The 53,958-nt window shown below is 41.1% G+C and overlaps 3 protein-coding genes across 3 annotated transcripts; 2 read left to right on the top strand and 1 right to left on the bottom strand.

Annotated features, from left to right (window-relative positions):
- Positions 1-8,547: 8,547 nt before the first annotated feature.
- Positions 8,548-15,015, top strand: SPDYA (speedy/RINGO cell cycle regulator family member A; the record flags this gene model as incomplete). Its single annotated transcript, XM_081997490.1, has 6 exons — positions 8,548-8,776; positions 9,816-9,874; positions 10,133-10,218; positions 11,800-11,971; positions 13,075-13,372; positions 14,858-15,015. The coding sequence occupies 6 exons, from the start codon at positions 8,548-8,550 to the stop codon at positions 14,944-14,946; spliced, it is 933 nt and encodes a 310-aa protein (XP_081853616.1). The 3' UTR covers positions 14,947-15,015.
- Positions 15,016-15,071: 56 nt separating this feature from the next.
- Positions 15,072-23,169, bottom strand: TRMT61B (tRNA methyltransferase 61B; the record flags this gene model as incomplete). The annotated part of the gene is made up of 7 exons (XM_081997390.1): positions 15,072-15,216; positions 15,397-15,477; positions 16,110-16,345; positions 16,774-16,865; positions 18,064-18,254; positions 22,426-22,528; positions 22,630-23,169. The coding sequence occupies 7 exons, from the start codon at positions 23,167-23,169 to the stop codon at positions 15,173-15,175; spliced, it is 1,287 nt and encodes a 428-aa protein (XP_081853516.1). The 3' UTR covers positions 15,072-15,172.
- Positions 23,170-23,331: 162 nt separating this feature from the next.
- Positions 23,332-48,493, top strand: WDR43 (WD repeat domain 43; the record flags this gene model as incomplete). Its single annotated transcript, XM_081997296.1, has 18 exons — positions 23,332-23,562; positions 28,743-28,877; positions 30,521-30,642; positions 35,704-35,824; positions 36,986-37,129; positions 37,626-37,724; positions 38,793-38,857; positions 39,211-39,382; positions 39,857-39,943; positions 41,757-41,888; positions 42,350-42,487; positions 43,307-43,393; positions 44,759-44,790; positions 45,613-45,676; positions 46,579-46,692; positions 46,997-47,066; positions 47,710-47,765; positions 47,861-48,493. The coding sequence occupies 18 exons, from the start codon at positions 23,332-23,334 to the stop codon at positions 47,978-47,980; spliced, it is 1,989 nt and encodes a 662-aa protein (XP_081853422.1). The 3' UTR covers positions 47,981-48,493.
- Between the last annotated feature and the right edge of the window lie 5,465 nt (positions 48,494-53,958).

Genomic DNA, 53,958 nt, shown 5'->3' with positions numbered 1-53,958 from the left:
GACTTGCTCAGGAAGTTTTTATTAGGACAGATTTAGAATGTTTGTGTTCAACTTTTTTTGCAGACTGTACCATCTGCTTAGAACGAAGCCTTGAAAGGACTGTAAGAAGAGGACAATACTGAGAAATTTTATACAGTATCTTGTCCGTGATATGTTTCTGAAGATTCCATGCCTTCACAAATGGATATATGCTGCTGCTCAAAGAAATATAATAAAACTGGTGCTTCTGAGTATTTTCTTTTTCCTGCAGGTTTGAAAAACACCATATAACAGGTAAGTATTGTTATATTGATTTGAATAATGAGAACATTTGGAGTCACAGAGAACTTAAATGTTTCGGCTATATGGAACTGGTCAAATACAGAGCCAATAAGAAAATAAATGAGCAGTCGTGTCTTTCTGCTAGACTGAGTATCTAACGACTTCTGAACACTCTAAAAAGCTAGTTTACACATTTTGTTTATTTTCGGCCTGTTTCTAGATCATAACTTCTTTTTGTTTGAATAATAACACAGTTTATAAACGTAACTATGTTTGTGTATTTTGCCAAAATTGCAGATGGAAATTAGTTCAGAGGCAGTGGCAACACTCATAAAGCTGTCCTCGGCTTCAGAAGCCCACAGTTTGCTTCTCTATCAGGCTGGAGACCTTTGGCTGAAAGTAAGAGTATCCACTAAGAGGTAAAGGGCTGTTGGTTCAGAGGTTCATAAAACTAGACAGGGTATAGCCACAGGAGAGAAATGCTTGTGCAATGAATGTATGTTCTATTTGCGTCTTTGAGGATTATAGAAACCAACCTGTCTGATACGTTGTGGCATCCTCACCTCTCTGCCGGGGCTTAGTCTTAACTACAGTGGGTGGGGTCAGTAACAGCCTTGTCATCCTTATCTTTACTTACCTGAAAGTACATCTCCATGGCTCTTACACCTTATACAGCCTTTTTAGAACATCAGCATTCAAAGCTGCTTGAAACGTGCAGCATTAGATGTAAAAAACTCAATAACTACCCAGACTACTTCATAGCAGAGGGGCAAGCCTATAGATTTCATACTGTGCCCAATCCCTCGGAACACTCACTGGTTTAGTAGGGTTTGGAAAGGAGAAAACATGAGATCACAAGTTGTAGTAAGAGAAGCTCCATTTACACGAAAATAGTTTCAATTCTGGCATCTAAGATTTTTATTTTTTTTTCCCCCTTTTATCCATTCTCTGTGAAAGAAGATACAGATGGAACTTTTGTCAAAACACTTGCTACAAACTGCTTGAGAGAGTCCTAAATAGTTTTTACCATGTTTTATCGCATGACAACATCTCCGCGCCATAGGCAGAACCAAAGCAGATGGTTACACAGACAGATAGTTGTCCCGTCCCTCAGTATGGTGTTCTCAGGAGGCACATTAAGTTTTTTCCTCACAGCTTGGTGTCTGCCATTAAATCGGCTTGTGTCGGACTTGCCTATATATACCGGTTGCTGCAAGGCAAGCTAGGGTGTGGATTTACAGTATGTCAGGTAACCCACAGTAACAACCTATGGACACAGCCGTAGCAGCAGTAAGCGGAAGACATTTATTCCTCAGCGTAAACAGGGTCACCGCATGCACACGGGCAGTTTCCACGGAGCAGCCAACATGCTGTAAATCCCCACCTGCTCTTGCCTCACTCCGGCTTGTGTGTGTAGTCATACCCCAAGCAAAGGTGAATAAATACACCCATGAGCCGAGCAGAAAAATCCCGTCCCACAAACACCTTTTAGCACAACACAAGGGACGGCAGGGAGTGGGGTTAAGAGAGCTAGGTGTTCATGGAACAGAGTGCTTTTGTTCATGGTTTTTGTTTTTTTTTCCCTCGCTGAAATAAATTGCTTTTGTTCTGTAACTACTTTCCCAGTTCATGAGTTTCCCTTATTTTTTCAGTTAACAATAGCTGTTACCAAAGTTCATCTGTTTCTCTTTCCACTTTAATTTACAGCCCTTCTACTAGTCATTTTATTGCTTCAACCTCTGAGTGAGAGAACTTTTACAACTTGTGATTACTGAACTCGGAGAAAACAAGAAAGCTTTTTGACCTGCTGTGGAGTAATTACGGAGCCCATTGCTTCTTGGGAGGGGTGTTCAATGTTTAACAAACTGTGGCAACTCTAATTTTAACCGTGTGGAGCCTGGACCATTGAATGGGAATGGGAAAAAAAAAAAATTCAGACTCTTTACAGTTGCTGTTTTTAGTCTCCGAAGGGCTGTCCTTGAAGTTCTTCCTTCCCACTACTGAACTTGATGCGGTTCCTTTCTTAGCAGTGTGAAGGGATTGGAGCCAAACTCTTTGCATATGAAAATAATTTTCCCTTGCTTCAGAAATTATAGCTACATAACTCTTGATTAATCCTTTCGTGAGGTGAGTCTTCTGAATGCCATGCCATGAAAATAAGGCTCCTGACAATAGAGAAATTGTCCTGTCTTAATTACTACTATTATTTCATATTATAGGGGCTGTGGTTGTGGACAAAGATTCAATTGTGTTCAACAGTGTAAAAAGAGAATAAACAGATACCCTGTGTTTGAAAGAGTTTGTGATCTGAATTATGTGACCAGTAAACTGAGAGGTAAATCTAAACTTTGGAGCTGGAAAACGAGATGAGAAAGATTTGAGGAAATCTACACATTTTGACCAGTTATAGGTTCATAAGCCAGCTAGCTAAGAGTTTGAAGGCTCCCACCTATTCTTCATCCACTCAAACAGCTATTATTTAAGAAATGCTGGACTTGCCTTCAGGAAGAGAATTAGGACATGATTTTGAAAGCACCAAAGTTTTTCTACTTTTGATCTCCCTAGATACAAAGGTAGATATATTTCCTGCATAGTAAGTCGCTCACCTCTTTTGTGGTTTTGTGTACTAATGTGTACATATACACACACATCTCACATCAGTGAGACTGTGCATGTGTGTTATTCACTAGATGTGAATGGAGTATTTTCAGCCGGTGCGATTTTACACAAATTTTTTTTTTTTTTTGAAGTGAAATTCTTGAAGTTTTATTGGTTCAGCTACATTTTCATCCCGAAGATTTTTGAACTCTAGGGCTTGCTGGTCGTTTCTGGGAGGAAAGAGGAGAAAACCACCAGCTGAGGAGCCGGCATTTTTCCATGCGAACGCAGGCACGCCAGCCCCTCCGCGCAGGCCCGGTACACTGGCAGCGCCCTGGGCTCGGCTGACACGCGCCTGCTCCTCGCTCCTGCGTCTGGGGAAGCCTGGTGCCCTCGGCAGCTGGAACAAATGGCTCCAGGGTCACGGTGGTAGAGAGGAGTCCTGCCTATTAGTGCTCTTCGCACAATACAGCGTGAAGAAACAGCATGGGCACAAAACGGGTAGCAAATAACCATGGTTATTAAATAATCCCCAACGCAATATATAATCTCCCGTGGCTTCAAAAAGTTAGAATTTGGTGGATGATGTCAGAAGGTTAAAAAAACCCCACAACACTTAAAGGAGGACTATACAGTTCACCTTCTTTCTCTTTAATGTAAAATATGCACTCAAGAATTTTGAGTTACTGATGTTGAGAGAGCCATCATTCATCACTTGCCATTTTGTGACATGATGGTGAAGACCCAATGTAGTCTACCTCATCTATTTATTTTGACAAAGTAATTTGAACTCTTCAGATAAGACTACTTCCTTTCATTTACAACCAGCACAGAAGTGCCAATCCTTAAAAATAAATCTTAAAGGTTTCCACTGTCTGCTTTGAGTTAGTTACGTTCATACAGGATGTATCAGTGTATTTACAGTAGAAATGAACTTCAAGTTCAAACTTATGTTCCAATACTTTATGTAGATTTGCTGCTGCAGACTCCTTGGCTGTTTTGAAGTATGCAGAAGCAGCATGTTTAAACATGCACCGTGTTTGCTGGCAGCCTTCACATTCTTTTACCATTTGCTGTATTAGTCTAGTCAGTACACTTCTTGTTCACTACGTAATTTCCAAATGATTTTTCTTCTTCTAGTTCCTGAATTTTTCAGTACCTGAGAATAACTACAGCTGTTCTTGGACTTAAGTAGAAAACCCTGCTGTAGGCTTGGAAGTCCTTTTCAAGTAAACAAAGCTGAAAACAATTTTCCTGTCCATCCATCCATCAGTGACATACACTTAAGTGGCATTGGACCATTTGTAGTTCTGATCATACCGTAACATTTATCAAAAGCAAGGATTTAGCTGTAAGGCGCCTTTCCAGTATCCTTGCTTCCCATCTCAAGTAGCAAACAGGCAAGCTGTGTTCCGTCTGTTATGCTTAGTCCTAGCCCAGGCACCATGATGCCATAACGATTTGTTTCACACAACTCATCTAAACCCTTACTCTCTCTTCCCACGTAAAAAAAACAGGTTTCTGGTGATAGATGTGGGTTCAGGTGGTTTATCTCTTCCTTTTTAATTTACTGAAACTTGTGTGACTTGCTATACACTTTGTTCTGAAAGAGTTAACCGCATGTCCAGAGTTTGCTGCTCAGTTGAATGCTTCAGTTTCATTATGGTCTTTAGGAACTGAGCTCTCAGCCTGTGTGCGCTTCATCTAGAACATATTTGATTGAGAGGCTGGGTTTCCCCCCAACAAGGTCAGGAGTCATGTCTACATGGAAGATAGACTTTTTTTTTTCTATTTCACACTCTGCAATAAGTAGGAAAAGTCTATAATTGAAAAATACGTATTTTATTATGAACAATGATCTATATTTAAAATAACCAGTGGTGGTTCTTCATTACTTTCTTTGAAAAGAAATACCAGGTATTCCTCCTATGGTACTTTTATCTTTCTTAAACAACAAAAAAAAGTTCACTGGAAAGGAAATCAGAGGCCAAAGGCATTTGTTTTCCTACCTAACAAATATTAAAAGATTTAAAAACTATGTATATCCTAAATATAATTTGTTAAAATACTAGCCCTGTGTTTTCTTTAGTGATGCTTCTTAATCTATCTGTAAACAAAATCACTGAAAAATTTTAAGGTTTTTTTTTTCATTCAAAGGAAGCAAGCTGCTCTGCAGCTGCCTTTTTGGACCAGCTACTTGATAGCTATGTAACTATATGTCTCACATAGTTAAGTTCCAGTGCATTTATGGAAATTCCCTGCCCCCACCGCCTGCCCCTCCCCCCCCCCAATTTTGTAAGAAACCTGGGTTATTCAAACCCAGGTTTTATTCATTATATATATATTAAAAAATCAGTTCAAACTGTGATAACATATAAAGATGAAGAGTAGCTAAATTGATTTAATGTCCACCTATAGGAAGGGTTAGGAATTAACTACAACATGAAATCCAGTGTCATATACTAAACATACGCTGCATTGTCTCAGTTTAAATTGCTGGTGGTGAAACAGTGCCCCCTGATGTCCAGGGACCTACCTGGAAAGCAGAAAGCTACATTCTTCCAGATACTCTTGGATGAATTGTTCAACCACTTTCTAAAAACTGTAGTTAATAATAGGCAAAGTTGAGAACCAGTTAAGTCCACTATAACAGGCAGAGGATTTAGAGTCAGGTGAAGTTCTGTTTCCTTACTGTCACTGTGTTCAGGCGTCAACTTTTCCACGTTGATGTTTTTCCATGATGTTTCCAAGTGGAATCCTTGAGTCATCCCCATCTCAACAATCCTCAGGCTGCAGACTGCTGCAAGGAAAGAACGGTGAAGTTGCAGACTTTCTCACAGCTTTTTCTCACAGCTTTGGTTTCCTCAGAGGTTATGCCAAGGTTATGCTGTTGGTCTGTGTCAGAGCAGAGCCTTGGGTCCTGGGAGGCAGGGGACAGTACAGTAGGGGTTAGAGAGTCACAACACCCATTGAATAACTTGATTGTAACAGATTTTTGAGAGTGAAAAGAAAAAAAAAATCTTTTCATATTTTGTTGCAGAACAACCAGCTCAAAAAATAATTTAGAAAGGGGTAAGCTACAGGAAAAAAACATACAAATGCTGGAAAGCTGTGTGAGGATAAAGATCTACATTGTAAGCCACTTTTTATTGATAAGCCAAGGAATATAAATGTGAAGGTGTAAAGAATAAGAAAGCATGTGCTTCACAATTGTCATTGCAGTTTTATGTTTCGCAGTAGGGCAAAAAAATGACAGCAGCTCATTTCCTAGTCTGAATGGTTTAGATGGTTCTGTGGGAAGTTTCCGGAGCTTATCTTTTGTTTTCCACAGTTATCAAATCAATGGTAATGAATTGAAGAGTGCTTTGAGTTCTTTAGATGAAAAGTATTAAAAGATTAAAAGTACCCAGTTTAATGCAGGGTAACTCAACCTGAATACATCGGTATATGAAGAGAGAATCTCAAAGAAAGACTTTTGTCCAACTGACGTATTTGGTATTATCTCCGCCCCGCTGCCAAGTTTCCCGATTCCAGCCTGTTCCATACAGAGATGTTTTTAGTTTGTACATTTACCACTTGATAATGTTTTTTCTCTCTCTAGAGTACACAATCAGAAACTTGATATGGCCTTTCCCTGCATATGCTCGCTAACTCAAGAGCACAGAAGTAAAGAGCGCTAGCAAATTATTAATAAAAGATGAGGAAGGGGTAAAAAGGCCTCTCATTATACAAATGAGACCAGTTACACTTTAATTGGCCTGTGCAGGGGGAAACAACGGAAATGGACGTATTTCTTGCCATCTTCCTCGAATAAATCTTTAGCTTTCGTAACAAAAGACGATGCCAAGATTTCACACTGCATCTACCAGCGAAGGGAGTTTTTCATTCTTGTTATTACATTTCAGGAGACTGCCTTAAACTAACTGGATACTACTACCTGCATTAATTGCTTCTATGGAAAAGTAAGAGCAGGGCGTGTTGCACCTGTATTTTTCATCATCTTCAGAGTTAGGCACGCCTTCTACCTCATCTCCTGTGTCTCGGGCCGGGGGGGGTGTGGTGTTTTAAGGAAGGTTTTACAATGTCGTCGGGCAGCTGGGAGACGACAGTCGAGTTTGAGACTCGCTGACGGCGGAGGGCAGCGCAGCGGCCGCGCAGGCCCGGCGCCATCCCGCCTTTCCCCTCCCGCCCGGCCGGCAGCGCCGCGGCCGCCCCCCGCCCCCTCGGGGCGGGAGAGGGGGAGGCGGCACCATGGAAAAAGAGGCGCGTCCCGGTGCGCACACACCCCGAGGGACCGGCCACGCCGGTTTCGGGGCTCACGTCGTCTTGCGTGGGAAAGCGAAGCCGTGAGACGCCCTCGCGCCGCGCGGCCCAGCCCGCTGCGGGCACCTGACGAGCGTCGCGTCATCATTGCACGGCGCAACGACATTAGCTTTAGAGGTTGCCAAAGCTACGAAGTCAGCGCGCCGCGCTTTGCGCACCTGAGGACGCGCTTTATCCGACTTTCCCCGAAGATGCGAAGGACGTGACGTCAAAGACACCGAAGTTAACCCCGCCCCTTCCCGCCCACCGCGGCGTCTGCGGGCCGCCCGCCTAGCAACAAGCCGTGCCCTTCTCTGATTGGCTGTCGGGCCCAGGGCGGGCTCCGCGGGAGCTGCGCAGCCCAGCGCCCCCCGGCGGCAGGAGGAGAGTGGGGGAAGATAGAATGCCCCGCCGTCCGATTGGCTGAGGCGGCTGCTTCGCGCGCTCCGATTGGCTGCGAGAGGCGCCATCTCGAGCTGCGCGGCAGGGGGCTATGGCGCGAGGAAAAGGCCGCTGAGGGGAGCGGGGCGGGCTGGGGCGGGCTGCAGGCCTGTCTGCTGGGAGCCCGAAGGGCGGGACCACACCCTCGCGTCGGGGTTTTGGGATTTTTGTGTGTGGTGTTTTTTTGCTTGGGTTTTTGTTTTGTTTTGTTTTAAACGTGCAGCTAACTAGGAGCTGGAGAGCGAGGTAAGCTGCTTTGAGCCCGCCTCGGACAGCCCTAAGCTCTGTGGAGGAACCTGCTGAAGAAGTAAATGCATTTGCTTGCGTCTAAAAATACCTTTCCTCACACTCCATTTGACATCTTGATTTTTACAGTTAAAAACACCTCGGGTTTGTTTCCTTGGTTATGCCTTCAGGGTATGTCCTACGTGAGGGATAAGTTTTATTCCCAATGGCTATAACCAAATACAAAAATTAAGGGCTCAAGGCTTTAATTTTACTGTTCTATGGCTTAATTATGGCTCTTCTGCATTAATTATATTAATGTTCTTTTAAAAATACAAATTGGAGGGGAGGAATGGATATTTTCTTGTAGATCTAAGTAAGTCTGTAGGTCTGTAAGGATCTGAGAAACAGCAATTTTTTCTGGAGAGAATTTTTTTCCATTTTTCAAAATTTTCAATGGAAAAAGAAAGATTAAAGGCTCCTTCCACTCAAAAAGGGCTTTATCACATCAGAACTAAATTAAAGAAATTTACATAGTTGGCTTAGGGCACAAGACTTAAATAATGAGTACTGATACAATTAATTTTTCTAACACCTGACATACAAGCGCTACTGAAACATTTCATTTGAACAAAAGAAATACAGAGAACTACCGCTCAAACTGGCTGTTTTTGTAGTTAATGTCTTCATCTTTTTCAACAGGAACCTTTACTTACCAAAATGAGACACAATCTGGTGTGTCAGACACCTCCCACTGTCACTGTTCGTGTAAAATCGAGTGCATCCAGATCACAGCAGCAAAAAAACCTCATTAGACTAAAGCGGCCTACATTTAAAGACTATGAAGAAAATTGGGAAAAAAAGGTTCCTAGTCATAAATATAAATGTCCAAAGGGACCATGCCTAGTTATTCAGCGTCAGGAAATGACAGCTTTCTTTAAATTATTTGGTAGGTTAATAATGACAGATATCAATGTATTAAGTGAACAGTAGACAACTATTAAGCCAGTATGTTTTCTAAACTCAGTAATTTTGGGAGTGCTTTTGATGTAGATACTAATAGCCATGTCTTTGTCTAAATGTATTTTGTTCTTATATTTTAGTGTATAAATATTTAATGCTTAAGTTAAAACATAAGAAGGGCTACCAAACTGATGAAAAGTATGTTTTTAAATTACAAATGAAACCAAGGTGGTATGAAACTTCCTTTCATGATCATTCGCCTTTCGTTTCATTTTTCTCTTATATTTCAATAAATACATGTAAAACAACGAACATCTTGGTTTACACAAGGCTTAAAAAAGGCTGGACTCCCAGTCTTATAAACAGGTTATTTATTGTGGGAATAAACATTTAGGGGGAGAAGTGGAATGGGAAGAAAATCTAAGGACTTGTAGCATCTCTTTTGCATTTGTGTCTCTTTCCTAAAGCTTTGTATTTATTTTGTTCAGTGAAGAGATAAGTAATAGTGAAAGATTACACTTGGTTTTTATTTGAACCTTGAATACAGGAGTGAATCAGGGAGAGCTTGCAGTAATCCTATTACAGTACATGTTCACAGACAGTGATGTGCTGACCACAAATGATCGAGCAGGTATTGCCTTATAAAGGCTGTCAGGTAATCAGGGTGCAGGGATCTCAGCAGTCTATGGTTCATCAGAAATAATGGTATGCTATTAGATGGAGCCACTTAACGCAGAAGAAGTTACATAAATAGAAAAAATACTGGTGATTCTTCACCATCACTTGCTATTACTGAGAATGAATGAAATGCAGTCACTGGATTTTCCACCTTGCCTTCCTGGTAGTTTGTCTTCTTTTCTTGCTTAAGTTTTTTCATACCTAACCTCTTTCTCCCCTCACTTTCTCTGTTCTCTACTGCTGGGTCTTCTTTTTTGGTTTAATAAAAGGACCATCTGTTATGTATTTACAAATACTTTCTAACAAAAACAATTTTGGTGTTTGAAATGCTACAACTTTTGTTGCAGATGATGATCTAATCCAAGACTTCCTCTGGATGGACTGTTGCTGTAAAATTGCAGACAAGGTACGTGTATTTCCTTCTTAGGTAATAGAACATATATTGAGTGAAAAATCTGCCCTTAACCACTTGATACTGTAATGCAGATACAGACCATATTTTTTTTCTAATGTGTTCATATGGAAGCTTCAAGAAAGTCAATTTATGCTTTCCTCATGGATAAAAATGATCAGAGTATCTTGGTGAAAGTTAAATGTGCAAAGCATTTTAGGGAATTACATACTGAAATAATGTATTGATAACTCATTTTACATTTTAAAACAGTATCTCTTGGCAATGACTTTCGTTTATTTCAAGAGGGCTAACTTCACAATAAACGAACATACCAGAATCAATTTCTTTGTCGCTCTGTAAGTACCTTTAAATTACCTGGTTTTATTAGCATAAACTTTGCATTATTTTATTCCTTTGTTTATGCCACTGATAATTACGATATATGACGAGACTAATGACTGTGTAGTTGTTTGGGTTCTATATGAAATGTAGAAACATAATCAACATACTACATATATATATAAAAATGGGGCAAATTCAACATTCTTCCTCTGACAACGACCTGTGTGGAACAAGCTTGAGCGGCAGTGAGGGGAGATTTGTATTGGTGTAGCAATATGTAACGTGTCATTCTGCCTACCAAACTGTCGATCTGGGAACAGGATCTACATACCTGTTCATACATACATATACATATGTATACATGGCAACGTATATGTGGCTCACACTTCCTGTTATAAGACCCTGTTTTTTTGTATCTTTGCCAGCCTTTAAGTCATTTGTACCAAAATGTTTTCTCGTGATACACACATCAGAAGTAACTTTTTTTAAAGTTTCTGTCAACATGATTTAAGTCAACTTAATAAAATGTTAAAAATTAGTAAAAATGTTGCTAGAGAATTTCTGAGAACTTTTTTGAACAGTTCTAAAATGTCTATCCTTTGAAACAGAGGTGCAATCGGTAATCTGTCTTTACCAAGCCTATATAATGTCTCCATGTTTGGCTATGCCTACAGAGTGATTCAGCATTTTCTTTCATAGTGTTATGGTGCTCAGGTCATCTTTTTGCTTCTCAGAGACTCTGATTTGCACACTAGTACGGGGAGAAAGATGGCTGTTTCATCTCCTGTAAATGGTATTCTGGGTAGCACCCACTGAGCATGGAGGAGGAAGCCATCTGACCCCACCAAAGGGAGAAAAGCCAGGCCAGAAAAGAGAGAGGATTAGAAAGGGACTGGTGAGACTGGGATTAGAGGGAATATTGGGGTTAGGAGCAAGTGAGAAAACTGGGGAGGAGACTAAAAGTAATATTTTTTTTCAGGTATGATTTACAGGAATTTAGTATCGGGTGGATCCAGGAGAAGTAAATATTTTCCTGTTGTCCGAGAAGATGACCCAGAACCAAAAGCAGCATATAGTGAAGGGAGAAATATGGGCATTAAGAAAATTTAAAGTTTCCATTTATACATGAAAGTAGACCTGTATTTAGTTGTTTGCTGCTAATTTAATGCAAGTAACATAATTTCCCAAGAATAGTTAAAAGTAGAAAATGTAAAGTTTAAGATTTGATACGGTAATCTTAAGCTTTATTTAGCAAATCAGTCAGAAACTGTTCATTTTAGTTTAAGGATATCTTGACAGTTTGGAAAAAGCTCTCAGGACATGTTAGTTCTTGCATCTACTAATTTAGGAGACTCTAGTGTAAAGCATTTTTTATAATAGCTTAAGCTAAATTTTTATTTACCCAAAGGATACATTAAGAAATTACTGATTAAGAAAATACTGTACTCCTGATCAAAGGTTGTATTTTGTTAGCAGTTTTTCTCACAATACTAGGAAAAAGAACTACTTCATTGTTATGTCTTTTAATGTTAGAAATCATACTAATAGTGATTTAAGATTGAATAACATTTACAAACACAAACATATGTTTGAAGGTATCTGGCAAATACGGTTGAAGAAGATGATGAAGAATCAAAGTATGACATTTTCCCATGGGCCTTGGGAAAAGCCTGGAGAAAGCTCTTCCCTGATTTCTTAAAGTTAAGAGATCAGCTATGGAGTAGAATTGACTACAGGGCTATTGTAAGCAGACGCTGCTGTGAAGAGGTAGGGAGGGTTTTAATATTGTACATGTTGAAACTACAACAATTAATACCAGCTAACAATCTAGCTCTATACAAATAATTTCTTCCCTAAAGTGCATAGATGAGCCATGGGAAAGAAAAGATGCTGTTAAAATGTACTAGTCCATTTATCCTCCGTGAATTTTTTTTTCTTCATTTAAAATACATTCTTTGAAATTGTGCTTTTAAGCTAAACTAGAATATTTTACATTGCACTATAATGTTAAAAGTGAAGTTTTTATTGACTAGAATCTTTCTGCAAGTTTTTTTATTTAAAATTTCCCATCGGTTGTTTCACTTCATTCACTTCAGAATTTTGTGTGTGTGTGTTTGCTTTACAAATTATAAGTTTGTACACAAGTAAAACCTTCAAATAAAAATCCCAGCACCTCAGGTGAAATTTTAATCCCTTCAAAATTAATAACATAACATCATTTGACTTTTTTAAGGGTTTTTCACTGCATTTAATAAGAATCAGAAGGACATGCTTGTAACATTCTCTACTATTAATGCAGTGTTACAACCTACATTTTTCAAATCAGGAAGGAAAAAAGACATTTTTCAGGTGAAATGTATCTGTCTGGAAAAGCCCTGTTGTGTTCTAAGAACATAATGTTTACTACAGCTGATGGAAATGAAAATCTTATTTACTCTAGAATCCCATCTCTGGGGATGGGATTAGATGCTTATGGGAAAAGTACAAGGAACAAGGGAAATGTAAAATGCTTTTCCTAGCATACCCTCCAGGTCCGAACAGTCATCAGTTCAGTGACATTGTGAACCAGAAAATCCATATAGTTTATGTTTAGTAGATTGTAAAAGACACCATCAAAGCATAAGCTGGTATTTGTGATGATTCACGTGAATATAGAAGGCTGTAAACTGTTGTGTTTCCATATCAGATTCATAACTGGTTCACTTACTTGTGCCTAATGAGACAGAAGCAGATGGATAATAGATGATACCCATTTCAGCTATGTAGTATTAATTCTCTGCCATGCATGAATTAATCCAACAATCCCTTGTTTTCAGCTGTATGTGTTCCCGTAATTCTTATGGTTTCTGATGTAAAGGCTGTTCCGGTAGGTGATGGCTATTGCTCCAACACATTATGTATGGCAGCGGGAACGTTCTATGCACCACAGCGGAGCTGTGAGAAACTACAAGAATGATGAAGTACAGCTGCCCCGAGGACCTAGCGCAACTCCTACAGACTGCTTGCTTTGTGGTAAGAAAGGAAGATTCGTACGACTAGGATTATCATCCTCTTCCTCCTCATCTACTGGCACTTTGGAGATGATGGAATTACATTCATCCCAGAATTCAAAGGACACCTTTCCAAGTGAAAAAATGCTCGTTGAATCTCCTTTTTATTATGGCCAAGGTATGGTTTAATATTGCAAATGATTTTCAATTAGTTTAGGCAACTGAGGCCATATTTGCCCCTTAGACTACTGTAGGGACTGCTGTGTCCTTCTTGATATGACAAGATGTGATCTCTATGCGTTAGTGGAAATCCCTATTACAAATGCAGTTAGTTACCTTGGCAGAACTGTGCTTTTACTGCCATAGTTTCATTTTCACATCCTGTCTTGTGACTTCCTGGAAGTACCAACTGCTTTATATTCTGAGCCTCTCTAAATTACCTTCATCTACTACAGTAGATTTTAGGTTGCATTCCAGTCTATTTAGGCACTTACTACTATTCTTGCATTTTAAATTAAATTGAGAATCCTATTTTAATCACTTAGAATAGGCTAGAAGAAACAGTAAAAATACCGGTGTGTGTCATACGAGTTTAAAGTGCTCTTGTTAAGAGCTGTGTTTTCAGAAAGAACAGGCTGCTCAGTTGCTGTCATCAGTTTGGACATATGTTAAATCACAATTCACATTTTCCTTTTAAGTGTATCTCACTTGTTAACAGAGTTTATATAACATTTCCTTTTAAGATTGGGGTACCAGTCGAAAACAATACAAGAGTTTATTATGAAAATTGTATTTTGTAATTGAATCTTTGCACATTAATCTACTCAAAGTAGCATCCTGAGCCTTTGTATGAGAAGCCCCTATTACATACAGCAGTTACAGGGCAAACCCTCATTGTTAATTTAATTTATTAAGAGTGGAACAGACTTGAGATGTAAACTTCCTGGGGGAGCTGCCTAATGCCTCCATTCTGAAAAAAGTTTTCATGTGCTTAAGCATTGCAGAGTTCTTAGTATACTTATTTAATACAGGGCTACAGTTATTTATAGCTCTATTTATTATTTGCGTATGTTCTCACTAATATCCAAATTTTCACTATTATAGTAGGATTGTGTTACTGCTTTTGTCAGCTTCAGTACAACTGTGATTCTCAAGGGATCCCTCAACTTTGAAAATTTTGGCATTTGAATCTTCCTTGAGATACAGAACAAGTCAGGTGGCTGCAATATGTCATTTAATATATTTAATGTGTTAAACATCACCATGTGCTTATGTGGAGAATTATGTGGGACCCTAAGAGACTTACTTAATTTTAAACCTATTTTTACTTGAGACATCTTGCTTTTCATACCTGACAAAGGTCAGAAAAAATTTTGTTTATTTCAACCATTTGAGATTGCTTTATGTAAAAGTTCACAAACAGCCAGGCAACTTGCAGCCTGCCTGGTGGAAGTGAACCAGAGCTATACATAGTCCTCTTTTTGAAATAAGCACAGCTTTAACAAGAGAACAAATTTCAGTTTCTCTTACAGTTGTGCTTTAAGAACATCGTTCTTAAAGAAACTGGTAGCCACCATTTGGTAGCCAGTGAAGTCAGAAGCTGCTTCACTTGCATTTCAAAGGATTTTTTCTTACTACATTTTTTTCTCCTTATTTCTGGTAGAGTGTCAGAGCCTGTCCTGCAAAAGGAGACAAGGTACCACCTTGAACCAAGACAAAACCATGGATTGGTTTACAAGCAATGAAGAATGAAATACACCTGATGAGACAGGAACAGATACATTGCTTTGGGGCATAGCCACACCATACCTGACAGTTCTGTTAAAACTTTATCCTTTAAATAGTAGGTGGGATTTCAAAATTTATATGCTGTAGAAATCAAAGCAGTCGTTACTTAAAAGTTACACAACTTGCAAAATGTTATCAGTTACTTTGTAACATTTTATTTTCTTCTGATACAATACTCAAATTAGCAGCATCAAGAAAGCAGTGGTCGAAACTTTCTCAGCTTGGTAAGGAATGCTAATTGAAAAACAAAACAAGTTACTATGTCAGTATTTCAGTATACAATGATTAGTTTATTATAAGTTTTATGATTTTATAACATAGTAAAATGTCAAAGGCTAGTAAAAAAAAGTATTTTTGAAAATAAAATACCACTAAACATTTAAGATAAAAAAAAAAATTTTCCAAGTGTCTCACCTGAATGAGCATCCTGCCAATAAGATGGTCTAGCAATGTAAGGCACCGAGCAGTACGTTTCAGCATTGTCAGAAAATGATTCTGTGAGAAGTAAGGTTTAATTCTTTCCAACAAGTTTAAGACATACACCCACCCACTAGAGTTGCCAAAGTACATGGATTATTTTTCCTTTACACATTTTAATCTTTGTTTTGCTTCTATTAAAGTGCTTTGTTGTCACCTATCAGTACATTCAGACCTCTTTGCTCTACTATGGATTTTGCAAATCTGTACGAGTATGAGGCATCTTTTTTGGATTTGCCAGACCAGCAGGATTACAGAACAGAGCACACTGGTAATGTTTCTTCTCTGGAATCCTTAAGCCCAGTGTCCTCTAAAGCAGCTACAGGATGAGTACAGAGGACTGAATTTTATTAAAAAATAAGAACTTGAAAAGAGTAGTAGAAGGGCAGTCATTCTTTATTTGCAGATTGCAATTTATTTTCTATTTAGTCCAGATTTTTAATAAAAATATTTAAATTTAAATAACCATTAATATATCCTTTTTCAAACCTGACAAGTTCTCAGCTGTCCAAAAGCTTGTCTATTCTTCACAAAAATCTCAGCTGACTTAAGAAAAAAACACTGCTTTTTCCTACAAACTTTGCCTTTGTTAAATCCTTGGATTATCAAATCGTAGTAACAGGGTATCTCATCAGCAATAATATTCTTACCATTGTATTCACTTTCTTTAAGAACTGCTTGATCGTGAATGTGGATTTCTTCATATTCTTTTTGAGGTGGTTCTTCAATATTTTCTTGACTTTCCACCACTTGGCTTGATTTGCAATTCTTGATTTTAGCAGGGAGTACCAACCAATTTCTATGAGTTACCTCAATGATCCTTTCACACAAAAAAGGGAGCTTGCAGGTCCGTATTCTGTCTAAAAGGTCAATAACCTGTGTGATGCTTTTGAAGAAATGCAAAGGATAAAGTAGTATTTCAAAAACACAAATCATAAACTGTTAGTCTCAACTCTGCTGCTTTTGTCACATTCTTTACCTTTGAGGTTACACAAGTCCTCCAATTTTAGGGTAAAGGAGCTAGCAACCTAACTACTGAATTGGAAAACAGTATAGTTATTATGGTCAGCGGAAGTTTTCATTTCATGGCAACCTCAAAATAAGAGCATTCCCAAAGTGAAGGCCAAAAGATTTGGCCAAGGGTAATTTATTCTGCATGCAACTCCCTAAAAAAAAAAAAAATTACATGGGGAAAAAAATAATTTCATTAAATGTTTCATTAATGCTGGATGTATACTTTAAAAGTTGTTTGGTTTTGTAACAATGTTAGGTGATGCTTGAACAAATGCCTAAGTCCCAGAAGTAAATACTTACTTTGCTAAATACACAGCGCACACACCACCTTGTTTCAGACTCGGATGTACAACAGGCAGAGCACTCTGAGGCTTAAGCATATCCAGAACTATCTGCAAGAGAAAGATACAGATGTTTTCCCAGTAAATATTAACATATCTATCAGATTTTTTCCATAACAACAATGCTTGAAAAAGAACAATGTTTATGTATGGAAAATGAATGCATAGAACTCCAGTTAGTAATCACAAAATGGTTTTATTACTACCTCTCAATACTTTAGAGAAACCTGAGGTCCACACATTTACAAAACAAAGTCCTGGCTACTTCCAAATTAATTTCTATTAAAACAGAAAGTAGCACCAACACAGTAGTCCTGTGTTAACATTAAACCTCCTACTAATTAAATTCTATGACATTGGCATTAATAAAAGCTTTGGATGACTACATTTACTACCACCTTTTCAAATGTGGGGAAAAAAATGTTCAAGCACATCTTTATCATTAAAAGAACACACTACAGTCTCAATGTCTAACTTGCTGTTTATTTCAAGATTTAGAAAACTTGTGTCTTCAGCAATTTATCCACTTTCTGCTAGAAAACGATTCAAACTGTAAAACAATGGGATATGCAGTGTCTGATCCTTCCTGTGGATTGCTACTTTTAAAGTTTTAAAAAATGGTATTTTTATGCTATGTATTTCCTTTCCTTGCTCAAACCATTTAACAAATTTGTCATTTGTTTAAAGCGTTAATGTGGTTTGCCTGCTTTACACGGAAGAGTGGTTAACATCTAGCTGTTTTCCTCAGTACACCTCCCTTTACAAAATCTGGATACAAAAAGCAGGACAGGAGAGCAAGCAGTAGTATTTGTACTCTAACTTAGGCCTTTACTTACATTGTGTGTTCTATATAGCTGATAGCTATATGTTTACATATTCGTATTTTCAATAAGCTTATGTATTTTCTCTTAAATTTAATATTTTAAATATATGCCTTAGATAAAAAAATACCTGTTTCTCCAAAATACAAGGAAATTTGTCTTCGCTTACAAGACGGCAGTGATTGTAATATTTCTACACTACAACCTTACTGCTTTTTCATTTCAGAACTTGTAACTGAAACCTTGAAAATACTTGTAATCTGACAAAAAAAAACCAAACCACCACAGTGTTTCTTTCATTGATGAAGATCTGATTGTTTTTTCTCATGTTAAACTAGATATGGGAATCCCATTCTGAGTATGAGCACTTGAGCTTTTAATTTATGCAGAAAAGATAAATGACAAATGGGGGGATTTTTTGGACTTACTGCATCAAGTGTTACAGATTTCATATCCGCAGCAGCTGTTGAAATGTCTTTAAGAACGAAATCCACGTTATCTGGCCACTCTTCCATATGTCCTATTTCCCATGCAGCACGCCAGTGCCTGTAATTCTTCTTAGCTAAATTATGATGATCATCTCTGATTTCATAACTTATAACACGTCCTTTGGGCCCAACTGAAAAAAAAAACAACAAAAGACACTAAACTTACTACTGTCCCCACCCGACAATAAAGAAATTTAGAAAAAAGTAGCTTACTAAATAATAGAAGCACACCTTTAAATCTCAACTTCACTTTAGGAAATAATCACCTATGAAACAATCAATTACAATTTATTTTTAATTTCTATTTTAAGCAAATATATGCAGATAAAGTGCTGGGTTAGTTCTTTTAGACAGAAATCCATCAATCCACAGATGACACAAAGCATAGTGGTAGTAGAACAAACTGTTCCTGAGATGTCCTCCCAAAGTAACTCCCGCACCAAAAGATGACTTGAGCATCTGTGGCCCTATCAATCTACAATTTTCCTGCTAGAGCTACCACAGGTACCAGCTGAGAAAGCTGCAACATAGGTCACTACTCACAGATGCTATAAAGCTGACAGTGACTGCCTCTGCTGTTAGTAAGATTTGAAACTGCTGGGTTAAGGTTTTTTGTTTGTTTTTTACAAACATTTGCTGTTTTCCATGCATAGTTCTTTCTCCACCTGTTCTTAGGGTTGGGGAAAAGGCTAAGAAAACCCCCAGACCTGCTCACTGATCTCAGCCCCATAGACAAGTTTTCAAGTGTACTCTTTGACTTACACAGGCTTGTGTTATTTTCCTGTCATTGTTTGTAATAAATTATTTTACTACTTGTTTTAAGTATAAATTTACTATGCTGAAATTTACCATACGAGTCCAATACACAATGTTCTTCATAAAGGAAGCATTACCAGGATATCCAGGCACAGACAGCAGCGTGTGCATTGCTGTATTGTTCTATGCTTGTATTACTCTGATTTCTCAAACCTATCACACCATTAGTTTCTGTCTCCTTGCTACTTGTTACCGGGCAAAGACAGTAATCAGCAGCTCCGCGGGTGAGGTTCTGTGACTTTTTAAGCCATTTTAAGCCAGGTTGGAGTCAACCAGGCTCCTTTCCTCACCTATGTGATCCCACCCTGAATCCATTCAGAAAACTGAATACAAGAAGGGATGGGTTTCCTCTGTCCTTGATCTAGCTCACCCTGAATCAGACAGAGGCCAGAGCCAACACATAAGGAAGGACAGTTTCAGCACTGTCGCCTTTTATCATCTTAAGCTGTTGTAGAATCGCAGCACCAACTCCTCATTACTCAAGATTATCAGTTTGGAACTACTGGAAGAATAAAATTGTTCACATTGGGGTCACATTCCTTCCTCTGCTCATTCCAAAAACTTCCTACATTTTGAAACTGACTTCTGGAAAAATAAGGATAACTAGTTAAAATAGCTAGGCAAAACTCTTAATTACTGTGAAGCTGCAGTACGTCAAGTTTACACACATTACATTTTCCAGTTCTCAAAGATCTTAAAGTCATGGCAGATGCCACATTCTTAACAGTCTTAACTTTGTCCTGTTGCATTTAAGTGGCTTCTGGGAAAGATTAATGGAGGAATGGAAAATAAAATATAAAATGAGAGTAACATGAAGAGAGTAGACCAAATCTGTTAAATCAATTTGAATTTCAGAAATTAAATACTTCTGTGGACCTTGGTAATGTGTCCACCAGATTTAAATTCCAGCATTTGCCTCTGTAGCAGCTATTTTTCTTGTTTCGTATCATTGTATTAAACAGTGGCAAAATTAGCCACCATTAGGAAAGAACAAATGAAATTTACTTCTTTCTGGGTCAGCGCCAAATTGTGTTAAGCTGTGACTAATACTGTCCGTATTTGCCGCTGATTTAAGTTCAAAAAATTTGAAAATAGTAATACAATCTCATACCTTTTTCCCCTCTCCTCAAGGTAAAGTTGAACTGGCACACACAGACTGCTTTCTTCCCATGGATAAGGCTAATGGCCTAGTGATGCGAAGGGTTTTGCTGACTGGACGCGCTTACAGCTAAGTTGAAGTGATCAGAAGCAACCTACTGGACAACACTGAAAAAGGAGAGGAATAATCACTAAGTCCAGCTGTGTTTGATTTCATTGTATGAAATGGCCACAGTGGACTGAATACCCAAGGCAGAAAATCATTTGCTGTGTTTAGCAAAAGCTAACTTTTGCCTCAGCCAACATCAGGTATTCAACCTCCTTCTTTGGATTTAGGGGTCTGCCTGTAGGGGAGGATGGGAAAAACTAGTGACTCCTACTTTCCCTCTCTCCAAATGCATCTCTGGAAACAGAAATGCAGACTTCCATCTTCTGTTTTGTCAGCTGCTAGCTCCCATGGCAGCAATGGTTGCTTTGAGGATAATCTCATACTATCTCCAAAATCCCATCATGTAACTACAAAAACCCCTAGTTTATTGCAGAAAGATGATGTGAAGGAACAATGGATTAGCAACAGGAGGCAGAAAGAGGGAGAGGGAGCAGAGGTGCAACTGCTGACCTCAAAACCTGGGCCCAACCTATATCAAGACCACCTGCAGCTGAGTGATCTTGGGGCAGCATTTAATGGCTGATCATTAAAGTAAGTGTTTTCAACTAAATTAACATGCCAGGTAGAGATTACCACAGCTAAAACAAAAGACTAAGAAGAATAAACTGCACTGTTGTTCTCAGTAGGGGACCCTCCACATTCCCTTTGTTGCTGCTTACATGCCCTCTCCATTTTTAAGCTCCTGATGGATCTCAGCACTCCAGTTTGTACCATTCACTGAGTGTAACCATTCCTAGTTCCTCATGTTATCCTCAGCAGTATGACCTGGCATCCCAGAGCGCGGTTGGATCGATAACACTGGTAACATACTTGCTGAATACTAAGCTTCCTCAGAAAAACCCGTGCTTCTAAAAAGCCGTGTATTGTTATCCTGGAGCACATGCCAAGCAACAGCTGATACACAGCATTGCTACATAGGAGAGTAAGAGAAAACTAATTCACTGCCCTCGAGTTCTAAGGTTATTTAATGGATTTGAACAAAAAAGAGCAGCTTATCTGTTCAGTTTGTCTCCCTCACGAGTGTAAGAGGAAGCATCACCTCCCATAGGTAGCTAGCTGGCTGGCTCCAAGTGGGGAGTACTGAAACATTTTCTGTCTTGAACTGTTGAATGATACAGAGTACAACCACAGAGGCAGTCCAAACAGTAAACATTTTGCAAAGACAGCATAGCCTATAATAACAACACTTTATGATGCACATTGGAACACAGCAGAAAAGGAATGTTAGTGCTGAGGTTTCACAGCAGCTCAGGATACAGTGTGCTTCTCAGGTTCAGTGACCACTACTGGCACTCTCGGGTATTCAGTTACTCTGACAGTGAGTTGCCCACAAACCCAGTCTTTGAACATAAGCCCTCAGGATATGCAACCCGTGCTTTTCTGCTGTATGAGTTCAAGATGATCCATGATAACTTTCCCATCTCTACCCTCTAAAGTCCTTTAATATTGCACTAAGGGGCAGTATTCTGCAATACCAGAAATACATTTAAAAAAACCCAACCTATTTGAAAACAAAATGCAAATGGTGCTCTAATTGTCATGCGTGTGCAAAAGCAATTACAGCAAATAACTGTGGGAGTTTTGTTTTTTCTTTCCTTTAGGAAGTTTTTCTATCAGGAGCTCATAAATCAAATTACTCTTAAATGTGGCCCACTAATAGGACACCTAGAGATGAAATGAAGGGTGAGGTTTTGTTCTCACTCACATTGATGAGTGCAAACACTCTCTACCTTTTAGAGCACCGAGACCTAGATCAAACCGGGCCAGATAGAACATGAAAAAACCAACAGTGTGTGCCTGGATAAGCATTTTCCCTGGTACCCAGCAACCTGATCATTCATGTGTTCCATCAAGATGAGGAAAAGAAAGCTGAGAATAGCAGGAGTTTGCAGAAACGGTCTAGTTAGGGTAAACCAAAGCCCAAAAATATAATGGCTGAAACTCAGCTTTCTGCAGGGCCTCTGGTAACCCTTTGTGCTATGGCCCTCAAAATACAGTCAAAATGGTTCGCAGTCCCTGCACTGACTCTGGCACAGATATAATTTTCCTGTAAGTCTAAACTATGTTCATACATAAACTATGTATGAACATGTGAACTGCAGCAAAACTTAGACCATAAGAGAGACCAAAGAACTGACCATACATACTTGGTCAAAAGATAGGCAACATGTGATAAAAAAATCACACTGTTTCTGTGTTTTCTAAAACCAGGTTCTCACCTGCTCTTGACAGAAACAAGCTCATAGCGCCAGACCCGCTGCCAGTTTCCAAAACGGTGTCTCCGGGGTGGATATCCATCATCATTAAAATAGCACTTATGTCCTGGGGGCGAGAATGACACAGCACATTACTCGTCTTGGAAACTGAGAGAGATTCGGCCAGTGACCTCCCAGCCACTAGCTAGCCCGGTAAGCAGCCCGTACCTTGGGGTAGGCGATGGTGGCCCCCCGTGGCATCAGCAGCACGTACTCCTCCAGCGAGGGCCGCCTCAGCAGCAGCCGCGCCCCGGCCGACGTGCGCAACACCTGCCCGGGCAGCTGCCCGATGATGTCGCGATGAGGTAGGAGACCGCCGGGGCTGGCCAACACCGAACCCGCCACCAACCGGCACAAGAGCTTCAGCGTCGTGTTGTGTTTCCTCCGCACCTCCGCCAGCGCCAGCTCCCCGGCGCGGAAAGGGCCGGGACGAGCTCCTGCCGCCTCAGGAGGCGCCTGAAGGGCGGCGGCGGCCGCCGCTTCTTCTTCTTTCTCCTCCTCCTCCTCCTCCGCAGGGGGAGCCTGAGGGGCCGCCGCGCACCGTCCCACCGCCGCCGCTTCCTCCGGCGGCAGCAGCCGCCTCACCCGCTCCAGCGGCGATAGGGACGTCTCCCACGCCCGCCTCCGAGACCTCCCGCCAGGGGCTGCCCCATCACCAGAGGAGAGAGCGGAGGAGGCGGCGCGCCGCAACACGCGCCAGGCCCTCATGAGAGACGAAGCGGAAAGAGACGTTGCAACGCTCGCCCCGCGCGCCTGCGCCGCGCGCCCCGATGACGCAGTTTCTGCGTCATCGGGACGCGCGGCGCAGGCGCGCGGGGCGAGCACGCGGCTGGTGCATGCGCCGGCGCAGAGGGCCGGGCAGGGAGCGCCATGGCGGCGGCAGCGTGTGGCGGGGAGGCGGCGGCATCGGCGCGGGCCCTTTGCGCCTTCTCGCCCCGCGACCGTCGTTATTTCGCCATCTCCGCTTCAGATGGGCGTCTGCGGGTGTGGGAGACGGCGAACAGCCGCTTGCAGCACGAGTACGTGCCTACCGCCCACCTCAGCGCTGCCTGTACTTGCCTGGCCTGGGCCCCGCCGGGGGGACGCCCGCCGCCGAGCAAGGTACGGGCAGTGTGTGAGGGAAGGGGAGGGGGCGACGACGACGTACCGGGGAAAAAGGGGGTGAGATGGGAACGCCGGTGCCCCGAGCAGCCTCGGCGCGTGGCCGCGGCCCGCTCGGCTTCACCCCGCCCTCCTGGCGCCATGTGGCCGGGGGTCGGTGTGGCCGGGCAGGCCGGTGAGAGGAGACTCGGCGTCCCACTTCGGGGAACGGGATAAGGGTCCCGTGGGGAGGACCGGAGCTCGGTGGGGTTCCGCCACGGTCGCCACCCTTTGCGGTGTTTAGGGCATGTCCACGCGTGACATCCCCCGGGGTGGGACTGCGTGAGGGGAATCCGCTCCCCTCAGAGGAGCATCGGAGGATTGCTGTTCACAAGGCAGATTTCACATGTTGGTGGGGGATGCGACACTGGAGGCTTTATTTTTCTCTTTTTAACAACAAAAAAAAAAAGGGGGCTATCAACAGAAGCACTGACTGTGTAAAATCATTTGTCTTTCGTATAACCTGCATGGAAGAAGCCTTCCTTGAAGGAGCAAGGTATGTTACTTCATGGCACATCTCCACCTTAATCGAAAAGGTGATGCTACAGAGCACGTCTGCTGCTGTACGTCCACTTAGCTTACGTACAGTTCACATTCCAGCAAAGGCAGTATCTTTCCACACTTCCTTATCCTTGGAAGTATTTCCATGAAAGCTGCTATGCTGTCTGTGATGTGGCTTCCTCAGCTCAGGAATCCTGCAAGAAGGTATTCAGTAGCTTTATTCAGAGCGCACATCAGAGGGATTTGATGTTCTCCACTGTGAATTTGATTTATTTAACTTCATCTCGGGTGAACAGTTGACCTGAAAATATCTGGAGTATATACATTAAGGTACCTTTTCATACTCTTTATGTTGAAGTAATCCTATTTTTTTAAGCTAGAACATACCATTTCCTGACAAAAATATACCCCTTGGATAAAGTGTGTGAAAGCCAGCCATTTATCATACAAAGTAGGGAGGTGTTGTGGATTAACTGGGCAGGCAGCTAAACACCATAAGGCCGTTTGCTCGCTCCTCACCCCAGTGGGATGGGGGAGAGAACTAGGGGGGGGAGTGTGTGTGGGGGGGTAAAATTAGGGGTTTGAGGTCAAGACAGTTTAATAGGACAGAAAAAGAAGGGAAAATAATAATAATGGTAAAAGAATATACAACCTAGGTGATGCACAATGCAGTTGCTTGTCACCCTCTGACTGATGCCCAGCCAGATCCTGAGCAGTGGCCCCTGGCCAGCTTTCCCCTTAGTTTATATACTGACCATGGCATCATATGGTATGGGACAGCCCTTTGGTCAGTTTGGGTCAGCTGTCCTGGCTGTGCCCCCTCGCAGCTTCTTGTGCCACCCACCCAGCCTCCTTGCTGCTAGGGCAGTATGAGAAACTGAGAAGTCCTTAGTGTAAACACTGCTTAGCAACAACTAAAACATCAGGGTGTCATCAACATTATTCTCATCCTAAATCCAAAACACAGCATTATAACAGCTGCTAGGAAGAAAATTAGCTCTGTCCCAGCTGAAACCAGGACAGGAGGCCTTTTAAAATGCATTGTGGTATATCAACAATTTAGTGTATTTGAAACACTGTAAGAGGTATTTCAGAATGCGTACCACACAGATTACCAATCCAAAGGAAGATGGTATTGTCTCACTTTTCTCAGTTGAGCATCTTAGTCCCTTAACGTTGAAAACTCCCAGAATATTTGAAGAATGCAGCAGAAAGGGTTAGTTTTAGATTGGCCTTAACCTGCTCATTTGTCATGGAACTTTGGGAGGGGGGGAAAAAAAGGATACCTGCATTAATTGCAGGGCTGTGTAGGTTCTTCACTCGAATAAACCGAAACTGGCTTGTGAAAATGGGGTTAATCCTGTGTGAGATAAAACTTAAGCTAACATAGTGCACAGCTGTGGTGCCATAAGTCAAGCACAGGAGGTTTCCAAGTGGCTTTTAAAAACTAACCCTTTTCTAGAGACCTACTCCTAAAACCCACAGATGCTCCGATTTAATCTGGTTTAGGGCTGTATGGAAAACAGACTTAATAAGACCACATTTGGCTACCTCTCAGTGCCTTGTAATTATTTAAGTAGTTTGAATGCTGTCCACTGTTTGAAAGTTGGTACATTTTCAAGTGGAGCTGGAAAACATACTGTTTCTTGGAATAATTATGCCATAAACTTTTATAATTCATTGGTTTGTCCTTAGACTGAATTGAAGAACTAAAGCTGTGATGGTTCTGCTAAATGTATTGTATTGAATGTGTTTTTTCTGACATTATTTAGTAATTTTTTTTTTTTTTTTTTTAATTGCTGGAGAGTTGACATCTCTCTAGGTAGTACTAGTATCTGGTGTTCAGGAGTAAAACTGTGCCAGTTGATATCTATAAATGGTGTTTGGCCAAGTTACACCTAAACTAAGTATGTTTTGGACTGCTGCCATGTTAATGAAGGCCATGTGTTACAGGGGAATATTAGAAATTAAATTTTGAACTGAAATTGCTGATGCAGTGGTGACTTATTGGGATGTTCCCTGCACACGTGCTTTTGCTGTGTCGGTGCTTCCTGATTGCTGTGTTCACCATCTCCTGCTCTGTGAAGTGGTGCCTTGTACAAGAGTATGTGGACCACTGATTTCCAAAATACCTTCTTCCAGTTCCTTCCTGCTAAGCTGCAACTGCTCTGTCATCTTCAGCTCTCAAGACTCCTTTAGGCTTCCCCCCATTTTGGTGTTTTAAGTGCTTTACTTCGTATATGAGCAGCAGAGATCGGATTTCTGTTTTGTGTTTTGTTTTTTTTTTTTTAAAGTGGCTGACCTACTCCAGAACATTACGGAAAAATATGTGGTCAGTCCCTTTTCAAATAACTACTTTTAACCATCTCTACTAATTGAAACATTGTCCCTTTTCAGGAAAAGTTAAAGGATTTCTAAATAAGCTTGTGTTTCCATAAATCTGGAAGAAAAAAAAGGAAGCTGATACTTGGTATAGTTCAGGTCCCCTGTCCTGTCCTGTCTTATCTACGAAAACAAGGTGCTTTTGTACTTAAGACCCTGATTCACAAGTGAATCCCACATGGATCTCTACTGCAGTTGGCAATCTGTTTATGTACTAGTCTAATGCAGGGTAGAGAAGTTTGTTTGATTATTTTTTTTTTTAAACTTCTTAGTTCTCAGAGTGTTTTTTCAAATCATCTCCAACATAAATAGGTGTCTGAAATTTCCACTGGCATTTCTTTCATGCAAAAATCTCTGACAAAATGCCTCCCTAATAATGCTGATAAAGAGTGGTCAGTAAAAAAATATGTGTGAAAGAATAATTGGGAAAATCTTCACTGCCTCTAGTTTTCTTTTTGACACTGTAAATAATTGTGGACTTTAGTGGGAATTTTGTTGTACCTTTGGGTTGTTCCAAGGGAAGTTGGCCATAACAAACTGAAATGGAAGGTGAACACGTTTTAGTTGAGATTTATGCAAGGGAAGAGAATAAAATCTGTTCTTAATTGTGGTTTTGCTGTGCAGTGTGTATGTGTGGGATAATTAGTAAAACTACCTAAAGAGATTGAAAAGTACCAGAAAACACATAAACTGTGCTTGCATCTCCACTGGCTATGTGGCCCTTGTCTTTGCATGTCAGACAGCAGTTTCAGGATGACTTAGTTGGCATTCCTGCCAACAATGTAACTAGTTGAGTCTTTTCTCATATATTGTCTTAAAACCTGGTTGATTTACTTGGTTGTGCTTTGCAACTGTGATGGTCTCTCAGCACCTATGTTTTCATAATATTTTATAAACACTTCTCTTTCCCTGGAAAGATGAAAGCCTAAACAAAGGCTTGCAAAAACCCCAGTGTAATCTCTTTTTCTCAAGAGTCTGCTTTTGATGTAAAAGTATCTGTATAGCATTTTGGTATTTATCGGCCTAAACCAAAACACTTTTCCATGCAGAAGGTGTTGTCTGTGTTAAATACAGGGGAAAACAAAGTTCTGCTTCAAAGAACCAAAGTATTTATCCTGCACTGTTAAACTTTTAAATATTAGTTGTGATGAAAACTCCCAAATCTTGATTGTCATTATACCTCTGGACCTAAGTAAAAATTATTTACGTTCACTGTGTGATGTCTGTTGTATGACAGATTAGCTACACCACATGATGTTTGTATAGAGCTGATTGCTCATGTTTTATCAGAGTCTCGTTTGGCTGCTTCTGACTTCATCAGTGCAAATATATCTGTTATGTATTATACATTAGCTTGTGTATAATTTTTTTTTTAATTAAAATTGGAGAGAACGCTTTGCTGTGATGTAACAAATGTAAGGAGACTTACCAAAGTGCAATTTAAAAACTAATCAGTAGCATTAGGGATTTTTTTTTTTTTCCTGAAGTGCTTGAACAGTTTTTTCTTTTGTGTGTGTGATGTGTGATTAGTTATGTGAGATTAACCCAGTGAGAATAAATATAATGGCAGCTTCTGCCCACTTTATTTTAGTTTCACATGCTCAAGAGCCTGCTTTAGTTCTTCTCCCCTTCCCTGTGATATGCTGCATTCACCCAGTTTTGGTTGAGAGATGAAGTGAAATCCCTCCTTGAAGTGGTTGATAGCACATGCAAAGCAGGGGAGTGAAGACTTAAGAATTGCCTGATTGTAGGAAGACCCCTGGTACTGACAACAGGACTTGGGCAGAGCACTTAGCTTTGAGTCCTGGTTGCTTCCCTTTGCAGAGTCAGGTGGCACTTCCTATTTAAGAGGTGTTATAAATACTTAATATTTGCAATACTTTTCTAAATAGCTTTTGAGAAAAAATAAACAGATAATTCTTGATCAAGCATTTCCGTTTTGTGGATGAAGTATTCTGATTGTGTTAATCTTTACCTCTGCTTTTGGGACACAAACTCTGTGAAAAATTTACATATGTCCTTTTCCCTCATGTATGTGGTCGTTAGGCTAGCAAAATGGCCTCCCAAATGTTTCCAAGTGACTCATAGCAACTTCTCTCTAGGTTGTTGTGTGCTTCAGTGTCTTCATTTTGTGTCTTCAGGGTTTGTGCTGGCTGACTGGGTCTCAAACTTAACAAGTTTTCATCCCCTCTGCTTTAACACTGAGATTAGCTGGTCAGACTAATTTATTTCACATTTTCTCTTTTTTGATTTTCCAGGATGGCCCCCAGAGGAAAAAACGGAAGTCAGAAGTTGCAGAAGCGGACAAGCCATTAGATATCCTGGCTATTGGTACAGCAGTTGGTAGCATTTTGTTGTACAGCACAGTAAAAGGAGAACTACAGAGCAAGCTAGTAAGTAATACAGTCTTCATCACATGCTACCAAATACTGACGGTTTTTGTCACTTTATGCTGTTCTTTCTGCTGCTCAAAAATGGAATAAACTAAGTGTTCAGATCTTTTTCTTAATAGCTGTGTATATGGGTAGAGGTGCAGTAATTCAGGTGCTTGGGAATCTTCAAGTGGTGCTTTTTCTATTGTTGGCATACATACACACTGAACACACTGAGAAAATGTGGTTTTGAAGTTAATGCAATATCTTAGCATTGTGCATGGATTTGTTATTTTGCATTAAAAATAACAGTAATGGTGAAATGCCGAACTGGAGAGTTAAGTCCTCCATGGGAGTATCATACCCTCAGTTCCTGCACAGTGTTGTGGGAGAGGAGGGTAGGATTGAAGTACTCATCAACTCTTAGGGAGGTGTTGTGTTACTGGACTCTTCTGTAGGCTTACATCCCTTGTGGCAGCTTTTGCATGATCTTTCTCAAATGAGATGCTGATTTTTGTTTTGCCTTTTTCATTGAGAACTTCCCTGTTACTCCCAAGTACCTTGGTTTTAGTCTTGGGCTACGTAACAAGCAAAATAAATCTGTATGAATGACTCTGTGCAATACTTTGAGAGACTTGGCCATGCTTTTGCTTCTAAACTGTTAGTTGTATGTAGGGTGATAAATGTATATGAATTTAGCAATTATTAGCATTATTAAAAATAAGCATTTTTAGCAATGACTTCTTAAAATCATGATACATGCAAGTGGCACTAGCTAACGAATATCAGCTCTTGTTTTATGGAAAAGCTCTATTTGTGCCTGAAAACTATGAACAAAGTAAAGGAGTTACAGGTTAAAATTCATGGATTCAGTTGGTTTGAAAACACTGGCTGCTCTTCTATATGAGCAGGATAGCAGATGTTACTTCGTGAGTACTTTGTTTTTTAGAGATAGGTTGAATTAAAAGATTATTCCTGCTAGAATAAGAGCAGTCACCTTTAGCTCTTCTTATTGTACAGAATGTCCTGCTGTGAAGTATTTTGTCTTGCTCAAAGCTGATTTGCAGTGACACTTTTGGGAGTAGTTTGGGCTGGCTGGTTCTGATTCAAATAGTGAAATTTTATGAACTCCAGGAAATATTTTCATAAATGATTAAAGGGTATATTTAAGGTGCAGAGATTTTGGTTGTTGAGAGGTGAATGATACTGCTTTGTAGGGTCTTCTGATCTGACGATAGCTTGCTCTTGAATGCTGAGTACATAGGGAAGGCTACTCATCTCTGAATGCACTTAAGCAAGCAGGCATTTAAATGACTGTCAGCAAGACATCTGTGCTAGCCTTTCCTTTGCGCAAATTTCGTACTGTTAGACAGGCTTGTTTGGCTGGGTGTATAAAAGTAGTGGGCAGGAGAATTTTTTTGTTAACTCTGAAGTGCTAGAGGGAGAATTGATTCCAATACTTATGTGTACGTGTCAAAATATGAAATATCTTTAACTTACATAACTGTATATGTATATTGGTCTTTAAAACCATACTTCAAGTTGCGAATTATTTGAATTTGGCTCTTGAAAGAACAGCTTCTTCACATTGTTGATGTGGGGAAGACTCAGTAGTCAAGACTTCTTCATTTATTAATGAGTTGACCCTCTTTTATCTGTTGTAGGATGGTGGTCATGACAATAGAGTAAACTGTGTGAGATGGCATCAAGACAACTGCTGCTTGTATAGCTGTTCAGAGGACAAACACATTGTGGAATGGAACACACAGACCTGCAAAGTAAAGTGGTAAGTAATGCCTGTGTTCGGTCAAATTTGTTCGCACTTGCTTTTGTGTATTTCCTTCCTCACAGGTTTTAGTGAGGTCCTTTTGGAAATGCTGCGCTCTGCTATCCAGGCTTCATGCCCACTGTACAAAACTGACTGTTGGCAATTATTTTTCTGAGATTGGAAGTGGTTTTATTAATGATAAAAGAGTAATTCTCATAGTTGGGTTTCTTCCTCTGTGTGTTGGGAAGACTACATGAAATGAGTAACTGCACTGAGAGGGATTTGGGTCCCTCCATGCTAACTTTTAGGGGAACATGGGCTTTTTGCGACGCTGAAAAATCTAAATTCTAAAAAATATGCTTGGAAATATGGGGGAGCAGATACAGGAACACCTCATCCCAAGTAAATCAGTTACATGCACTGGCTTTGCTCAAAGGGCCTTGCTGTGATGATAACTCACTTGGTTTCGCTCTCTACTGATGTTCGGTGGGGACAATTCCACTTGGCTGTCTGAGCAGGTTGCTCCTGTTTAAAGTACTGTTGAGCAAAATAGAGCTTAGTGCAGAGTAACAAGATGTCTGGTGTAGGCATTTACTTGCTTTGTAACAAGTCAAACTGTTTTCAAACTTTAAAGAAGAAACCAAGATTTCTATTAACGATCCTGGTTATCTTCAATAAAAGCCTACTGTGTGATGGCACCTTGACCCTTCTCTTAATGCTGTTGTTTCTTTTTCATAATGTTTCCCACTGTTGTGTTATTCTTACTGCAGCTCTATCGGTTTTGTTAAAGATGGTGTGGGCTCTGCAGACAGCCCATTGTCAATAGCCTCTAGCCTCTTTGATTTCTCTAGAAAAGAGATTCATCCTTAGGTTGTATTAAGTTGAGACCCTGACGTAAAGTAGCAGAAGATGGCTGCAAAATCTGCCTCTAGCCTCTTCTTCTTAGGACTGAACACACCCAGTTCCCTCACCTTTTCCTCTTGTATTATGTGCTGTAGTCCCTAAGCTTTGTGCTTTAAGTCCCTTTGTGGCCCTCTGCTGGATTTACTCCGCTATGTCAATGACTTTCTTGTACTGTCCTAAACTGGACATAGTGCTCAGATACAGTTTCAAAATTGTTGCACAGAGGAGAGGAATCACTTTCCTTGACCTGCTGACTACACTCTAGCTAATGCAAATCAGTATGCAGTTGACCTCATTGCCACAAGGATTTCTTGATTTCTCATGTTAACTTGACTATGAGGACCGCAAGCTTCTTTTCTGCAAAGCTGCTTTCTAGCCATTTGTCCCCAGCCTGTACCGGGATTTTTCCATCCCACATGCAGGACTTTACATTTTCCTTTGAGCTTTGAGATTCTCTAACAGCCTGTTTCTCAAGCTTGCTGAGATACTCCCGAGTAGCAGCCCTTCCTTCCAGGATATCAACTGCTCTCCCTAATCTGGTATTGAATGTGAATTTATGTGTGCGTTATGTCCTGTTTTGAGATCATTAACGAAGACCTGGGCAATTACTCATGATATTAAACAGTATTGGGATGTCCTTTGGGAGTGACACCAGTAGTTCACCACCAGCTGGACTTCATAGCAGTGATCACAATTGAACTGCATGAACCAGCCAGATCTTAGCCCTCTTTAGAGTCTATCCATTCAGTCTATTATCTCCCATTTGGCTTCAAGGACGCTATGTGAGACATTGTCAAAAGTGTTGCTAAAGTCAAATTAAGCATATGTGGCTCTCTTCTCATCCACTAAGACAGTTATCTCATTAAGAAGGCAATCAGGTTGGTTAGGCATGATTTGCCATCTGTAAATCTATGCTGGATGTTCCCAGTCACTTTTATGACCGTTGTGTGCATGGAAATGGCTTCCAGGTGGATTTGTTGTATAACTTTCCCTGTTGTTTCCTGGGTTCTCCTTCCTGTGGATATATTTTGTCTGTCTTTCCCCCCACCCAAGTCATCAGAAATTTCTCCTGAGCTATGTGGCCACTCAAAATCGTAGTGTGGTCTTGTAATAACACTGGCTCTAGCAGTTCTGGATGCATCCCTTTCAGTCTTAAGGAGTTGCATGTGTTGGATTTGCTGTTGTGATCTCTAATTTGATCTCCCTTTACTATGGGGCGTGCTTTGCTCCCTCTGACTCTGGTACTAGGTTCAGGAACATGAGAGGCCTGAGAGACTTTGCTCTTCAGTGCTTTGTCCTTTTCTGTGTACTGAATGGGTTCCTACACTGTTCAGCAGCAGGCCCATGCTTTCCTCAGTCATCATCTTACTGCTGCTGATGCACTGTGTGTAGATGTCCTTTTGTTGGCCTTCATATTCCCTGCTGGTTTGAACACCAGCTAAGCTTTGGCTAATTCTGTCCTTGCATGCCAGGACAATTTCTATATTCCTTTATGTAACCTATCTCTTATTTCACCTTCTCTATACTTCTTTTTTGTGTTTTTGAATTGAGTCAGGAGTTACCCACTTCTGCAATAGCCGGTGATGTTCTGTTCTTTGGAATGGCCCATTCTTTTGCTTTGAGAAGGTTATCCTAGAAGAGCAACCAGTTTTCCTGGGCCCCTTTGCCCTTTAGGGCAGCCTCCAGTGGGATCCTGCCAGAGTTCTCTGAATAAGTTGCAGTCTGCTCTTTCGAAGTCCAGGGTTGTTATTCTGCTCTTTTATATTGTTCATTTTCCTTAGGGTCTTAAATTCCATTGTCTTGTGGTTGCTGTAGCTGGAGGTTGTTATGAGCTATCACATCCCTGACGAGTTCTTCCTTTTTTTCTTCTTTTTTTCTTTGTCTTTGGGTAGCTGATCCAGTAAAGCACCTTTCATAGTGTGGTTGTAAATCACTTGCATCAGGAAAAGGTCTTCAGCACTTGCCAGCAATCTCTGGGACTGTTTGTGCCCTTCTGTGCTGCCCTTCCAGCAGTTGCTGGGGTGGTTAAAGCCCCTTAGAAGAACCAGGGCATGGGATTATGAAGATTTATCTATTTCTTTTTTAATCGGACAATCTGTAGCAGATGCCCACCACAGCACCCTTGTTATACTTACCTGTAAATTCTCCACTGGCCCTTTGCCTGTTTCGGAGGAAAGCCCCATGCATTCATGCTACCCTTCTCTGTGGAAAAACCTCTCCTTTTTGCCGTCTTGGTATGTCCTTGCTGAAGTGCCTTCCTAAAGGTCCGTTTATTGCAGCACTCCTGTCTTGCTAGCTATCTCACTGTTTTTCTGTGATCCCAGGTGCGATCAAAGATCTGAAGCTGCCCATGGACATCTAATTCACCCTGTTTGTATCCCATAGCACGTGTTCATGTCCCAAGTACTTGATAGGGGTCCCAGTCATGTTGCTTTCTCAGGAAATGTGAGAATTTTTCCTGTCATGCTTCATCTTGGGTGTTTTCTTCTGTTGCTGTCCTATATCGCTTCTTTTTGGGGGGCTGTGGTTATAAAAGGTAATTAGAGGCATTGTATTCTATAATTTTAAAGATGGCAACAAAAAAATCATTCCTGGAGTGTATAGACTAAAAGTACACCAGCAATATGATACCATGCTTTTTAACTGAAGCTTTTCTCTGGTGCTATTAGAAGTCATACCTAAGGTAAATGAAATGCCCAATGTAAATGTGAGATTACCTGCATTCTTTAACACTTGACAGGATGTGGAAATCAATCCTTACATATCTCTCAGAGAAGTCAGGATGGTTGCTCCTGGGGTAGAGAAGTGATGTTCAACTTCTTTGGACTGCTAGATAGGGAAGAGAAACCACATGGCTTTAGGCTTGACTTTCTTAATTACTGTAGAAGTAGTTCATAGAACCACTTCAGGAGGTCTGTGCAGCACATGTTGAAACCTCTGGCTGAGGGAAAAGCTGTTGGGGAAGAGAGTTTCTGAAGAGGCAGGACAAGGTGCTGGAGAGAGGTGATCTAAAACTGGATGACTTCTTGTTTCTCTGGTTGTAGCTTTTTCATGTCTCAAGTACTCTGAATACTTGGAGGCATTCTGTACATCTCCTTATGTAGCTTCTTGTTTCATAATACCCTGTTTAAAACTCGTTCCTGTAAAATTATATAACGAGTATCCAAAGTAAAATATAACGCATTTTTGCTGTGTTTTATATTCTGCAGTCTAGTCTTGACTAGTCTTTTTAGTACATTTAAAAATACTTTCTTGGCTTTACTGTTTTAAATGGTTTGAAATTCTTAGTCCTGACCTTTTCTTTGGAAGAGAATACAAAATTTTTCATGCTCTTCTTCACGTATAATGTTGTTTGTCAAATTTGTAGGCAGTAAAACTTTCAGCTTCTATGAAATCTAGTTAAAAGTGACAATAAATGAGCTCTGTTTTGTAAGACAGGCACTGCTTGGGCATGTGAAAGTTATTTGGAAGTATTTCCAGAGCAGCTGTTTTACAGTCAGGATGTGATGGGTTGCAGGGCACTTCCTAACTGTAAGTGGTTTGTGTTAATGCTTTCCTTGCAATTTTGTCCTGCAAGAAACTTGTAGTACTCGGGCTCCTTCAAAGCAGATGGAAGCTTCTCATGACAGCATGCTTGGTTTCAGTTTTTTTTATTAAATAGTGCTTTGAACCATAGACCTTTAAGGCAAACTTCATTATTGTCAGTGCCAGTTGGGAGGAGGAACTGGAGGCCAGGAACTGAATGGGCCTTGAAACTCTGAATTTTAGTGTTGAGAAGGGTTGGTGTAAGCTTTTTGGATTATGGTGCAAAGAGAAGTCTTGAAATGGTATGGCTCCTCTTACTCCTTTTTGAGTAGTAGAGAACTTTGAGAGAGGAATTCAGAACAGAATAGGCCAAAAAAAAAAAAAAGTCAACAGTTGTTCAGTATTAATTTTAAAGTTCAGTATTATTATACCTATGTATTTTTGAGTTGCTGTATTTTTGTGTAAACTAATTTGAAGGAGAGGAGCAGAAACAGAATAGCTTTGGCCTCATCTTTGACTATTTAAATTATTTTTTAAAATAATTTTTGCCAGCATGGTTGATGTGCATTTTGAGATTATGCTAATGAATATTGGTTTTTCTATTTCTCCATCTTTCTCCCTTTGTACAAAAATCCTCCATCCAAATTCTAGCAAGTGGAAAGGTGACAATAGCAGTGTCACCACTCTATGCATCAGTCCAGATGGGAAAATGCTGCTGTCAGCTGGTAGAACTATAAAACTGTGGGACCTGGAGACCAAAGAAGTCTACAGAGTAAGTAACTAGATGCAAAAAAAATACTGCTTTTTGGTTGGTGACATTGCGTATCTGGTGTTTCCTGATAGGACATCTGAAAATTTCACTGGATGTCAGGAGACAATTGGCATTTTTGGGATTGCTGGGAGATGTTGCTGTGATGATGCCCTCTACTGTGGTTTCAACTTGCCGAGAGTTGAATGAGGACGTTAAATTCCTTGGCTGTGTCTGAGCATGCTACCAGCACCCTTTCTCAATCCTGTAGCAGAAAGATGGATGCTGTTCTTTTTCACTTGTTCCTTTTCTGATACCTTTCTAGCAGGAGAACTCAGTTCACCACAGTATTAGTTACTGCTGGCATGGGTTTGTGTGCGAGCTCCCTGCCTTAAGATGAGCCCCTCCTTGAACCCTTCACTTCTCTTTGCTAAACTTCATGTAGCTGGTGGCATTATCAGTTTTGCTGTTGAAACAGTTGGAAGGCATAGGAACAAACCCCTTGTTCCCTGAGCAGGGCTCAGGCATGAGCAAATTATCATGTTTTAGCTGTTCCATGAATGCAGCCATGTTCTCTTGCCTGCTAGCAGATCGGATGCAGCTGAATCTCTTGGTACTTACTGTCAGGTGGTTGTGTACACCTGCTGTAGACTTGCTGGCACATGGTGGCTACCATGTACCTCTGCATCCTCTGATGACCAAAACCACAATTTACAAAACTAGATTGAAGAACTGATTTTTTTGGGAGTGTGGTGGGGTTGAACAGCCTTAGTGTATCAGCAGACCTGTGCGTTCATCTTGGAGTTGAGAGTGAAACTACGAATCTAGTTTCGTTGTAAAAGTTGCAGTGTAAAATTGTGTGTGGAAAAAGAAAAGTGTTTTTTGACAGTAATGACAGCAGTACAGGTGGATGTGATTTCTTTTGCATGGACTTAGTCACAGTGAATTTGCCTTTGACTCCCCATTTAACTTTTAAAATTCTGATAAATATCTGGAGGGTCAGAAAAAGTTTCCTTGAAATACAGAAATGCAAGAAAGCTGATTACTGGTAAAAAAAACACCGAAATGTCCGTGTTGACTTAGTAATACTTGAATCTTTCCTAACGTTCTTTGTTAAGTAATGCTTTCATTTTTGCCATGTGACTGCTTATGGCAATCATTGAAGTATTCTTTTTTTTCTCTTAGCATTTCACAGGCCATGCTACGTCAGTGTCATCATTAATGTTTACCACAGTGAAACCTATGAATGAAAATAAGCCCTTTGATGGAATTACAGGGCTTTATTTCTTGTCTGGAGCTATACATGACCGATTACTGAGTGTGTGGTATGTAAGTTTTTCATAATTTGTAACTTTGATTGTGGTCAACATTGAAGATAGACTCAACAAGTATGTTCTGAATTCTGTGATTAAACAGAAGGTTAATCAGAAGGGGCACTCTGGAGAATGCAGTGATGATCTCTTAAATGGTGGTTTCAGTTCACTGATTGTTGAATGAAGACGTGAATTACCTTGGCTGTGTCTGAGCATGCTTCCAGTTGCCATTTGAATTGCTACTGTATGCCAAGAATACACTGTGTAATAGACTTCTTTGTGCTTTAAGGTTTATGCTGTTTTCTTGCTCAATTACTTGCTTGAGTTACTTTGCACTTGGAATTTAGAACACTTTCTAAGCTAAAAGCTGAAATTACAGCATGAGAATTTTGGGGCAGGGGAGATACTACCACAGTTGCTGGTGATTTATAGGCTTTAAAATGCTTTTCAGGTGCAGAGGGTGCTGTTTGTGCTATGGTAAATAATGCGTACTGTTTGTGTCTTCCAGGCAGATCAGGTCAGATAGGAAAGAAAAGAATGCTGTCATGTCTTTCACAGTAACAGATGAACCAACTTTTATAGACCTGACTGTATCAGAAGTCAAAGAAGAGGTAGGAGTAACCAGATGTGACAACTGAAAATTGTTGAACATATCAGTTTCTTTTTAAGCGTGTAAAGAAAGAAGCTTGGTTTGTATTTGGGTTCTGTTATGCAGAGATGAGATCTGAATGCCAGTTATGGGTGTAAGGATATTCATTACAGGTGCATTTGTAAAGCTGGTGGTTTGAAATACTCATTTTTCAAAGCTACTAAGTGCAAATACAGTGTTTTCTTCAGAAATTTTGCTTGTGATGGCGGAAATGTCAGTTGTTTCCTCTTTGAAACAAGTTAATAATCAAAATGGTGCTTAGAACTTGGCAGCAAAAACCACAAAAAAATTCTTTCTAAAAATCCAGTTTGGGTATGATCCTGATTTTTCTGATCTAAAGTGGCTTTGGCAGTGTAGCTGCATTTTGAATTAACTAGCCTTTAATGAGTTATAGTAGCAGTGTGTATTCCCTGACTCAGTTTCAGCACGTACAAGTCTTTCAAAGTAGCTGTCTTATGAAAATTGTCTGCATGTGAAACATGTTCACAAACTGTTTCAGTAATTATTTTAAACGTTTTTCTTCTTCTGCCTGTAGATTCCTTTTCTAAAAGCAGTATTTCATGCTGTATTTTCTGATGTTTCTAGTTGTACCCTCTTACTGCATGTATTGAAGATAAGAGTATTCTGTAATGTACACCTGTCATTTAATTACTCAGAGTACTCATCTCAGTTTGCTTCCTCTAAGCATAGTTACAATGTCAGTGCCATTGTAGACCTGTACCTCTAGAAATGTTGGGTACCATATTTTTGGAACTTTGCCACTTATGGTGACAGATGTCTGCTACTGTGCAAACTGTCCAAATTTGGATATATCAGTAGTGATACAGTGCAGCTATGAGTTATCTTTTTGAGTCCTCATAGTTCTACTAAATGTTCCTGAGATGTTAGTCTTTGATATTCCTTATATCTTTAATGTGTTTAGTTACAGAAAAAAGTCAAGTTGTAGCCATGCAGCTGTCTCTTGATGCCCAGTACTTATGAGAGGTTTGTCCTTCAATCTAATTAAAATCTTTTACTGTCCTTCTTTCAGCCGGTGAAGTTAGCAGTTGTGTGCAGAGATGGGCAGTTGCATTTATTTGAACACATCTTAAATGGGTAAGTTAGTATTCATCTTTAGGGTGTCTTTGGGAAAGGTCTGGGACTACTGTAAGGCAAAGTTCAGTCTTGTCATGCTGCTGCCTTTAAGCTCTTTTATGTGTTCACAAACCAGGTTCCAGCTGGTTCTTTGTCTTGGGTTACTAGACTTACTTGTTGGAGGCTATGCTGCACTTTGGTATTGTGTTGCTTTAGCCAAGATTTTGTGTCTGTACCTCATCTTAGCCATCTGTAAAAGGTGTCAACTGGCTGAGTTTGCTGAGGACCTTCTAATGAAAGGTGCTTAGATATGCAAGATATAGAAGTGTTTAAGCTAAACCTCTTGGAATTTTTTCATTCCTTTTTTTTTCCAGTTATTGCAAAAAACCCTTAACATCAAACTGTACTATCCAGATAGCAACGCCTGGAAATGATGGGGACTCCACACCAAAACCAGTCCCTATTCTGGCAGCTGCATTTTGTACAGACAAACAGTCTCTGCTGCTTGTGTATGGGAACACCTTACAGCCCATCATAGAGAAAGTGGTATGTAAAACTTACTGGAGAGGTTTTGGATTTTATAATTTGGACTGCATATTGCTCTCAGTTAGAGGGATTTTTTTTTTTTAAACTTTTTTGAAATTGTACAGCAAGACAAAGCTTATTCCTTCCCCCTTTTCTGGGACCTAAGACTGTTGCCCCTGAGCTGTTTTGAAAAGTGATTTTTATTCTTCCAGTTAAAACACAACTTGACATTATTGCTGGCTGTTTCTTGCCATTTCATCTGTTAGTGAGTTAGGCCACTGAAACTATTTTTTAATACTCTTTCAGTTTACCTGTGTGAGCTTCTTTGGAGAGCATAGAGATCTGGTAACAAAAGGCAGATGTGCAAAGCAGCTGCTGTTCTAGAGTGAAAAAATGTTCATTCTACTTTATACCTCTGGAATTTGCTTTCATCTTTCAGTATGAATCACGGGTGAATCTCAAATATATTAACTGGTTTTGTTCCTGTCCTTCTAGACTTTGAACACCACTGAATCCCACATATGTTTGATAAGGGACATCCAGAAGGTGTTGTCACTTAAAACAGATGTTGCTCTAACAAAGGTGAGCTTTGCATGAAATGTGATATTGTTGCTCCTCTTGTTTTATTTTGGAAATGGTAGAATTCACTCTATCTTTTAAAACGAGGTTGGATTTCTAGGTGAACCTGCACAGAGCTGCAGTGGTAGCTACAGATGTCCATAGCATTCATGGCTGTTGTGTGTTCTGGCATGCTCTTGCACACAGTTACCCTCCTGTAGCTCATAGCAAGTCCTGTTCTCAGCAGGTCTGCTTGATAGCCAGGACTGGCTGATGGTTTGTTTTCTGTCCTTTCCCTAGAGTCTGTCAGTTTGTACAGCCTCTTTGACCCTGATGGTTTGGGGGGAAATTGGGATGCCTTTGTTTTAGAGTCTTAACTAAAATGTAACGGAGCCTTAAAGGGCATGTCCTTTTGGCTCTTTCTCAAGGTGGCTTTCATGTGTTCCTACTGACAGGGTTATGGCACCTGGGAATGTGAGCCTGACACTTAAATGGCAACACTGGCCACGGAGGCCACTTACCACCGTTTTCTTTCATGCAGGATCCCCTGGGGGTTTAGAGACAGGTTGTGAAGTTCTTAATCAGTGTGCATATTCAAGGCCTTGAAGATTTGAAATGCTTGCAGTATCAGTGGAGTGAGCAGACAGAGCTGTTTTTCTAACCCTCAAGTTACCTACTGGATCTGGTGCTCCATCAACCAGGCAGGGTTTTGTGCTGATTCCTCAGTCCTGGAGCTGATGGACAGCAGAGCTGAGATGCAGTGAGAGGTGTAGGAAGTCCCTGGCATGCAGTGATGATACCTATCTTGGTTTCGCTTTTTGCTGAATTCTAGTGAAGACACATTTCTCTTGGCTGTCTGAGCATGCCTCGTGGGGAGAAGATCAGTGATGAGTGTGGTGAGCAAAGGGGGTAGTATTTTAATACCATTGCTGTTCTACAGTAAAATTCTTGAGCTACAAAATAAATTTTTTTTACTTTTACACACAACCTATGGAAGTTGCTTTGCTCACTGTAGTAGATTATATTTGTATCACTTCAGTGGCACCCAGCAGGGCTTCACAACTACAGAAGTTTGGGCAAGTAATTCAAAAAAAGGCCTGCACAGAAGCGCAGCGGTTAAAGAAGTATTCTGGAAGTAGCAGGTGGCATTGTCGATATTCTGGAAGTGGCATACTCCCTTGCATCCTTTGTGGATCAGGGAAGCACCTGATTATTAAATACATTGCCTTTAAAATTTGATCTCCTGTGTGTGTTCATTGAAGATGGGTACCATAGCTCTTTTGGTGTAGCCTGAGGTTGCCCTGTTTGTCATTGTGATCAGTCTAAATCAGGCTACTGAGTTCTGTGTCTGAGCAATCCCTAGAAGAAAATTGGTGGGATTGAAGTGAATGGTAACTACCTTTTACTGTTACATTGTGCTGCTGTTTGTGATCAATTACTACTTTCCAGTAGAAGCTGAATTAATCTGCCTGTGGTTTATGGGCCTGACTATTAGTACACATGGTATCTATTGCTAGCAAACATCTAAATACTTGTTGGATACAAACACTTAGTTCAATGAGTGTTATGGAACAAGCTTGTAAGAGAAATGATTCACAGGTAATTCCAAAGAGATTGTTGCTTCAGTTAACTACAAAAACTAGCTGACTGTTGCTTGAGTTTATTAATTGCTCTTAAAAATGTAGAATTTTCCTAATATATATGTCAAGAAAATGGGTTGTGCCAGGGTGGTTTTTACCATGTATGTGAGAGTCTCGGAATAAAATCAGTATTTTAAATTGGAAGAAAGCTCAAGATACTAGCAATTCATGCAAATGTGGTTATTGCTGTCTGCTAGGTAAAGACACCTGTTGTGAACTCCGACACAAAAGTTCTAGTGCCTGGCATTCCAGGACATAGTACAGCTGTCAAAACTCCATCCTCAGGAAAGGAGAAAAAGAAAAACAAGAGGAAGCCGGGAGAGACAGAGGTAAAGTGCTTCCTCTTTTAAACACAGCAATAATGGAGAAACTAGAATTATATATCATTGTTACAACTTCTTTAGGTGAACATGAACTTGCTTTCTTTGGCATGGAAGCAAGGTTAATGATACCATCTTTTTGTATGAAAGAGACTTCCCTCTGCTCCAGACGTTTCCCTCATTCAAGCCTAGTGTGCCTTGCCCATAGTTTTGCCATGTTCCTGCAGAACTTTGTCACACACTTCGTCTGTCTCTCTGTGCTGAGGTATATTGCTGCTTCTCAATCAAAACTTCATCTTCTTTTCTCTATTCTCAGGCTATTCTCTGTCAGTACTTAAAAAAGAATATGCAAAATTTGTATTATTTTCCAGCAGAATCAGAGGGAATGCTGTAGGTTAGGCACTTTGCTTTCAGCTGATGTTTCTGAGAAACTGCACTGAAACAGCACTGCCCTTGTTTACCATCTGCAGGAAAGCATTGAAGAACGCCTAGGAGCATTGGATATTGATGTGAGCAAAGTAAAAACTCCAGGTGGCCTTCCACAAACGGATAGCTTTGCAGTACTTTTGGTTCAGGGGTTGGAAAGCAATGATGCAGAAATCTTAAATGTAAGTGTTACGTGATCATCGCGTGCTGTTTAATCTGTTCTCTGACACTCGTGGGGAGCCTTCCTGAAAGCCGGGGCGGCTGAGCAGTCAAGAACCCATTGTTTCTTCCAGTGACTTTGTGCTGATTTGCTGCTCAGGGCAGCGGTGTTACCAGCGAGGGGTTTTTTGTTGTTCTCTACCTTGATTTCTGAGTCAGGCCATGGCCTCTGAGGCGCTTCTGTTTATGGTGAAGGTGTTACGCCACCGTTGGGATGTTTTACAAGCCCTGTTACTGATGCATCCATCCTGCCTTTAGCTTGAGCTGGAGCGTGACCTGTGCTTAGTCTCCTGCGTGTATGGTTTCCAAGCAGATACTGTGTGAGAAATGCATTGATGACAACGGTTTCACTCGAAAAGCTTGCTGTTGCCCTTGGGCTCGGTGAAAATGGTAGTTCTGGGGCCGGGAAGTGAACTCTTTGAGAATCTGATGCTGAATAGAAATTACTTGTCAGAGATACTGGTGAAAGGCATTTACTTACAGGAGTCAAGCACGGAAAATAGCAAGGGAGGTGTTAACGTGCGTTGTTTCTAACATGGGGTGGGTGGGCGAGATTGCTTTAGATGCGTTAATCAGGTGTCTTGTTTTGTTAATTGTAGCTGACTTGCAAAATGGAACTCCTTTCCATAGTGAATCTTCTTTCACTGGTTATCGTCATCTCAGCATACAAAGGCAGTGGAGTAGAAAAAGAGCTTTAAAGCCAGGAATTTATGACTGGGCTCGTTGCTCGTACACATGTTGAAACGGAATGATTCTCTGATCATGTTTTCCCATTTTAACAGAGAGTGCTCAACACAAGAAAGGAGAATGTAATAAAGAACACAGTAGCCAGAATGCCTGTACATGCTGTCATTCCACTGCTGCATGAGGTAGGAGAGACTGCGTTTCTTGTGCTGCCATACAAACCACACTCGGTTTATGTTCTTATTGGGGAAAATCCAGGATGTGTCTCTTTATTTTTACCAATGAAATCGGTTCTTAATTTCTCTCTGATATGCTCTTACCTTCTCTGGCTGAAGCTTAACCAAAGGACAAAGTGCCCCTGTCAAAGCTGGGAAGAACATTTGCTCATGTAATATTATCTGAAATGATTATGTGGGAAAAAGAAAAGGAAGAGGTTAAGCTAAACCTTGTTTAGTGCATGGCCAAAAACTACCATTGCATCTTCTTTTAAACTGTTACAATGGATGATAACTTGAAACATGCAAGTAGCAGCGCTGGCCAGAGCACGTTATATGAGCATAAATACGCGAGGTACTCGCGTGAGAGAAAGGAAAAATAGAATATGCACTTAGAGCAGTGAGTTTAGGTAGCGCCTGGAAATGGAGGGGCTATTTCTTTCCTCTTTGGAGGATAGCTCAGAAGCCCAGTTGCTATAGTTAAGCTTTGTGACATGACTTAGGAATAATTTTAAAAGAGATTTGGCTTCTGAACTGCTTTTTCAGTGATATTAACTAAAGTCTGTATTTCGACAGGAATATTCTAATGATTAGCCTTATCGAGACATTACTCTGTTTAAACTGAACATCGGTCAGCTGGTCTTGTTACGTGAATGCCATTCTACAGCATAGGCTAATGGTTAGATTTCTCTTGTATTTTCATGTGCTGGCCACAAGGAAGACTTAGTTTATACTTGTGGTACAAATCTTAACTGAATTATGCAGGTGACCTGGTTTTGGATGTTTAAGCACATGCTGTGACATCTCCTTAGACTTCTGTTTATGAGGTGCAGCGTTTCTTCTCTAGGACCTTTGTCAGAGAACCTAAGTGCAAGCCTTTGACTATGTCATCTCAGTGGATGGACAGATCTTCATGTAACTGTCCTCTCCAGAGCTTGAGGTTTGTTCTGGAAATAGCCTTCACCTGATATTAGGGTCACTTGTTTCCCCAACTTGTCTGCCTTGTAACAGCGGCTCTGCTAAGCAGAGGCACAGAGACATATAAACCACGGGATTTCCTTCTATTTATTCCTGCCAGCTTTGAGTTTCTTGGCTATATTGCCTGTTAAGAGTTCCAGTTTTAACATAATAATGAAATTCAGCTTCTGCCTGCGTGTGGGATGGTAGAGCCAAGCAATGTAATATTCTGGAGCCTGGCAGTGGTTCATCCTAGCAAACTTCAAATGCCTGGAGATCTTTCTGCCCCAGTGTTGGGGCTATCACAGGGATGTAATGCTGCGTTTTGAAACTTACTATGGGTTTGTTGCTTATCGCTGACTGTTTTTGTCCTTTTAGCTTACAAAGAGATTGCAGGGCAACCCATACAGGTAAGGGACAACTCAACTACAGTTTAATTCCCCTGAAACTTTTCTAGTGTGTGTGTTATGCTCCTTCCCTCCACTTATGTGATCGATTTCCACAGTGACTGTAATTAAACTGCTGCATCTTGAGGTAAAAATTCTCACCTGGCTGTGGGTGCAAAGAGGAACTTTTCATAAGGCAGGGCTTTGCCAGGATTGCTAAAGTGACAGTAAAAAGGGAAAAGGATACCTGAAATACGCATACAACCCTACAACCCTGAGAAAGTATCTGAAGTCCGGAATTTTGACACTGTCGACCCCATCAATATGTAAAATGGGGTAACTATCAGATGTATAACTTGGTCGGTTTAGTTATCAAATATATTTAGACATCTCCTGGTGTTGTGTTTAATGACTAACAAGCCCAGGTCTTGCTGCCCCCTGCCCCCATCTTGCCATATTGCTCTAAGGATAGCTTTGCTGAGACTAGGTGTCCTTACTTATGTTGTTTGTTGTTTTGTTTTTTTAAAAACAAAAATTCCCTCATTGTAAGTGGGGCAAGAAGCAGTACGCTTTGGTCTTTTATTCATTGCAACCTCCCATGAAAGACATCAGAAACAGAGACCCCTGAATATGTCTAGTTTTAATCCCTCACTTAAATGCCTGTTCTTTTCCTAACAAATAACTAGGTATCTCATCCGGGTAGCCAAACTGTTGTATTTCCATCTGCATTTGACTTTTCATACAGTGAAAGAGGAGCATTTTCTATAGGGCTCCTCAGCATCTAGCATGTGAAGTGCATGTTTCTCAGCCAGTATCTCTTGGATATAATTTATTTTTCTTTTCCAGTGCCTCACTAATGGTCCGATGGGTGAAGTCTATTTTTACTCTACATGCATCCTACCTTTCCACAGTAAGTATCTTGCATTAATGCTAGTGCATGTAACTAAAACTAGGTTGAAATGTTTTAAATATATGTATGTCCTTCCTTCCGGAATCTGCCTCCTGCTGTCCACATGCGGCAGTGCCCAAAGCAACGTACAGAGGGCTATAGTGCTGCCACTTTGCCGAATTGCTGCACATTGGTTATAAATTGCTTGTCTTAGTCATTGATGATGTAATTACAGTCATCCCAAAGCCAAAGCACGATAAGTTATGTCATCCCTGTGAGAGTTAGGGGACAAAACTACTGGCAAAGTGTAATCTAACCCGTGTCACTAAATCTGATAGAACTAAATTTGCCTTGCTCTTGTTATGCTCCTCTTGAGACTGTCTTGGGCATGGCTAGATTTACAGGGCAGAGGTGTGCCAAATTTGGCAGGGTAGTAAATAATGTAGTAGCTTGTGGACTGAAGTTCAGCCTTGCCTTACAAGTGATGGATAAAGCACTCTTGCTGTGTTTGGCACTGTTAGTCCTTCCTGCCATTTATGATGGGATTGCTGTGCTTCACAACTTGCACGTGTTGCTGAGGCTGCATTTGTGCACGGGTGTATATTCAATTCCCATTTACACAGCTTTCCAAACAGTGCTTCGACACCTGCTTACAGCAGTGACTGTGGAAAGGAAAAGTTAATACAAGAATTGCCATGGTTTGAAAGTAGATGATGTTTTAAACATGGCTCAATGTTAATTGATCGGGTAGCAGGTGGCTTCTGTGAAGGAAGCCTCAGCTTCCCCTTCTGTCTCAACTAATGTGAGCGAGGATCGCTTGCCCCAAACATGCAGAGATAGTTTAAAAATTTTAATTAAAAAGAAGACATTTGTGATGTGTTGCTTAACAGCTTCATTTTTCTTCATCCCTCTCTTCTCCCAAGTTGCCAGACCTTATTCCTCAGCTGGGAATGCTATACCAGTTAATGGAGAGCAGAGTAAAAACTTTGCAAAAGCTTTCCCGGCTGCATGGAAGACTGTTCATTCTTGTCACCCAGGTGAGTTCCAACTAAATAACATAGGATGTGTAGGAGAAGTATTGTTTGCAGACTGAGCCTTCCGTCATGATGACATCTGATGGGACCTGCCATCGGGAACTTAATGCAGCTGCTGTACAGCTACACTGATAACGCTCAAAGCAGTATGCTTAGCTGACTCTCTAGTCAGTCCGTGCTCACTGAAAGTGTTACATGTTTGTTCCTAAACTTGAGGTAGACTTCATTTACCTTGTTACAAGTTTTGCTGACTTTTAATGGTGGAATATATGATTGCATTTAAGGCTAATCTGCGAATTCCATTCAGGTTGCAGCATCGGAAGCAGTTCAGGATGTAACTGAGGTTAATCAGACTGCAAAGCTGGTATATGAAGATGGTAAGTGTCGTATGCGAGGTGCAGCTCAGCTCCTGAATTCACATGACAGCTGATACTTGATGGCTGTTGACCATTAGTGTCCAATCTGCAAGTAGAGTTTCTGTGGGAAGTCCATGGCAGGGAAGTCAGTGGTTAATGATGTGTGTGTCTTGTATTTCTTCCTCCCTCCATTCCTCCTTCTTCCCCTCCCTTCTTCCTTTTCTTCTTCCCTCCCTCTTTTGATTTCCCTTCATTCCCTCCCATCTTTGCTTCACAAAATAAGAATCAGTTAATTGGAAGTTCAGAATGTTGCTCAACTTAACTGGCAACCTCAAATTTCTAGTGTTAGCTGCCCTTCTGCTAAGGTAGATACAGTCAAGGCACTTTTATGTTTGAGTCAGCAGGACGTCAAGGTGGTGGACATCAGTGTATGTGCACGTACACTTCCATTTTGCCCTTTTTTTCTACTGCAACTTCATCCTGTATAATCGTAACAGAAGTGACCTGTTCCTAATTCATGTTGATCAACGTAATCTTCAGGTAGAATTAGTTTTGGAATTGAAAGAGCAGAGTTTGGAGACTTAGCGGCTTGTGGGGTTGGGCTTTGTCTGCACAACATTTTAAAGTCTCTTCTCCAGACTGAGGGATCGTATTCTCTTTGCAGAATCCTCGGAGGAGGAAGGCTCAGATGATGAGATGATTGCAGATAAAGACTCTGATGTAAGTGGAGTTGGATCAGGTCTTCTCCCATTTGCTTGTAACAGAAATTGTGTGACTGTCAAAGGTTCAAACACTCCCATTTATTTTTTCCCCAGGAAAACTGGGATGAAGACGAAGAAAAAGAGGAGCAATCTGATGAACAGGACATGACTGTCGAAAAGGAAATCAATGGTGATTCTGATTTGGAACCAGAAAATGAAAGTGAAGAAGAATAATGTTACGAAACAATAATTTTAACAGTTTGAAGAAGTTGGCCACCAAACTCTCTAACTCTGGATCATCTTGCTGAACGATGCCATATTTGCATAGAGGGAGTGCAGACTCATGCACGGCCTGTGTGCAGAGGCACATGGAGGGCACTGCATTTCTGAATCCAGAATGTTTAACCATGCCAGCCTTCTCTCGCCCTATTTCCCTGCGCTTACTTGTAGAAACATTTCTTCCACCTCATGGTCAGAGTATGCCTGTCATGTGGACATGCATTTGTATCTCAAGTGAAATAAATCTGCCACCGCTGTTTGTGTGGTTAAACTTGGTTCAGCTTTACATTGAATTTGTTTCCAATATTCAAGGATCAAAGGCAACTGGTCTATACCTTCTTTCCATGCTTCAGTTGGCAATAGCAAGTGGGCATCCTGCTGCATTTTTACAAAACAAAGAAACAGAAAAAAAGAAAAAAAAAAGATATTTTTGTAATATTTAAATTCTCTACAGAAATTCTTTTCTTCCTCCCCATCCTCCATTGGTTTAGCCATGCCTTGGCAATATCTAAATGCCAACCTGACTTAAAAGTGGCTTTTCTTTTTTTTAACAAATTTGAACTTGAGACTTTTATATGTATAAATCAGTGACTTTTCTTGTGCTTGAAAAGGACATTAGAATTATCACTGGCTCCTAATTTTGTTTGACTGGAGGCTGTGTATAAGTTTAATGCTAACCCAGAGGATAGGCTGTGTTGAATTGGATGGGGAGAGGGGAGTAACACAGGGAGATGAGAAGGTGAATGCTTGTGAATACATAGCGCACAGCTATACCTTTATTACGGATTTTTAATCTTTCAGTGACAGAACAAGGAGAGCTATTTGCTCAGCTAATGGAAGCTGAAGTGGTGCAAACACATTTTTAAGAGCAAAACAAGGTAAAGGTTTGAGCCGTTCACCACTATAATGTACAATAATATCTTTGTCTATAAATGGAGCTGTTGCAACTAAATACCACCCTCTTTGTAAAGTGAATAAATACACATCTCCTTTACCAAATACCTGTCCTGTGGTGTTTGTTGAGAGAGCCCTTAGGTAGCTAAGGGTGGTGGTGAAGGATGAAATGCTGTCTGTAGAATGCAGGTTTCTCGCGGAGGAAGAATCCAACCTCAAAGGTTACATGTTCTGCAAAGCATTTATTGTTATCGATTTCTTGACTCCCTATATTTCAGTCGTATCTGTTGGTTTACCTGCTGATTGGGGATTGCATTGGGTTTGCAGCGTTGTCTGGAGGTGTAGGGGATTGTGTCATTGACAAAGCTGGAAGAAGCATGTTCTGTCTTTGGAGAGCTGGAGGTAGAAGGGCAGCAGTTGGAGGCTTCCAGTCTTTGCAGGGTTTTTAACTGACAGTAAATTAGTGTCTTAATAATTTGTAGAGCTGGGCTTGTTTTTCATTTCTGAATCGATTCAGAATTCTGAATCAATTCTCAATTCTGAGATGCTGTGAAAATCAATGCCAATGCTTGTGCACTGTCTGGACTCACACAAATGGGGCTGAAGTGATGTGTAAGTTTTTAACCGGTACTGACGTTACTGTATGCAGGCAGGCTTCAAACCGGCTGAAGGAGGGATGTGAATGAAGGTCTGTTGCACCTCAGGTGAGTGCTGGTCTGCTGAGCTTTTGGGGTGTGGAGTGACACAAGTTGCAGCTGTGTTTTGGTTGTGCAACATCCTCCAGATATCTGTGTCCCAGCCTTTCCAGAATCTGAATCCGGAGTCCTGGGTTGGGGTGAAAGAGCAGGCCGAGTATCTTGTTGGCACTGTTTGGGTATGGGGGAGTGGTGGCACTGGAAACTTGCCACCGGTCCCCATTGTACCTGTAAGGAAGGCATTACCCGTGTCCCTCATTTCAGTGCACCAGAAGCCCGTTCCAGGAGTGGAGCTGGGAGAGAACCTGGCAGCAAGAGGAGGAGGGGGATTTCAAGAACCTTTTGTTTGCTCTTCGGTCTCGCCCACGTTGAGATTCTGCAAATCTGTTTCAGTATCAGACAGCATGCTGGTAGCAGGGGTATGAGTTCTGGTCTCCTACTCTGCTGTTACGACAGCCGGGTCACGCTGTCCTCTGAGCCCTCTGCCTGCATCATCTTCAAGCAGCTTGTGTGTGAAACCGTTTGGGTGTGGCAGCTGCCAGCAGTTTGGCTGGTAGCTCCCCAAATTTCCCTCGCCTTAGAACTGCTAACTGGCAATTCTGTGCACTTTCTAATCCTTACAACTATTTATCTGCAAAGCCAAGGTCTCAGCCAGCTGATGCGTTAGTTGCTTGCGTCTTCGCCTTCCAAAGGTGCAGCATCGTCTGGAGAAAGAGGCTGGAAATGCGGTAGGTCGTCCCTTGCAGGCCTAATCCTGATCGTTCTGGGACAGTGAAGAGAGTAAGGAGGGCAGACCAGGTGCGCATTTGGAGCAGTGGAAGTTGGATGAGGGTTTGTGTGCAGAGTCCAAGGTGTGTCCAGAGCAAGCCTCTGCAGTTCAACAGCCAACAAATCAATGGGGTGGAAACTGAGGCATACTTTTGTTTTCATTTGTCTAACTAGTATTGTGTCCCCTTTATAGGTGTGTATTAAACGTTTGTCCAGGCACCACTGCGCAGCGTAAGGGATTTTTGTTTGCTGTTTTTCACGTGGTGGTGGCCTTACTTCCAGGTTCGAGAAGCAAAAGAACTTTGAATGTGCTGAGGGGCAATACCGTAGATGGCCAGAGGCTGTCAGAGCAGCTCCACAAAAGCTCCGTGCCTTCCCGGGCAGCAAGAGCAACCGGTGACTTGTGCCTTTGAGGATGGCATAATCGCATTGTTGCCAAATGCGCCCTGCTGTAAGGCGCTGTGGCTCCCATTCTCGCCTCTTGCCACGGCCCTGCTTCCGAAGGGACTTAGTCCAACACCAGGACTTGGTGCAAGAGGTGCTTGTTGCCTCTCTTGCTAAATATTTTGCTGTTTCATCTGATTCTCCGAAGTTTGGTAAAGGAATAAGAGCTGCCCATGTGGGATGTGCACCTGTGTTTGTTACAGAGTGTGCTGTGTAAGGACTTGGAGTATGGATGTTTTGCTCTTTTCCCCTGCATGCTATGGGAAGTGATTTACTTGGGTTTAAAAAAACCAAACTTTTTTTTGGTTCATCTTTTAAATTACTTTTGCTAATGGCTTCTCTGTCCCAAAATAGCTATCTCAATGACACTGGCTAAGAAGAAGCAAACAAAAGCAAAACCTGCTGTTGGAGACAGGATAGAGGAAGATGTGGAACGGGAGAAAAGAAGGAAAGGTCTAGGATGCACAACTAGTTCTTAGAAAGTTCCTGATTACTGGGGCCACCAGCATTTGAAAACTGCACGTGAAAATTACGGAGATGGCATATAGCCTGATAGCCAAGTTGTAGCTTAGGCTGTCTTGCGATGAATCAAGGGCTTGGTACTTGGTACCCTTCTTTGCATGAGAGGAATCTGTTTGGTGATAAGGAAAACTCATTTTGTGCATGGTTTTGCCCTTTGCCCCTTTAACCTGTGCATACACCACAATTAAGTCTCTGAGAAACTCCTCTGTGGCCTTTGAGATGTTGATTCCTTGCTCCCTGGAAGGAGGGGGCTGGAGAGAGATGACTCTGGCAGGCACTCTGTTCCCTTGCAGGTGTGTCCAAACTCACAGCTGTGGGACCTTGATGAACCATGTCACTAAATCTGATAGAATTAAATTTGCCTTGCTCTTGTTATGCTCCTCTTGAGACTGTCTTGAGCATGGCTAGATTTACAGGGCAGAGGTGTGCCAAATTTGGCAGGGTAGTAAGTAATGTAGTAGGTTGTGGACTGAAGTCCAGCCTTGCCTTACAAGTGATGGATAAAGCACTCTTGCTCTGTTTGGCACCGTTAGTCCTGATGTCCTTAGGAGAATGGTCTAATTTGAGCTTTTTTCCCCTCATACTTGGTGGCTTCTGATGAGCAGCTGTTTCACACTTCAGCACGGCTTAGATAATTACCCAGACACCATTGCCGTGGCATGTGAGCATCTCACAATTTTAATGGCATTTACCTTCACAACGTTCCCTGAAATAGGGGAACAGAGATTGAAAAATCTTAGACAGGGGGATGAATTTTGACCAAAAAATAAGCGTTCCGTCTCGTTCTCTCTGAGATCTGCTCTCAGCTCATTTTCTGAATGGAACTATATTAAATACAAAGAAAAATTTACTACCAATAGGCTTCTTGCATGGCAGATTTTGCTGACAGACAAACTCTGACATGGTCTGGAGACAGAGTTCTTATTTTCTGTTCAGTTGAAATATTATGCAGTAACTGTTTATTACTGTGTAGAGAAAGGACCTTCCTTTTCTCTACACTGTTAGTCTCGCATTGGTCATCAACATTTAAACAGGTGCTGGAAGTACCTAACAACAGTACCAGTAAGCAGGAAAAGGGTTATGGTACCTATTTTAAAATGGGAGTTGAGCTTAAATGCTGCTAAGCACAGTGCTCACTGTGGAGCTTCAGAAGGGAAGGAGCTGTCTGTTTCCACTAAATCCCAGAGAGAACATCTGCTCTCTCTAAAGTAGTCCCAATTTATGTTCAAATGCTTTATGTGAGAAAGAGATTAAAATAACTGTGAAACTGCATTCTATGTTTAGAGAGATTTACTTTATCCAAATTATCTTTACAGGCCCTTCTACATTTACTCTGGCTAAGCATGCCCTTTTGCGATTGCTTAAGGAAGCAGCAAAGTGTATTAAACCCTGGACTAAAAGATGCTGGCGTAATTAGAGGTGGATTTAGCCCTGATGAAAGCAAGGCTATAACTAGTCTTCTCACTTACATATTGAGGTTATCATTTTTTTTTTTACATTGCTTGGCTACTGCTGATGCAGCAAGCTACTGTTAGAAATCAATTATCAGCTGTATTTGTAGTGTTGGACACCGCTGGTATAGAAATGGACTGTTTGCACATCCTGAAATGCTCAGAGTCCAATGTCCTACCTGTAGTAGAGGCACGGACCCCTCGTGGGTTGGGCTGACCTGCCCACTTTGCCCCTCCGCCCCCCCCCCATCCTGCCTCGCACAAAATCCTTGCCTGTAATATGTGTGTTGAGTTTTCTCCTATGATATGACCTCCAGGCTCTGCAGGATTCAGCCTCAAAAGTTTCCAACAGGAAAACCAGAATCTCGTGATGACAAAACAAACGGACCCTCAGAAATAGCCGTTGCCACAGTTTTTTCTAAAGGATGGTCTTTCACTTTAGAAAAGGGACCTCTTACTGATCTCCATGACCTTTACTGTACTGTCCTTCAAAGAGAGGAGGCAGCCAGGGTATTTTCAGTTCCTCTCTTTCCTGGAGGCACGTCCTGAGATGGCCCAGTGAGAGCTCGGCGCTGGAGCCCAGGTGCCGTCCCCGTCTCACATGCTGCTCCCCTCCGCAGCAGCCAGGCAAACCGACCCTGCCACATACACCTGTTATGCGTATTTTGCAGGAGGGACAAGCTCAGGACCTTCTGGTGTTTGATGAGCTACTGCACTGTCTGTTCAAGGCATTCCCTCTAAATAGTCCCTCGGAAGACTTCTGGACTTAGAAGCGGAGGTGAGCTGAAGCAGGCGATACCTGAGAGACGTTCTGTGACATCCAGCAGAGCTTGGCCGCTGAGGAAACACACTCACTGGGCAAGTGCTTGCAGCACCAATGTTTTATCTGAAAGAGAAACATTTATTTCTTTTATAACTCATCTGAGGTTATAAGAAAAAAAAGGAAGGGCGGGCAGAAAGGTAACTGCATTTTGTAAACTAAAATTCTACCAGTTTGAGAGCCCTTTTCTTCTTCTTTCCTTCAAGCTTTCTTGGGAGGATTTTAAATTCAAAAAGAAAAGCTCTCATGTCACATTTCTAAATCCAAGGTTAACTGCTGTGAGAGGAGCTGTGTTAAACTTTTCATATCAGGGCCCTCAAGATTTAATTCACATGTAAG

The sequence above is a fragment of the Phaethon aethereus genome (assembly GCF_964289735.1).
Source record: "Phaethon aethereus genome assembly, chromosome: 3".
Lineage (NCBI taxonomy): Eukaryota > Metazoa > Chordata > Aves > Phaethontiformes > Phaethontidae > Phaethon > Phaethon aethereus.
The sequence above is the reverse complement of the archived record's forward strand: the minus strand, read 5'-3'. Positions and strand labels throughout refer to the sequence as shown.